The following is a 72,089-nucleotide window of genomic DNA, read 5'->3' as shown; positions in this document are numbered from 1 at the left end:
CATCTTTCATGATGATGGTGGTGGTGGTGGTGGTGGTGGTGATGGTGGTGATGTGTTTGTCTGTGTATCTCTCAGAGCACTGGGACACTATACCACTGTGAAGTCCATTTATTCTCAGCAAGTTGATGAAGTATGCATCTTTGCAATAACTACTGTTCACTGAAAAAAAAAAAAAAGGTTGCCCTCCATGACAAAGGCTGAATATTATAGTAATCTGCAGGCACAATCATAAATGTTTAAAAGTTGATTTCAAAGGTACACTGTATCCATTTAACAAAGTATCAGTGGCTTCCTTACTGAACTGTGCCTTCCCCAGCCATAAGGTTTTGCTTAGCTTAAAGTACCCAATGGCTATCTCCTGTAGATCTACCTTAAATCCAATTAGAGTGTTAGTTGTACCCATAACAGCCATGCCATTATTGTCCTGTGGGAACATCTTGTCTGGCATATTGATTCCATAATCAACCTGGACTGTTGGTGATTCTCATCCCCTAGCTGTTTGTATCAATGCCTTTTAGCACTGTTTAAGGTAATCTTCAGGAAAGAAACCTCCAGTTTAGTTTTAGCTTAATTTTTCCCTGTCCTGTGACCACAGAATGTGTGGTCTTCAGCAACAGGCACTTACTGTCTCTAGTTCTAATGTACAACCAACAGTAGTAACACTAGCCTATATTGGGGCTGATGAGGGTATTAGATAATTCAGTAGCCTATAACTTACAGAGCAGTAACTCATCCATAGCACTGTGGTTTTCACCTATCTTTGGGAGTGTCTTTCCCCAGTTTCACTGGGAGTTTGAATTTAATCACAGAGAGGGCCTGGAATCTTTACATTCCCAAGGGCATAGTTGTTTGCCAACCTGAATTTTAGTTTTATTTTGAGAGAAATCAGAGTATACCCCTCATCTGGTTCTGTCTCCAGTTTCTAAACCCATGTAAAGTATTTTAGATTTTCCTTCTTGTGTATATTTTAAATAAACATGGACAGAAAATGTTGCATGAATTCTATTTGGTCTTTAATTAAAAACCCAAAGCCAGATATTGGGGTAAATACTGAAAGATCAGAGAGACAAAGGATCAAGCCACAGCTACTTCTTACCTCGCCAACTCCACGAATCCTCTGACTGAATACCCCTGAGTCCTCAGCAGAAAGGGACCTTGAGTTCCTGTCTCCTCATGCCTTATATGCCTTTCTCTGCTCAGCCACTTCACTTCCTATCTCAACCTTCCTAGTGCTGGGATTAATGGCGTGTGTGCTTCCCAAATACTGGTAACAAAGGCATGAGATCTCAAGTGCTGGGATTAAAGGCATGTGACTCCCAAGTACTGGGGTGCTGCAAGCTGGAGGAAAATGTAATGGAATCCATCTACTATCACAAAAGCTACTACTTGGAAAGGTCAAGGACTTTTCCAAAGGCCAAGCCACAGCTTAAGAAGTCTTGGTAATATTTTAGCTTTTTTAAAATATATATATATATTAGCTGGCTCCTACAATGATTTTCCTGTATGTTATGTATGCTTCCAAGAACTCCTAACAGTGTATTTATCTAAAATACCTATCAAGCATTCAAGGCCAAATGATCTTCTGAATTAAGGTAACACACTTGTGGAAACAGCGCCTGTCACCTAGGTCAGGCAGATAGCTTTATTTCTTGTGCAATTTTAGCTGAGACCCTCCTTTATTTTTTTTTTTTAAATTTTATTTATTTTATTTTACAATACCATTTAGTTCTACATATCGGCCATGGGTTCCCCTATTCTCCCCCTCCCACCCCCTCCCTTACCCCCAGCACCCCCCCTCCTTTCTTATACAGCCTTACTAACATTATAGACTCCTAACATTTTTACCCAACCACTTCTAGGAATGGAGTTTGAGCACATAAATTCCCTTTTTCTGACATACTAACCAATCATTAGCTCTCAGTTGACCTCCTCCTTTAACCACTCTGTTTTTGGGTTGTAAAAGAAAGCCTGACAGTCACTGCCTGAGGAAAATTCTTACCCGCCTTTATGACCCTGTAGGAATTCAAGCCTGGTAACCTGGCTGGAGGGGAAGGATTACTATTGCTTGGGTTTATAACTGGATTCCTGAGAGACTTGGAGAGAACTGAGAGGTATAAGGAGACTTAGAGGAGGATTATGAGAGAACTTGAGGACAAGATGGAAGATGATGAAGAGCAAGATGGGGAAGTACTAGATGGGTAAGAACGAGATAAGAAGAACCTAGATGAGGCAGAATTAAGATGAGAGAATTAAGACAGAACTTAGAGGGGACAGCAGATAAAGGCAGAGAGAAGTCAGGCAAGAAAGGAGCTAGGCATGAGAACAGAACTGAAGCTGGGTAAATAGGATTTTATCCCAGAGGATAAAGTAGATGGACAAAGAGCTTGGTGTACTTAGATTCATTTCCTGAAAATAATTCTTACTGTTTATAAAAGCTTCTCTTCTAGGCCCCTGGGAAGAATATTATTAAGGATGGTCCTTAATAATATTTGAGACTCAGGTTAAAGGTGTGTGCCACCACTGTCTAGCTGTTTCTCTTTTAAACTGGACTAATTTCATGTAGTCCAGGGTGGCTTTGAACTCACAGAGATCCAGATGGATCTCTGCCTCCCAAGTGCTAGGATGAAAGGTATATGACACCATTGCCTGGCCTCTATGTTTAATCTAGTGGCTGGCTCTGTCCTTTGATCCTCAGGTGAGCTTTATTTGATACACAATATATCGCCACAGGAAAACATGGACTCTTCTTGTTTCGTATTCAAAGGATTGTATGCAGCAGCAGCATCTCACTTAGTGTGAAACAACTGAATGACCTGGAGGAATGGTGGATAAGGCTGTTGACTCTGAGATGATGCAGTGTCCCCTTAAAGGCTCATCTGTTGATTATGTGGTCCCCAGATAGTGGATCCAAACATTGAGAGGTTATTTGATCAGGAAGACTCAATGAGTTAATACATTAATGGGTTAATAATTTGATGATTGGGAGGTGGTAAAAATTTCAAGAGGTAGAATCTATCTGGAGGAAGTAGGTTGCCAGAGGCATTTTCTAGTGAGTATATCTTGTCCCAGGCCTCTTTGTCTGGCTATGATGGATTTATTTATTTATTTATTCATCTATCTATCTATCTATCTATCTATCTATCTATCTATCTATCATTTATCTATCTATCTATCTATCTATCTATCTATCTATCTATCTATCTATTTCATTTGGTTTTTCAAGGCAGGGTTTCTCTGTGTAACAGCTTTACCTGTCCTGGAACTCACTTGGTTCATCAGTTTGGCCTGAAACTCGGAGATCTGCCTGCCTCTACCTCCTGAGTGCTGGGATTAGGGGTATGTGACATTGCTGCCTGACTATTATCTTTAATTATCTACATGGTACAATGTAGAATTACCTAGGAAGAATGTCTCAATGAAGAATCTTTCTAGATCAGGTTGACCCATCTGTGAGGTCGGCCCATGCATATCTGTGAAGAATTGTCTTGATTACATTAATGAATGTCGGGAAAGCCAATCTAAATATGGGCTGCATCATTCCCTGGCTGTGGGTCCTGGTGGTATTAAAACGGGGGAAAGTGAGCTGATTACAAGCAGATATGCATTCATCCTCTCTGTGTTCTTGCCTGTGTATGTGACCAGCTCCTTCAAATCCCTTGACTTTCCAGCAGTGATGGACAAACCCTTGAACTGGAAGCTTTATACAATCTTTCTCCCTTGAAGTTATTTTTGTCAGAGTGTTTGATCACAACAATAGGAAACAAAGCTAGGATTGCTCCACTATGCCCTTCTAATGCAATCCTGTCTCAGCACAGGCCTAGAGAAGGTACAGCCAGCCAACCTTTAACTGATACAATAAAATAACACAAATAGTTTCACCTTTAAGATGTTTTGCTCCGGCATTTTGTCACAATGACTCAAAGACTGACTAGTACAGGAAGACAAAAAAATTCTCCAAACTTCCTAGGCAGCTTGCCCTCTTGCGTATGAGATTCACCTTCTGTCATCCTTATTTCTTGTTAGCTTGATATAAACTTACATATGCCTGGGAAGATGGAATCTCAACTGAAGAATTGTTACCATGAGATGGTCCTGTAGGATATCTGTGAGAGAATTTTCTTTCTTTAATTAAAAAACTGTTTTCTTTTGAGACAAGGTTTCTCTGTGGAGCCCTGGCTATCCTGAAACTCATTCTGTAGACCAGGCTGGTCTCAAACTCACAGAGATCCACTTTCTCTGCCTCCCAAGTACTGGGATTAAAAGCATTCATCACCACTGCCCAGATTAATTAAAATTCTTTTATACAATATATTTTGGCCATGTTTTCCCTTCCCCCAACTCCTCCCAGATCCCCTGAATCTCCTTACTGATCCAATTTCATGTTCTTTCTATCTCTCTAAAAAATAAATAAATAAAAATAAACAAACAGTGAAAAAGATATGCAAGAACAAAACAAAAATCTACATGGCATATGGATCTACAATATTCCTGGGCATGGCATTTGCTATGGAGTGTGATTAATGTACCCAGTTACACTCCATTGGATAAAACTGATTTTCCCTTTGTTAGCAGGAATCAATTGCCAACAGCTTCTTAGTTGGGAGTGGAATCCTGTGTCAACTTTCCCTCTTGGTGCTGGAACCCCATCTGGACTGAACCTTTGCAGTTACTGTGTGTGAGGCCATGGTTTCTGAGTTCCTATGTGCATCCGTCTTGTTGTATCTGTAAGAAACTTTTCCCTTGCAACTATCCATCACCTTTGACTCTTATTATCTTTCTGTCTCCTCTTCCACAAAGATTCTGGAGCCTTGAGGAGAGAGGTGTGATGAAGATATCCCATTCAGAACTGAGTGCTCTTAAGTCTCCCACTCTCTGCTCATCGTCCAATTGTAGGTCTATGAATTAATTCCCAACTACTACAAGCAGAAACTTCTCTGATGATGTTTGATAACAGAAATGCTGCTCAACTTCCTGTTAGTCACAGTGTGGTCACCACCCAAAAGCATGAAAATCCTTGGTTGATACAAATTTTACTTCAAAACTTTCAGAGAAAAGATGAGTTATCAGAAGATACCAACAAGGCAGTTATATCCTTGTTAAAATATTTTGTATGGAAAAATAGCCTGGCAGTCATACAATACCACAAGATCCGAGGTTATTTCCAGTGGCTAATAGGAGACGAAATGAAGTGTGGCATTTTCACTCCTGTTTACATACCTAAAAGCACTTAAATGAATTCAAACAAGTCTTTGGGACTCAGCAGGAAAGGGAACATGTTTCCAAGCCTGATGACCTCACTTTGATTTCTGGGACGTACACAGTGGAAGGAGAGAACTGGCTCCCACAGGTTGCCCTTGATTTTGATGAATATGCTGTGGTGTGTGCGCTACTTACAAGTCAAAAGGTAGAAATAACTTAACAGAAAGTGCTAGGTCGACATGGCAGGTATATTCAGCTGCAGAAAGGAGTGAACTACTAATACATGGTACACTGTGAAAGAACTTTGAAAGTACTGTACTGAGTGGAAAAAAAAGCCACAACTCTTACATTTCCATTTGTGTGAAATGTCCCAACAAAGCAATTTCACAGGTAGAGACAAACCTGGAGATTTCCAGTGGCTAAGGGAATAGACTGAACAGTGGCTGCTTGTGGAAATGAAGTTTGCTTTTGGAATTCTAAAAAAAAATTGTATTCTTTTTATTTCTATTTATGTGTATATATCCAAGTGCATTGTGTGTGTGTGTGTGTGTGTGTGTGTGTGTGTGTGCATGCGCGTGCACACGCGCACGCGCGTTCATCAGGGCTAGAAAGAGGGCATCTGATATCCTGAGATGGAGTTACAGGCCATTGTAAGCTACCTGACATAGGTTCTGGGAACTGAATGCAGGTCCTCTGAAAAAGCAATGAGCACTCTTAACCACAGAGTAGTCTCTTCAGACCTAATGAAAATCATTTAATTTAGGTAGAAATGTTAGTTGAACATTAGAAACATGTCAACTCCCATTGATTTATATACTGAGGTCTATCATACAAAGCATATAGCATCTCAAAAGTGAAATTATGATTTATAGAGAAATCCCATTTCAAAGGTTTGCATTGGTACACATGTCATATACATGTAAAGCTCTGAATGTGGCCATCAAAGTGACCTCCACGCACACTGAATAAATAAGTAAATACCTAAAATAATGTTTAAAAAGAGATTTTAAAGGATTACCACACAATTATTTCATGGCTGGCTTTTACATGGCCCTCAACCTTATTTGTGACCTTTTAATTGATCAAGAAAAAGAAACAAGTGTGTGTGTGTGTTCTTTGAATTACAATGAAACTTTAAAAATACCTCTTGCCTGAACAGGAGATGAGGAAGGAGGAAAGTGGAGGAAGTATATTGGTAGCCTCTTAGGCCTGTGGGCAGCTGGTCTCTTGTTAACTCCAGTAGTTAGGTACTCCACATCTGCAGATTGTCAAGAATTAAGTCTCCTTTCAAGTCACAGAGAAGCTCAGGTAATTGACTCACCCCTGGAAAGCAGGCAGGGGGCAAAGCCAGGACACAGATTCCCTGAGGTTGCCTCATCCCTGGCAGTGCCCTAGGGGCCTCGGGCTCCCTGTAGCAGAAGCAGCGGCAGCAGGACCACAGCCAACCAGAACAGGCAATGGGCAGGTAGCACAGGAGGGATAAATAATAGTGACCAGGCTCCTTCAAGCCCTCTGCCAAGCTGGTCCTAGTCATACCAGTCCAATCTCCACATGCAGACATTTTCAATCAGGAATTTCAATTAGAGGGAGCAGGTGCAGAGCCTGGACTCTCAGATGAGAGGCCATTCCCTCCCATCCACCTCACCAGGAGAGACCTGGGAAACCAGCATCGGGCAGTGACACAGAGAAGCTATTTGCTTATGCAACTCTTCAAGAAATTCAAATATATGAGGCAGGGGTCATCAAGACCGTGGGACGATTGCATAAAAGATTGTATTTTTTCGTGATCTCCTGCTTCATGAGGTAGGTTGTTTGGACAGGTGAAGAAACTGACTTGCAGAAAGTAAGAGAAGACTCTCTTACCCAGGCTGTCTTTGTGTTTTAACATGCATTGGCCTGTGCAATCAGAGTCCAGTAGTAAACTGGGGATGGCATAGAGAAGACAGAATACACTGAGAACTGAGAAGCCAATTCCATGGGGTGTAAAGAATAAGGACTTCATGGGGAAAGGTGAAGTGATAGATAAAAATCAGGGTGAGGTAGCTGAGATGCAAGAAAAAGGAAAGCAGTTTCACAAAGAGGTGTCTGTGATGGGGATACAGGAGGGGTGAGATGGGATCTTAGAGAGAAGGCAGATCCAGCTGTTGGTTCTCAAAGAGGGACCATTCCTCGGGGAATATTTGACAATATGTGAAAATCTATGTGTCAGAATTCGTGGCACAGGTCTCACTACAAAAAACATGGTCTAGACATATCATCTCATTCTTCTTTTGAGTTCCACTTTGTTATAGGCCACATCACTGGAGTCATGCAGAATTTGCCTGTTTGTGCCTTGTGTGAGTGGTTGCAGAAGCTTGTTTTTTTTTTTTTTTTTTTTTTTTTTTTTTTTTTTTTTTTAAAGAGGGTGAATGCAGAATTGCTGATCAAAGGCAACAAATTAGTTGGGAGAGGTAACTCTAGTCAGTACAAATCTATCACATGTGTCAAGGAGCAAATTGCATCTGCCTCAACACAAAAACTGATAAGCAACTGAGGTAATTTATATGGTCAAGAGTTTGACATAAACATGACACATTGTATTAATATATAGGTATTCACAAAAAATATTTATTGTTTTGCATAAATGTACATAATCACGATTAGTCAATCAAATATAATATCAATTTAAAAATAAATGATACTTTCCTAAATGTCCCTAATGCTGAATTTGAGAAACACTAAGGACATTTATGGGTAAGATTTATCCATGCCAGGCTTAATCTGCAAGTATATGGATATCAAAGTGGCACCATCCATGGGTACCTGTGAGACTCAGTGTGTCCTGTCCCACTCCAAGGCCTGCCTTTTGGCTTCTCTCGGTCTCTCTTTCTCTGCTTTCCTGTTTGTGTGTGTGTGTGTGTGTGTGTGTGCCTCTTCCTGAACTACATGTTTATATTAGGTGTCATTCTTGATGTTGTACATTCCCAGGTTTGGACAATGGTGTAATGCTATATTGTTAATATATATATATATATATTCTTCATGACAATCTTCAGCATACTCTCACCACCTTTAAAAATCCTCTGCACTTTGTCTCTTCCTCCTTCCTTTGTCCTCACAATTCCCTGGAAGCCACAGATCTTTTATTCTTTCCCCAATTTTGCATTTTTTGTAATGACTAGACACCCCAGTTCCTATCATGCCTGGGTGTGATCAGCTCTCATTGCAGAGTTCTCCATTTCCGTGGAATGCTTGGATCATTGGCAATATAAGGAGTAAAAATGGGCATGGTCAGTCACAGAGGAAAGACATCTCTTTGGTTTGAGAGCAGCCTCTGATTTTCTTTGTCATTAATAAGTGATGAATAGTACAACAGGAGGTCAAGTAATGACAAGCTCTGTGAGCAGTAGGACCTAAGTTCAAATCCTGACTCCTCTGCTCTACAGTTGTTTTTCCCTTCGAAAGTAATGAGTTCTCTGTGGGAATCTCCCTTCTCATTTACATAACTAGGAACACACGGCAGGTACTTCCCAATGCCTGGAAAAGATTCAGGAACCACTGAGTGGTGCTGAGCCTAGTGATAGGTGCACAAGGGTGTACAGGACAAATCCAGAAAAGAGCAGATATTCTTATGGGAGTCGGTTTTGCTTAGTACACAGTACTGGCATTATAGTTACAACAGTCACTGCTTCAAGAACTCATGATCCAGTTTCTGGAACATATATGACATATAATGACTCCAGCATGATTGATCCATGACCAAGTCATAAGCTTGGAGTATTATAGTCACTTAGGAAAGAATGACTTAATCGGTTTTGGGAAGAAAATGTCCGCAAAAACTCTACAAAGGACGTGATGTTGAAGCTGTGTCTTAAACAGAAACATGTATATGCTGCATGGAGAAGGGGAACTCATGCAGAGTGCAGAGGAAGGGTACCCATGAGGCAACTGTATTCTTTATAGGTTAGCCATTTTAACCAGGAGAAATGTTTCTCTCTATGGAGATGTCTTTCTTGTCACAGTTGGTCAGCAGCTCTTGGTGTCTACATAGTAGAGACCAGGGATGTTGTTAACCACCACACAAGGCACAGAAGGGACCATCACAGAATGAATTTAGTTCCAAATTCAAAAGCCTTGTGTTAAGAAACCCTCTTCTATGCACAGAGGAACTGTATGAGTACAGAGTACATGTGTCCTGATGGCATCCATTCAGTTTTTTCTTAGAGGATGTTATTTTAAAAAACCATTCACCTCCATGATCTCAGACTTGTAGGATTGTCTGGGGCTGTTGGAATTATCATCTTTGAAGTGGCTGCAAAGTGCTAACCCTGAAATGGGGTAATGGTCAAATAATGCCTAGAATCGAAGCCAACAGCCTGAAAAGTGGTGGCATTTGGGGAGCACAGCCACCACTCACTAAAGTAGGTGGCTCTTCCTTGATTTTGGATGATAAACCTGTAAACACTCAATTAAAGGCCTTGGCTGATCAAAGAGGCCATCACCAGGGCCTGGAGAGATGGCTCAGTGGTTAACAGTGTTTGCTGCTCCTCCAGTGGATCCTAGTTTGGTTTCCAAACCCCATGTAGCCTGGCTCACAAGCTCTAGGGGATCTAACCCACACTTCTGGCCTTCTCAGGCACCTGAATACATGTTACACACACACACACACACACACACACACACACACACACACACATCCACACAGAGTAAATAGCATTAATGATAATAATAACAATAACAATAATAAAAGAAAAAGATATTCACTTGTGCTATAGTTTGGATGTTTTTCAAAACCTTATTTATTTAAAGATATGGTTACCAGTTCATGGCACTACTAGGAGGTGGTCTTTAGGATTTGGGGCCTAGCAGAAAGGTTTTAGGATATTGGGGGAAGGTATCCATTTGCAGACAATTGTGGGACATTTGTCACTTCTTGTCACTCTCTTTCACATACATGCAGGCAGTCTCTGGGCTTCCTTCCTCCCCAGTATGCTTCTGCCATGATGTGCTGTCAGAGGCCCAAAGCCATGGGACAACTGGGCTGAAACCTACAAAATTGTGAGCAAAGCAAACCCTCCTTCTTTTTAAGGTGATTTCATAAACATATTTTTTTAAAGATTTATTTTTATTTTATGTGTATGAGTATTTTGCGTGTGTGTGTGTGTGTGTGTGTGTGTGTGTGTGTGTGTGTGTGTGTCACATGGTGCCTGCAGATGTCATCTTATCTCCTGTAACTGGTGTTACAGACAGTTGTGAGCTGCCATATGGGTGTTGGGAACCAAACTTGCCTCTGCAAGAGCAACAAGAGCTCTTAACTGCTGAACTATTGCTCCAGACCCAACAATTTTCTTTTTACCGTATGTTTGTGTGTGTCTTTTTGGATATGTACATATGTATGCTGGCACCCTTGAAAGCCATAGACATGGGAAAATTCTAGACCCAGAGTTACAGGTGGTTGTGTGATGTAAATGCTGGGAATTGAGCAACCATTAAACCATTGAACCATCATTCCAGCCCCAAACTTGTTTTTCTAATATATATATTTTCCAGAACTAGGGGCTGAATTTGGGATCTTGTTCTTGTCCATCATTAAGCTAAATCTCTAATCCTAAGACTGATTTCTTATTGTGGTAAACTAAACATAACAAAATTTTGCCATTTAGGTGAGGAAGTCATGAGGGAATAGAGATTTGTTGGTAAATGGGTAAAAAGTTTCAGATAGAGTTCAAAGAATTGGTATTTCTTAATATGTAATATACCTATTGCAGAACAGAGTGACTATTAAAAGATAATCTATTATATTGTTCAAAGTCACTAAAAGGCAAATTTTATATCTCCCCACAAAATAAAGAATACTTAGGGTGTTGCCTAGAAATAGTGCTTACTCAGTATGAGGTTCTGAGTTTTATCTCTGGCACTGCAAAAAAATTAAAACAAATTAAAGAATTGAGCAGTTGGCTGAGAGGGTAGAATTACTTCTGAACCTCAATTTGAATCCTTAGCACCCATCTAAAAGGCCAGGTGTGCCTGGATACAGTTATGACTCACTGCTGGGATGGGTAGAGACAGGAAGATAACTTGGTTTGCTGGTTAGACAGCCTACTAGAAAAATGGTCAGCTCCAGGTTCAGTGAAAGACATTATCTCAAGGGAATTGAGTAGTTAGTAATAGAGGAAGACAGCTAATATATTTCTCTGGCCTCCACACATGTGCATGGAACACATACACTGCCACACACATACTCACACATGCACACACCATACCACACAAACACACATGCACACAAATAATAAATTATAGAAGTAATGGTATGGCTGTTGACTAATTTAATCATATTGCACTTCTCTCTCTCTCTCTCTCACACACACACACACACACACACACACACACACACACACACGCAGGCATGCATACATGTACATGTACATACACACATCATGTGCCCCATAGAGTATTCAGTTTTGATTACTCAACCCTCAACCACAAATAATGTTAATAATTCTGCTTATTGCTACTGTATTAACAATAGCAAGGAAATTGAATCAGCTTAGGTGCCCATCAACAGACCAATAAATAGATAATACGAGTAAAGTACATATAGACAATGGAATTTCATTCAGTTATAAAGAAAATAAGGTTATGAAAGCCTCAGGAAAATGAATGGAACTGTGTCTCTTTATATGGGTGTAAGTGTTGGTGGATGCCAGGAAACTAGAAAGGAGCTCATGAAGAAGGGGAAGAGAGGTTGTAAGGGAGAGGGGCAAGGGGGGTAAGAGAACACATGTGGTATCAAAGTGAAAGTGGGAATACTAGACGTCGAAGTGCTTAGTGGTGCTGTGGAGCAGGGAAATGAGCGAGGGCCACCCAAAGCCAAATGTGTATGAAAGTGTCATAAGGAAGCTTGCTACTTTGTGTAGAAAATTTTTAAAGTAGAAAAATAACATTAAGTATTTATTTTAAAACAACCCATCAGAAATATAAGCACTATGTAAAACTCAATGAGAGTAAGCCTAATTATGTCATAGAACTCAATGCTTGTGTTTAGTGACAGACATTTTTATTACCCCAGAAATAAATTCTATACACAGTATCAGTCATGTTCTATTGTCTTTTTGCCTCAGACTCTGGCAACTTTTCATCTGCTTTAGATTCCTATGAGTATGTACACTGATACACTATTCACAGAGGCAAAGTGGACAAAATAATTCAAATGCCCACCAACTGGGTAAGTGTATCCACAGTGAAAATATTGGTTAGCTATGAAAAATGAAGTTATGTGGCTAGAGAGATAGCTCAGTAGTTAAGAGCACTTACTGTGTAAGCACAAGAACCACTGTTTGGATGCTAGCCCTCACATAACAAGTCAGGCATCCTGTGCACCCCTGTAGCTTGTAGCACAGAGAGGAGCAGAAACAGGAGAATCTCATAGCTTGCTGGTTCCCAGGCTAGCCAATAAAGCTTGAACTCCAGGTTCAGGGAGAGATCTTGCCTCAAAGGACTAAGTAGAGTGATAGTCGAGGATACTCTGTTCCCTCTTCTGGCTACCCTGCATGAGCAACCGGCATCACAGCCTACCCCCACAGTTGCAGATACACCACACACATTCACACACTTACATATACAACCACACACTGTTACCATGTAGTTGAACCTTGCAACACAATGCTTAGCAAAAGCTGTCAAACACAGAAGGCCACATATCTCAGAATTCCATTTACATGAACTATGTACAACAGGCAAAACCATGGGACCAGAAAACAGAGGAATGATCTGCTCTTTCAAACTTCACATTGTCTAATCATTACCAAAGATATTGAAATATACTTAAGTGATTCATGTAGAAACATGGAGACCTCATTAAATTCAGATAATTTACTGGGCAAAACCAGCATTTCCTCCACTTATGTAGACTTAAATATGTTTCACCTTCTTGGTTGGCAGCTTTTAAGAAAAATTTAAGAAAAACTTACTATTTCTTTTTTTGATTTTTTTTTCAAGACAGGGTTTGTTTGTGTAGCTTTAGAGCCTGTCCTATATAACTCTCTCTGTAGACCAGGCTGGCCTCAAACTCAGAGATCCATTTGCCTTTGCCTCTGGAGTGTTGGGATTAAAGGTGTGCACTACCACTGCATAGTCTAAAACTCACTACTTCTTACAACAACTTTTGATATGGAGAGAGACACGGAGGAAAAAAGGGTGAAGAAATTTACTGACATGTACAATAGGTAAAGTAGGGATTGAAACTGGTTCTACTGCCTTCTATTTTTCGTCTTTGGGCTGATTGCCTCAGAGCATGCAACCCAAGAGGAATCATTAAATTGATGTACATTAAGTTGGAGATGAACCTTACCAAAGGCCTTATAGCCATGAGTTGGCATAGAGTGGGACACCTGAAACTGGGGAAGAAACCAGGATTTCTCATGAGGAAGTCTAAGGGCAGGAAAGCAATGGTTGGAAGCTCCAATAAAGGAATAGTTACACTGGGGATGAAAGGCAAGGGAACACTTTGGGGCGTATAGTCTAAGAAGTTACTTCAACTGTGGGTTTGAATTAATGGATCTGCCATTTCAACAGCTTCACATTGACATTTGGTCAGCATTTCTACATTCCAATATTCTCAGCAAGAATGCCAAAGACTCTCAAAGTGGGGGTGCAAACAATATCATCTCTATAAATAGGATGGCAGAATTAAGTTATAGGCTATATAGCAGGAGGAACAAGATTAATGTCATCTGTAATCTTCTCAGGCTCAACCCATTGGGTGTGTCCAGGTAGGATAGAAACTGATAACCTTTCTCCATCTAGTAGATGACCTCTCGCTACCTCACCTCAGGCATGGCCTCCATGCAGGGAGCCAATCGCTCAGGAGTGACTGAGTTCATCCTCATTGGCTTCTCTACCTTCCCTCACCTTCAGCTGATGTTCTTCCTGCTGTTCCTGCTCATGTACCTCTTCACACTGCTGGGTAACCTGCTCATCATGGCCACTATCTGGAGTGAACACAGTCTCCACACACCCATGTACCTCTTCTTGTGTGCCCTCTCCATCTCTGAGATTTTCTACACCTTTGCTATCATCCCACGCATGTTGGCTGACCTGCTCTCCACACTTCACTCCATCACCCTTCTGGCCTGTGCCAGCCAGATGTTCTTCTCCTTCACATTTGGCTTCACTCACTCTTTCCTACTCACTGTCATGGGCTATGACCGCTATGTGGCAATCTGTCACCCACTGCGCTACAATGTGCTCATGAGCCCCCGGGGCTGTGCCTGCTTGGTTGCCTGGTCCTGGGTTGGTGGTTCATTCATGGGGACAGTGGTGACAACAGCCATTTTCAACCTCACTTTCTGTGGACCCAATGAGATTCATCATTTTGCTTGCCATGTTCCACCTTTGTTGAAGTTGGCATGTGGAGAGAATGTACTTGTGGTAGCCAGAGGTGTGGGAATGGTGTGCATCACAGCCCTCCTGGAATGCTTTCTCCTCATCCTCCTCTCATATGCCTTCATTGTGGCAGCCATCTTGAAGATACCATCAGCAGAGGGTCGGCACAAGGCTTTCTCCACTTGTGCGTCCCACCTCACAGTGGTGATTGTACACTATGGCTTTGCCTCTGTCATCTACCTCAAGCCCAAGGGTCCCAAGTCTCTAGAAGGAGACACTCTGATGGGTATCACCTACACAGTCCTCACCCCCTTCCTCAGCCCCATCATCTTTAGTCTCAGGAACAAGGAGCTGAAGAATGCCATGAAGAAAGCCTTCCTAAGCAAACTCTATCCAGAGAAAATTTAATGACTTATAAGAAAATTCTTGGGGATAACTAAATTGGTTTATCGAATTTTACTGTTTGAGACAATACTCCATCATTATGTATTTACTTATGATACTTTCATGTTGGTGAAACCTTTATAGTCATATGTAAGTGTACATAAAGAGATAACATCTGGTATTTATTTGAGGATGGAAATAAGTATGAGACAATGGGGGGAAAATTGTATTTGACCATTCTGACCTGCTACAGGACACATTATTAGTACTCAACTTGTCTTACATATTTCTCAGGAGGAATAATACAAGCCTCATGATACTGAACAAACCAGAATGTTGGCTTATGCATTTATTATGAGAACACTTACTGCCCTCTGTCTCCCAAAATCCAGTTATCTACTATCCCCAACAACATATATCCAGAATGCAACAAGAAATGGAAGACTTCATAACATACTTTTGTCTGGTTGTACTAGGTACACATAATCTTTAAATTTACTAAAGACAAACTGGGAGTGGTAGTACATGCCTTTAATCCAAGCACTCTAGAGGCAGAGGTAGGTAATTTTCTGAATTCAAGGCTAGCCTGGCCTACAAAGCAAGTTCCAGGATAGCCAGGACTACATAGAAAAACCCTGTCTCAGAAAAGAAAATAAAAGTTTACTAAAGATTGCCCTTGGTTTATAGCAGAGTAAAAGAAAACACCCTTAATTTCAGAATTGCCAAGAAGTCACAAAGGACAATAAGCAAGGATTGGGGAAATGACTGTTTCCAGTGTGGCTTTGAACTCACAGAGAACCAAACGGATCTCTGCCTCCAGAATGCTAGGATTAAAGGTGTGTGCTACCACTGCCTAAACCTATGTTTAATATAGTGGCTGTTCTATTCTCTGACCCCCAGATAAGTTTATTGTGGCATACAATATATCAACTGCATTTCCCCTTTTTTGTCTAAAATAAAAAAAATTATAGCTAATATAAGAAAAAGTGTATACATTAAATATATACAGTCAAGAATTACATTAACAATGTCTAGTCCATTAACATTTGACAGATTCAGACAAAAACTCCATTATATACATTAACAATGCCCAGTCCATTAACATTTGAAAAATTCAGGCAGAAAAATTTCATTTCTTATCCTATTTAAAACAAGTAGTTCCTTTTTATTTTTTTATTTATTTATTTATTTTTTGGTTTTTCGAGACAGGGTTTCTCTGTGTAGCTTTGCGCCTTTCCTGGAACTCACTTGGTAGCCCAGGCTGGCCTCGAACTCACAGAGATCCGCCTGCCTCTGCCTCCCAAGTGCTGGGATTAAAGGCGTGCGCCACCACCGCCCGGCTAAGTAGTTCCTTTTTAAAAGTAGACTTTTATCTTATCATATCCATATTCTCTATTTTTTCTTTTCTGAGTAGATTCAAAAGTCTACCTTTTATCTTATCATTTCTGTATCTTCCCTTTTTTAAAAATCTACCTTGTATTTTATTATTTCTATATCTTTCCTTTTTTTCTTTTCAGAGTATATTCAATAATCTACCTCTTATCTATATCCTCTTCTTGTCTTTTTCTTTCTTTCTTTTTTTAAATAAGAACCATGACTCTAATCTCCTTTGTTTAGCTTTTCTTTTCCCTGACCATTAACAGTTAATAACTTGTAACCAACCATCGTAAACAATGACAATATCCATAACTCATTAAATGACCAAAAACTATCCACCTTTTGGGAATGTGGGCATCGTGTTCTTAAAATTACTTCCTGCTGTCTGAGGTTAAAAGCATCTTTAGGGAATTCTGAAAAGAAAATTTGGGGTTACATGTCAAGTCCTGGGAGAGTTAGCTGCATCATTTGTCCAGTCTCTGCATGATGGACAAGTGCAGGGTTTGTCTCAAGTCCTTGCTCAAGTAGTCTTTGAATCTGGATCATCTTGGCTAGCCATCTCAAAATTGTCCTGAGCAGTTTGTAGTCCAAAGCAGATCTTTCAGTGGTGTTAATCAGCTTAATGGCTTTATCATAGTCCAGGTGGAATCATCATGGTGAGATCCCGTCATCCTCTTGTAAATTTCAAAGTTACTGTTAGGATTGGTCATGGTTGCCTGCAGAAAATTTTGTTTCTCTTTTTCTTTTTCTTCTTTCTTTCTTTCTTTCTTTCTTTCTTTCTTTCTTTCTTTCTTTCTTTCTTTCTTTCTTTCTTTCTTTTTTTTTGTGCCACCTCTGTGGTTTGGAGCAATCACAGTCTGATAAATGTCTGCCTCTCAGAACCATGAATGTTCTTCCCTAGAAGAGAATATCTTCACAGTAATTTCTTCCCACGATTTGCCTTGCCAAACTTTTCCAAACTGACCTTTGCCGATGCTTTCTTGTAATATGATTGTCCTGGTAAATGTTCTCAGAACAAGCAGCAGTAAACCTTTCATCCCCAGTAACAGCGTCGCTACCGCCATCAACAGGATGAGAAGCAACCAGCAACTTGGAGCAGTAGTTGCCACCTCCATGGTCTCGAAGCCACCGTTTGTGGCCCACTCCTTCTCAGCCGCAGCTTTTCCTCAGCAAGCCTCCCAGGCTAGTCTCAAACTCAGGGTCCTCCTGCCTCTGGTTCCTTCAGCAAATCTTATTGGCATGCACCACCACAAGTAGTGATTGGTGGAGGCATCCAACATTGACTTTTGCCCTCTACATTCTTAAGTGGACCTGCACACACACACACACACACACACACACGCACGCACGCACGCACGCACGCACGCACGCACGCGCTTATAAAAACACACACACACACACACACAAGTGCACGTGTGCACTTACAAACACACACACAGATAAAGAGTAATAATGGGGCTGGCTCAGTTGGTAAGTGCTTTCGGCACAAGCATGAAGACCAACTCAAACTTGATCACTGGCACACAAAAGCTGAACATAGCAGTGTGTATTTGTAATCTTATTACTGGGAGGAAAAGACAGGAGGGTGGATTACTAGAGCTTCCTGACTGGCTAGTTTAGGTAAAGGAGGGAGCTGCTGGTCCAGGAAGAGACTCTGGAGAGAAAAATACAGATGGGGCAGGGGTGTGTGTGTGTGTGGGGGGGGAAGCAGAGGGAAGGAGGGAGGGAGGGGGCCAGGTAAGCAGAGGTAGAGACAGAGACAGAAAAAGAGCAATAAGTGGATTCTCAAAATAAACTAAAGAAACCTTGCATGAATCTCAAATACTTATAGACAGATATTGATGTCTTCATTGTTGATTCAAGTAAAAGCTCCCATTGTGAAATACTGTCTGTTAAGAGTACAGAAACCAGCAGGTAGCTCTATTGAACAAAGACTGATTGTGGGGTCCAGGGTAGAAGTTTATGTCATAGTTCCAAAGGTTAAATGCTTACCAGTTTCTCTACAAAGAGGGACTTCAGATGGTATTTTAATGTGTTAAAATAGCCATTGTCATATAGAGATCGAATAAAAAAGAAACAACACATCACTACTTGTGAAGTATGAATTCAGTCTTTATCATTTGAGCAATGAAATTATTTGGCAATGATATGAAGCTGGAGGCAAGTGGAACAGTTTCACCTAAAACCTGGAATCCCAGAGAAGTATCTTTGCAGAAAATATGCTGCACTTCCTATTTCTGATTGTTCATTCTTTCTACTAATTAGGCCCCTCATCCATACAGACTCTCAAGGTAGGAACAGGACAAATAGAATCTGACTTCCCCATGTGATGAGGTGAAACTGTTGCTTCAGAGATGCAGGATTTTTCAAAGATCACAAAACATCAAAGTTCCCAGTTTCCAGCATGGGTCTTTTCTGAATACACATGCAATCTTCTTACAGGCCTTATGAGGACAAATTCCAGAGAAACTGGGTGTTCTCTGTATTCAAGAGTCTAATATCTCAGAGTATTTTATAGCACAGGTGGGCACATGAAGCCCACCATGCACTGGCACATGCATCCTTCAAACACTAATACAAGATTTCAAGTCTGAGTGCTTCATAATTTTAGATAAGGTTTTATCTTTTAGAAATTGGTTAGTAATTCCCATGCATTGAGCTGAGATATCCACTTCTCCAGGAACAAAGCCAATATGGGCAAGAATGTAAGTTAGATTCTTCATTTTCTTCTCCTCTCCTTTTAAATTTTGAATCTATTATTTGACTGTTTTATATATATATATATATATATATATATATATATATATATATATATATTGCAGTTTGATATTATTTACCCCCAACTTTCCCCTCTCATTCTTTGTGACTCAGCCCAATGTGTCCCCTCTCCCTCCTTCTCTTCCTCCTCCTGCACCTCTTCCTCCTCCTGCACCTCTTCCTCTTTCCTGTAAGTCATTAAGTCATTACTGCTTGTTGAAATGTTGACTGATCTTGTTGGCTTGATCTTGTGCAGGTAACTGCTGTGGATATCGCTATATGTAAATAAACACTGATTGGCCAATAGTCAGATAGGAAGTATAGGCAGGACTAACAGAGAGGAGAATTGAGGAAGGAGGAAGGAAAAAAGGAGACTGCTTGGAGCCGCTGCCAGGACAAGGAAGATGTAAAGTACCGGTAAGCCACGAGCCACGTGGCAAAGTAAAGATTATTAGAAATGGGCTAAATATAAGAGTAAGAGCTAGACAATGACTAGCCTGAGCTAATGGCCAAGCAGTTTAAATAACGTAAGCGTCTGTGTGTTTATTTTATAAGTGGGTTCCGGGACTGGCGGGACTTGGCAGTGGGAGCTGGAGAGAAATTCTCCAGCTACAGGTAACTTTAGTTTCAGTGAGTTCATGTGTATAACAACCATATCATATTCAGAAGACAGATTTCATAGAACTCTTCTACTTCTTCCAACTCTTCTATTTCTTCTACCCCATGAGGCTTTAAGGGGAATAGAGGTCCCATGTAGGACTGAGCATTCATCAGCCACTGATTCTCAGGGCTTTGACTAGTTATGAGTTGCTACAAAACTGCTGCCTACTGTAGAAAGTTAGTTCTCTAGCCAATATTGAGAGAAGCACGAATCTATGTGTATAACATAAATAGAAGGCAGTTTGGCAATGTATCCATTCAGCAGAACAACAGTGAAAGGTTCCTTCCCACTACAATGAATGATCTCCAGAGTCTGTTTTCTTAGAGATCCACTTGGTTCTTAACTGTACTGTTATCTGTATGAATAGACTACCTGGATAATGGATAACTGTCTACAATGAGATTTAGCAATGTCTCAGGCTAACTTGTGATGACTTGGGCTACAAGTTTTGTAATATCAGCAGCATATTGGCTTCAAACAGCACCAACATGATACTTGTATATCATCAATTGTCCCATGATAATGAACAATCCAGATTATTGGCTTGGGTATTTACTATGAATGACCTCACTGTCCTTCAAAATCATGGCAAATCCATGTTTGACCCAGGCTAGTCTAGATTCAAATATTGCCTATGGATGAGATTCCGCATACAAAAAGAACAGTACCTTACCTATACATCCCACACTGCACTGGCATTTATTATCTGAAAATGATGGATAACTTCACTATAATAAAGGACTGTTATACAAATATTGGTACAGTTTATACAGTGGAACACAGGCAGCCATGGAAATAGTTCCATCTTGTACTTCATTGGAATCTCTCCCTCCCTGGTTGTCCCATTAGATATAGCTTTATACATTATCTACAGAGGGGTAATCCCAGAATCCTTACCCTTCTCAACTTATTTTTCAACATCTTTTCATGGATGTGGAGTAGGCATCTTGAACCTAATGATTAACTCTCAGATAATCTGGTTTTTATTTTTAAGTTTTTCATGTGTGAGGCATGCTTGCATAACTGCATTTTTTGCATTTATGTACTCATGTGTGTGAGTGCATTTATAGGTCTAAAGTGAATGTTGGGAGCCATCCTCAATCACTTTTCCAACTTATTTGTTGGGGAAGGAAAACCCATTCAAACCTAGAACTCCCTGATAGGGCTAGTCTCACTGGTTATCTTGCTATGGGGATCCCTTGTCTCAGTCTTCTAGTACTAGGGTTAATTTAGGCTACCACTCTCACCAAAATTTTATGTGGGTTTTGGGAGGTCTAAACTGCAGTCCTTGTGCTTTTATGGCTAATTTTTTAAGCTGCTGAACTGCCTCCTTAGACTCAAATATTCCTATTATTGTCCCTACTACCCCTTCACATCTGAGAAAACATAAATCCAACTCCATTGATTTTGGGAACATCCTGACTCCTTTCTTTTACCTTACATCTCACCCACCTGCAAATCAAGATTAGACCCCTCTTCCAAGTGTGTCCACCTGTCTCTGTGTTCACTACTTTAGATTTTTTGATGGAGTGTGAGAGCCCTTCCCTAGTCACACCAACTCTGCAGCAGTCCCTGTCATGTACTCTTTCTCTTGGAATTTACTCTCCTCTCTGTTCATATTGTCTCGCGGCTTTTCTGTGTTTGCTAGATATTGTCTATTTCTAACCAATGGATTACTAAGCAAATGTTTATTTGTTCCATTGCTATATGGTAGCATATGATAGGTTTCCAAATATTTGTTAAATAAATTGATTTAGAATGCTGGGAAGTAAATCTAACCAGGTGGAACAAATTTTGTCTATTCAATTGTTGTAACTGTATAGTAAATGTGTAGAAATGAGCTTTCTCCTCCTGTGTATAAGACTGCCTTGTAAGAAGTACCTGGCTTCTAAGACAGTTACATGATCAAAGTAAGGCAATGTCTGTGAATGTCATTGCATGGTGCTTAGCACACGGACTCAAAAAAACAGCACTCATGATTCAGTCATAATGGAAGTTTTACTTGAATTTTTCATCAGACAGATGTGAAACAAAGAACTGTCCCCTTGAAGACCAGCAACTTTACTGCATATTCTTGGCACTTAGTGTGGGATATTCTAGAGGACACTGGACAAAGGCCTGTGGTCTATGAAGAAGAGAAATAGGGAGAAGGATTAATACTACTTCAATTGAGAGTAACAATCTCTTCCCCCGGAATCCTTTTCTGGTTTTTGTTTGTTTGTTTGTTTTTTGGTTTTGGTTTTTTTTTTTTTTTTTGGAGGGGGGTGGACCAGAAACTTCCTACTCTCTGTACCTTGCCTCTAAGACTGGTCCCCATAACTCATCATATGACAACATTTCATAGAAAGTGATAAATGTGGAAACTTGCTTTCAAACAGAACTGATGACCTGGAGGAATGGCTGTGCACTGGTTAAATGATAAAAATAAAATTTCCTTGAGTAAATTGTTCTTTATTAGGCATGGTTTCCTCGCACTAAAATGGGTGTAATTATAATGATTATGAATTTTAGGATGGCTCCTAGAATTAAGTAGCATATTGCATGTAAGACAGTTGATAGTTTCTGGCACAAAGACAACACACGTGAAGCAGCCAGTGGCTCAGTAGGTAATGGCACTTGCCACCAAACCCAATGACTTGTGTTTGATCCCTGGAATTCACATTGTAGAAGTACAGAACCAATGTCCACAAGTTGTCATGACTTCCAGATATGCTCCATGAACATGTGCAGTTGCATACATATGTAAAAACATACAATAAATAAATAGAATTCTATTTTTAAATAAAATAGTTAAGAAGTACCAGCTTTAATAATCACTTGTGGCTGGGCAGTGGTGGCACATGCCTTTAATCCCAGCACTCAGGAGGCAGAGGCAGAGGCAGATGGATCTCTGTGAGTTTGAGGTCAGCCTGGTCTACAGAGCAAGTTCCCAGGACATGCTTCAAAGTTACACAGAGAAACTCTGTATTGAAAAACCAAAAAACCAAAAACAAAAAACCAACCAGCCAAACAACCAACCAAACAAAACCAAAAACTCAAAACCAATCATTTGTGAACTGTGTGTTGCAATATCCACGTTCAGTTAAGGGGTACAGAGAGGGACCATTGTATTTTAGATATTTACCTGAGGCTCAATAGTCACACATAGAAGTATTAAGGCTCCAACCAAGATAAGAACTAGGAAACAAGAAGATCTAACCAGGTGATAGGTAGGTGGTTCATAGATGCATAGGTCAACAGATATTATTACTTGGTATTGTATTGGTTCATGCAAACATGGAAGCTATGAAATACCATAAAATGTCATATGCAAAGTGAATCCCAAGAAGTCATTACTGTAATTCAAATGTTCAAGGACCAGTGGCCTAATGGTACAGACGCCAAATTGGGTCTGTTAGTGCTAAGTGCAGAAGAACAATGTTCCACCTCATGCAGGTGGGCAGAGGGAGAATGGATGTCATGACTATTTTAAATTTTAGTCAGCCTCTCAGCAAATTAGACTGTACCTACCCACAACACACCAGGGAGGGTCATCTGTTTCACAATTTGTTTTAGCTACAACTTGTGTTAGTTACTTTTCTCATTGCTGTAACAAAATAATTGATCAAAAAACAATTTAAAGAAGGTTTATTCTGGTTTACATTTCAAAAGAATACATTCCATCCTGGTGAGGGAGCTATGTTGGGGAAGGCAAGGCTGCAGAATTCTGGCCACTCACATTGTATCTGAAATCAGGAAGCAGAGTGAACAGGAAGTGGAGCTACACTATAAACCTCATGGCCCACCCCCAAATGACCCATTTCCTCCAACTAGATTCCACATACTAAAAATCCTACAACTTTCCAAAATAGCACCATTAGATGCTGACCATGTTTTAAATACATGTGCCTATGAGAGAACATTTTACATTCAAGCCACAATGCAATTAAATGCTAATGTGTTCAGGAAACACCATCCTAATATACCTGGAAATACTGCCTAATCAGTTATATGAACAATTCATGACCTAGACAGACTGGCAGTTAAATTAACAAAGTTCTATGGTTACAAATAAACGCAAGAATGCTATGGTTTGAGGTTCACTCATTCTGTATCCCAGTTTCTCATACCACTGTGGTTCTTCCTCCCTTAGGGGGCATTTGGAAGTTTCAGTAGTTATTTTGATTGTTATGATGCAAGGCAAGGGGTTTGTAAAATAGCCACTGATAGAACAAGAACATTCAGGAATGTTTCTTGGTGATCTTACAATACACGGAACAGCCCCCTCTCTATATTGGCTCTGTACAAAAACATGGAAAAAGATGCAAGCCCTGCTATATTTATTCAACAAAATATATTGAGCTCCTGCTGTGTGTTAGACAATTTCCCATTGCTAATATTTAAATATTGACTCAGAGGTGGAGAGAGAAGTTAGTGGTTAAGAGCAAATGCTGTTTTTGCAGAGGATCCAAGTTCAGTTTCCAGCATCTACATCAGGTAGCTCACAGCTACCTATAACTCCAGCTCTCACAGCCCAACATCCTCTTCTGGCCTCTGTAGGCACTAATGTACATGCACAAACCTGTACCCCCCACACAGACACACACACTAAAAATGAACATAAATTCTTAAAGACAAACAAAATTGTGACCCAATTAGACAGGAATAATAATCTCAGTGGCTACATTTGATAGGGAACATATATGCAAATGATGTACACATATGTGACTATACATATACATATATAGGTTATATTTGTGTTATACATATCAAATGTTAATATGAAATATTAACATATAGCACATGTATATGTTTATATATACATCAGACAGCTGTGTAGTCAGAGCTCCACTTACATGGGCTCCACATCCTTAGATTTAACCAAATAGAGGTTGAGCATATTAAACAACATTTCATTTATTTATGTGTGTGTCTGTGTTATGCATATGTGCTGCATAGCTCTGAACATATAGAGGGCCAACTTGCAGGAATCAGTTCTCTCCTTCAATCTCCTTGGACCCAGGGATTAAATTCAGACCATCAGGTTTAGCAGCAGGCACTTTTACCTACTGAACCATCTCACTGGCCTTGAACATATTTAAAAGTGGCATCTAGACTGCTTACTTGTTATTACCTAAACAATATAGGATAATAACTATTTATACAGTGTTTATATTGTATTACACTTTCCAAATATTATACAGGTGATATAAAGTACATGGATAGTTTTTTGGTTTCCATTGCATATGACACTACTTTATATAAGGAATTTGAATATCTTCAGAATTTAGTATCTGGCAGGGGTATCCGAGAGTCAGTCCTCATGGATAGCCATGGGTGGTTGTATATATATATATATATATATATATATATATATATATATATACATATGAAATAGATTTTGACAAGATATAAATGAACTACAATGATTGGTTTTAAGAGAGGAGGTGAGTCATTGGGAGGATGTCAGTGAAGACATTCCTAAGGAGGTGACTTTCAGGTCAGACCTTAATGCATATAGAAATAAAAGAAATGGAATCCCAGATAGATGCTAGAGCAAATACAAGGATCCGGAGGTATGAGTTGGCTTGCTTTTCCACAGGAGGATGCTGTGGCTGGGGAGCTGAGAAGAGCCAGGGATTGAATGTGGATGCAAAGTGGCGATTGATCATGTGGTTTTCACCATATACCTAGAATTAGAGGGTTTAACAGAGCAGCATTTTCAGAGTTTCCCTTTAGGAAGTCCCTCCTGGCTGCTGGGTAGAGATATCCTGAGGAGTTTGTGGTAAGATGAGAGAAAAAATATTCTTGTGTAGGAGCCTAGAAGTCCATCCACAAGCAAGGCCATTTGGTCAATGTGAAAGGAAAGCAGAATAGTGGATTGACGGTAGCATGTCTCCTCTCCCAAGCTGGCCTTGTTCTCTAGCAATTAGTTTCAGAACACTTAGCTCCAATTAGTTCAGGAAGGGGTTTCTGAAAGTCTGGGGACCTCCATGTCAACAGGCCTGTCTCTGCACACCTGCCCTTTAATTACTTTTCTGTGCTCTGCCCTGGGGAGACCAAAGAATGCACAGAGGGAACCATTAAGAAGGAAGGAAGAGCAAACAGTGAAGAATGCAGGGAGTGTGGGACTTCAAAAATTAGAAGCTGATTAACAACAGAGAGATAAGGACAGGGCTTTTGGATCCTGATGGGAATTACCAATGTTGGCGGTCAGAGTTGGAGGCTCTCTCCTCTCCTACAGTATGTGGGTAGTCATTATACTAAGACTGCTGTGTTAGCAGGCTTTTAAAAATTTTTGCATTTAGTTGAACGGTGGTGGCATGCCTTTAATCCTAGCACTTGAGAAGCAGAGCCAGGTGAATCTCTATGAGTTCGAGGCCAGCCTGGTCTACAGAGCAAGATCCAGGACAGGCACCAAAACTACACAGAGAAACCCTGTCTCAAAAAATAAATTAATTAATTAAATAAAATTTTGCATTTACTCATTCTGTCCCTAGAAAATTAATTATGGCTTCTATTTGTAGTCTGTGGAAAAAAAAGAAATGTAAGCATTTATGATCTTTGAGGGGGAGGTTAGCAGAAAAGACAGTCATCATGAGCACTCAACTTAGAGACACCAAAAATTTCAGTAACTAATATAAATCATGTTTAGTATAATACCTTTCACTCCATATTTTCTTCAATCTTAAATTATACATATATATGTAACATACAGCTTGATAATCTGATGCATGTAAAATCAAAATTAATATTTTGATAACATTGTCTCATATATCCTAGGCTATCCTCAGACTTGCTATGTAGTTGAGGATGTCCTTGAACTCATGATCTTACTGCCTCCACTTCAGAAATGCTGAGATTCAAGCATACGTCACTATATTCATTTCAAAAGTAATTAAAACAAATCACATAAACAAGTATGTCAACATTTTAAAGTATTTAAACATTTAAAGAGGGAATAGCATCCTTCACTTTCTAGTTTCCCTTACCCTGACCTCTGTCTAGAAAGATAACATTCATCCAGTAAACCTTTTTGGCTGCTTTAAATTTATATGACAACTAATGCTAAGGAAAGCACATAATGTCGTTTGTTTTAATTTAAAAATTTAAATTTCCTGTATGTGTGCATGCACACGTGCATAGGTGCATGTGTATAGGTCAGAAGACAACTTGCAGAGGGTAGTTTCCTCCTTCCACCTTCTTGGTTCCATGGCTAGAAGTCAGGCCCTCAGGCCTGGCACCAGTGCCTTTACTAGCTGGGCCATCTTGCTGGCCCCAGGTTTGTTTTATCTTCATATTAGTGCACACTTCACCAGTTCAACAACAGCCGCCTTTTCCCCTAATGACCACGGGGAATGGTGGTGAAGTTTCTAGAGTACCAGACACACGCAGTGGCACAAGTCTTTAATCCTAGCACTCAGGAGGCAGAGGCAGGAGAATCTCGAGTTCAAAGTCTGTCTGGTCTATAGAGTGAGTTCTAGGACAGCCAGCACTACACAGAGAAACCTTGTCTCAAAAACAAACAACCAAACAACAACAAATGTTCCTAGGGTATAGCTAATAAGCCCTCTTGGCTATTAACGCTTTCACCAGAGAAACATTAACTGTACTTCAGGACTTGTGCTGGCCACTTCGCATTCCTCATCTGTGACAATTCCAGGCATTGATGAGTGGGCTAGCTCAGCATCTGAAAACCTTTATGTTTTATAGGAAAAGCATGCCCTTCTCCCAAGTATCATGACTCACCCCTACAATTTCTAAAATAACCAAAGAACTTGCCTTTAATTTTTAAAAACATTTATTTGCTGTTTTGAGGAACTGTGGGTGGAGGAGAGATGCATATGTGCACACATTCCATGGCATATATATGGAGGTCAGAAAACAATTTGTGGGAGTAGGTTCTCTTCTTCTACCATGTGAGTCCCGTGGATCAAACTCAGGCTATGCGGCCAAATACTTCTACCTCTAAGTCGTCTCACTGGCCCAAAACTCTGCCTTTAGAAGAGGGCATGACTATCTTAAGATAAAAAAATTTGGTACAACTTAAGCATTCCTAATATGAAAATCAAAATCTAAAATATCCCATGATTCCACAGGTAGAATTTTTCACATTTGACTGAGTGATGGGTCACACAGCTCAGATGCAGTTACACTGAAACTATTGCATGAAGATGCATTAAATTTGTGCATAGGATGCTTATAAAACACAAATGTATTTTATATTTACATTTCAGTCCTATCCCCAAGATATTTTACCATATATATCTGGACATAGTATAAGATCTCAAAAAATGTCTGAAACATTGCCAGTTCTAGACCTTTTAAGGTAATAGAAATTTTCCTATATTTACTCATGACTTTTTTATATCACTGTGTCTACAATTTCTGCCTTAAAATATGAGAGCCAGCTTGTCTAAATTTACAATGTACCCCCTCAAGTCTTGCACACTGAACATTTCTTTCCAAGTCATGATAAGACTATGTCGCTGCATTTTTGACTCATTTGCTTGATACATTCCAGATTTTATCTCTTGTTCCCATGATCCTTCCTTTCCCAGTCTATAAAAGACTGACTTCCCAGATTCACAACCCATGAGAAATATGCCTCTAGTACTCAGCTCCAACTACAAGAATAAGTTCCATTCTAGCTTTGTAGTTTACTGGGTAAGACTTTAGTTAACTGACTTAGTCTCTTTATAGCTCAGTTTGCTCATCTTTAAAATGGGGCTAATAACCCTTTCTCCTATGTAAAGTAAAACAACTCATATGTTTTTACTTGTTTTACTTAAGATCTCTAATTACTATTTGGGGAAATAGAAATCAATAAGACTGGGGTTATGGCTCACTGAGCTATAATTTACTATACTTCTGTAGTCTAGGTATAATTCTACTAGTAAGTAGAACACACTGCCTCCTTGGTTTGGGTACCAGCACTGCAAATTTTAATTAAAATAAAGGCAATAGCACAATGGCTTCAATGGGTAAATGTGCTAGCAAGGAGAGTCATGAGTTTAAACCTAGAAAGATGGAGGGAAAGAACTGATTCTACAAAGTTGCCCTCTGACCTCCAGTTCATGGTACACACATCCTCACACACATACACATAATAAATAACACAATATTAAAATTTTTAAATAAGATGAAATCCATTAAAATACCAAAGTGACTACAATCAGAAAATCAGGAAATAATGAAAAGTTGTCAAGGATGTAGAGAAATCAGAACCCTCACACTCAGCTGGTGGGAATATAAAATGAGGTAGTTACTTTGGAAGACACTATTGCAGTTCTTCAAATAACTAAACATAAGTATACTTTATCACCCATAAATTCCATTCATATATATATATATGTATATGAATATATATAAAGTTATGGAGACATGCACACAAAAACTTCTATATAAACATTTACAGCAGCATAATTTGTAATAGCCCCAAAGGTGAAGACAATTATTGGATGAATGTAGACTATGCAGTCATGGAAAAGCATGAACCCATGTAAAGGAATAAAGCACAAGCCCACACTACAATGTAGATGAATCTTGAAGATATGATGCTGTGTAGAAAGATTCATCATAAAAGAATATATTTTGTATGATTCTATCTGTTTAAAAAAAAACCTGAAGAAATCAATCCACAGATACAGTATATTAGTGATTATGAGAGACTGACAGAAAGAGATGGTTGAAGGTTAAGAGTTTCTTCTAGGTTGGAGAGGTGGTTCAGTTAGAAAACCAATTGCTTCACAAGTTTTAAGACCTGAGTTTGATTCCCAGTATTCACCATGATGGGTGGCATGCACTTGTAATTCCAACCCTGGTGAGGCAGTGACAGGAAGATCCCTGGGGCTTGAAGGCCAGCCAGCCTACCCTACTTGGTGAGTCCCAGAATCACTGAGAGACCCTGTCTCAAAAATAAAAGGTAGACAATTACAATGGGCAGTGGTGGCACATGCATTTAATTCCAGCACTTTGGAAGTAAGGGCAAGCAGATCTCTGAGTTGGAGGCTAGCCTGGTCTCCAGAGCAAGTTCCAGGACAACCAGGGCTACAGAGAGAAACCTTGTTTCAAAATACATCCCCTTCAATAAAAAAGGTAGACAGTACTCCTGATAAATACATGCACACCAGCGCATACACAAAATCACAAAAGATCTCTCTTCCCCTCCTCCTTCTTTGAGAAAGAACTCCGATATGTGGTCCAGTTATGCCTTTACCTCACATGTAATCCAGGCTTGTCATGTTCTTGTTATCCTCTTTAGCAACCCAAGTACTGAGATTATATTTATACAACACTGAACTCAGCTAGGATTCAGAGAAGGGGGATTAGAGATAAAAAAAAAAAGGTTCTAAAGTGGCAGCTAGTGATCCTGTAAACCTTAAAATGGTAAATTAAATGGTATGTTAAGTTTGGGATGGAGGTGCATATAAATAACTATTATGAAGTAAGAAGGGGCAAGGAAAAGGGGGAGTGGAAGAGAGGAGAAGAATGGGGAGGGAGGGGAGGAGAGAAGAGAAATTAGGAGAAGAGAAAAGAAGAGGAAGAAAAAGAGAAATAGAGAATGGAAAGACAGAGAGAGGACAACAGAATCTCTCCCTACCACATTCCTTCCAGAAAGCCAGTCTCTTCAGGAGTTTTGCAGAAATAATTTGTTTAGGAAAGCTTTCTTCATGGTTACCTTCAGCTCCTTGTTCCTGAGACTAAAGATGATGGGGCTGAGGAAGGGGGTGAGGACTGTGTAGGTGATACCCATCAGAGTGTCTCCTTCTAGAGACTTGGGACCCTTGGGTTTGAGGTAGATGACAGAGGCAAAGCCATAGTGTACAATCACCACTGTGAGGTGGGACGCACAAGTGGAGAAAGCCTTGTGCCGACCCTCTGCTGATGGTATCTTCAAGATGGCTGCCACAATGAAGGCATATGAGAGGAGGATGAGGAGAAAGCATCCCAGGAGGGCTGTGATGCACACCATCCCTACACCCTTTGCCACCTCCAGTACATTCTCTCCACATGCCAGCTTCAACAGAGGTGGAACATGGCAGAAGAAATGGTGAATCTCATTGGGTCCACAGAAAATGAGGTTGAAAATGGCTGTTGTCACCACTGTCCCCATGAATGAACCACCAACCCAGGACCAGGCAACCAAGCAGGCACAGCCCCGGGGGCTCATGAGCACATTGTAGCGCAGTGGGTGACAGATTGCCACATAGCGGTCATAGCCCATGACAGTGAGTAGGAAAGAGTGAGTGAAGCCAAATGTGAAGGAGAAGAACATCTGGCTGGCACAGGCCAGAAGGGTGATGGAGTGAAGTGTGGAGAGCAGGTCAGCCAACATGCGTGGGATGATAGCAAAGGTGTAGAAAATCTCGGAGATGGAGAGGGCACACAAGAAGAGGTACATGGGTGTGTGGAGACTGCGCTCAGTCCAGATAGTGGCCATGATAAACAGGTTGCCCAACAGTGTGAAAAGGTACATGAGCAGGAACAGCAGGAAGAACATCAGCTGAAGGTGAGGGAAGGTAGTGAAGCCAATGAGGATGAACTCTGATACAAAGGAGTAATTGAGCCCCAACATGGCAGCCACACCTGAAAGGGGTGAAGGAACATAACTTACTCATTAGGATCACAGAGTTTGCCATTTGCTTTGTGTGTGTGTGCTCTTCTTAAGAAGATACCTGAGAAGCTTCTGTACCTATCTACAACATGATTAGTCTACCTGAAAAAAAGTATTTTTACAGTCATCCCTTGATAGTCACAGGGAATTTTTTCCAAGACTTCCCACCATACACTAAATCTTTTGCTACTCAAGTGCATTATGTAAAATATGGTGGTATTTTCATAGTCTCTGTAGATCCTCTCCAGACTTTAAATCATGTCCAGAGAGCTTAGACTATCTAATATTATATACACATCACATAAATAGTTGTTATACTGAATTATTGATGGATAATGACAAGGGACTAGGGATATAACTCCGTTGTTAAATTGTTTGTCATGCAAGCATATGGATATGAGTTCATTTCCATAAGCCACATTTTAAAAGCTGGGTGTGATAGATTACACTTGTAATCTCAGTACTGGGAAGGTGGAGAAAGGAAAATTCCTGTGTAATACTAGTCATCTAGCATAGCTTTGTCCATAAGCCTCAGGAATGAGCAAGAGACCTTGTCTCAGAAAACAAAGTGGATGGTATCTGAGGAATGATATCCAAGGTTGGCCTTTGGCTACATGCTAGCACAGAAACACAAATACATAACACACACACACACACACACACACACACACACACACACACACACAGGAAGAGTGACTATGAGGGGGGATATTGAAAAGACCCCTCCTGGGAGAGCTGGCTCCCACTCTTGATGGCTCTGGGAGAACTGCCCTCCCCCTTACCAGTGGCCTCAATAGGAGAGCTCGCCCTGGACACTTGCCCCACCCCTCACTATGGCATGGGTGCAGGAGAGTTGTCCCTTACCCTCATCTGTGGCAGAAGATCTCGGTGGAGGCCCAGACTGACCAACTGACCTATCACTCAGGCCCAATACAGACCTTTGAGTTGGTCCACTCCAGCATCTGCCCTATCTATGACTTACTAGAGTTCGTGAAGGGGCCAGTCCTGTGGAACCATAGCCCTAGGATCTCCATGACTAGAGGCAACAGCAGGATATCTGAGAGATGTTTTGGTGAGTGTCCAGTATTGATGGTGTACCCGAAGCCAAAGGCTCTGAACCAGACCAACAACTCATTGCAATGAACATTTGCAAGTACATCTGTTTGGGCAAAAGGGTCTACTGCATGACACACCACAGCTCCCAATGTCACCAAAATGAATAAGGAGGCAATGGAGAGGCAGCAAAGATGGAGGACCAAAGTAGTTTTGTTTGCTTGTTTTAAATTTAAATTATTTTTGTTATTTTTTATTTTTTTTTTTCAGGGAAGAGGCTACATGGGTGGAAGGTGGACATGGAAGGACTGGGAAATGAATGGGATTGTGGCACATCATGTAAAATTCCCAAAGATTCAATAAAGCTCATGTTAATAAAAAAAAGAATATTGAAAAGAAAAATACAGACACATAAAACCTAGGCATAACCACATTTGGGACACAAGTTAAACTCATATATGCAGAAGACAGACTGCAATAATTTGCTCAGGGTCAAACAAAATCATGTATGTTAAATGCATAATCAGAACTCACTAAATGGTAATATTTATTTTTTAAAAATTAATATTAGTACTACTTTTTAAAAAAGGTTTATTTGAGGCCTGGAGAAATGGCTCATCCATAAAAAGCAATTGCTACTGTTGAACAGGAATTGGGTTTTGTTCCTAGCATCCATGTTGGGTGGTCCACAATTGACTATGACTCCAGTGCTATGGGATCTGAAGTGTGTGTGTGTGTGTGTGTGTGTGTGTGTGTGTGTGTGTGTGTACCAAGCAGAACTTTCAATCACAACAGATGGAGAAAATAAAACATTCCATGATAAAACAAAATTTAAGCAACATTTCTCTGCAAATCTGGTTCTACAGAAAGTTCTAGAAAGAAAGCGGCAACATAAGGAGGATGACCACACCCAACAAAACATGGGTGGTGAATGATCTAAGGCCAGCAAGCAAATAAGAGGACACACACACACACACACACACACACACACACACACACACTTTACACTCATATTTTAAAAAGATTATTTGGTCATTTTATTTTGTGCTTGGGTATGTGTATGTGTACTATACACATTCAGGTACCCATGGAGGCCAGAAGAGGGTGTCAGATCACCTGGAACTGGTATCATGGGCTGTTATGGGCTACCCAACATGGATGCTAGGAACAAAACCTGATTCAGTGAGAGACTTTGTCTGAAAGCAAAGATGGAGAATGATAGAGGATGCCTGATGTCCTCCTCTGGCCTCACAGACTTGTACAACTGCACACATGTACACATACAATTACATCACACTCACAAACACATGCACACACACACTCACAAATACACACACACACATGCATGCATGCAAATAAGAGAAGAGATGGGGAGAAGGGAGGAAAATCCTAAGAATTAAATCAAAATGAAAAATTACAATAACTGAATGAAATCAAGAAAGGAACGTTAAAAGGATGTTAACAGAAAAAGTAACAGATTTTAAGTAAGATCTACAGTTGTTTAAAAGTGATTTTATAGATGTTAATGATCATGTAGTTGTATTAAGATTATGTGCTGTGCTGTCAAGAGAAGGTAGGTGAGATTCAGAGGACCCAAGTTTAAATCCTAGTACCCACATTGGGCTGCTCACAACCACCTGTAACCCAGCTCCAGGAGATCTGATCCCTCTGGCTTCTGCAGGCACCAGCTGTCCTGTGCACATACCTACCCATACACACAATTAAAACTAAAACAAATCTTTAAAAATATAATGAAAAGAACTTCTCTATTCTGCTTGTGATTTTTTTGGGGGGATGTGTAAGATCAAAGTTAGCTAAAAGTAAAACCATAAAAACAAAGTTTCCATTCAAAGTAGCAGCAAAATTGACAAAGTATATAGAAAGTAGTTTAATCTGAATCATAGAAGTCCTCCATGGAGATCAGTTACACCATTCAGGTAACACCACCAGAAAACATGACAGTTACTTTAAATAACTTGACGAAATTGAAGGACTATAGTAGTAAGATATTAATTTTTCCTGAGGTGTGCTAAAAATGTGCTCTCAAAACTGCAGTTGGATTTTTTTGACAAACTGAAAAATTAAAAAAAATACTTTCATACCAGAACAAAGATCCATGAATAATTAAGTGAACCTTGAAAACTGTGAGGAGAAGAAGCAGGCAGCAAAGTATCTTCCAGGACACTGAGTCAGATGAGTAAATCTTCTGAATAGAGCACTAGGGATTGGAGCAAGACCAAACAGACCAGCCCTTCAGAACGGAGGCATAAGCTACTGAGAAGTATGAAGATGGCTTTCTTACAGCAAGAATTCATAGCCAAAGAAGGAATTGTTTAGGGGATGCTGTGGGGGAAAGTATCTTTTCATAGAGAGGAAAGCAAAGCTGGCCTCCCTGTGAGATCACAATCAAAGAGAGAATGGAAGACATTGAAAGAGCTGTCAAAATGGTTTGGCCAGTAAAGGCGTTTGCTGCCAAGCCTGAAGATCTGCGTTCCATCTTCAGGACCCACTTGGTAGAAGAAGGGAACCAAGACAACTCCCAAAAGTTGTCTTCTGATCTCCACATGCATGCTCTGGTACATTTGAAGAAAACACACACACACACACACACACACACACACACACACACACACACACACACAACCTCGAATATAAATAAATAAAAGTAATAAAATTTTAAATATTAATATTAAAGATAAAATAATAGTTACTCAAAGAAATGTTGGGTGATCTTTATAATTGGGAAAATAATTCTTTAAACATTGGAAAACAAAAGCCCGATCTGGGCATGGTGCCACTAAGTCTTACAATCTGCATTTCATCTCCGTGAAAGGAAAGAACTGATTGATGCCTGCAAGTTGTTCTCTGACCTCCACATAGTATACAGGGACCCTGATAGCTGAGCTCATGCTCAGCACTGCCTCTCTATCCTTCCCACCCACTAGTCACTATTTCTGGACCTCACTCCCTGCGTGTCCATTAAATGCACCCAGCCTCAGCACTTGCCTTTTGTCCCATCTCTTGGACCACTGTACCTTCATATTTTCCCTCCTTTTCTTCCCAGGCTTCTCTCGAGGTAGAGATAATTCTCTGAATCAGTTACAGGTTGTGGAATCATGCAGACCTGTGGTTCCAGTCACAGATTTTTAACTGCGTATTTTGATAACCAAGTGCCTGACCTCAGATCCCAGAGATGACGCCATGGCAAGTGCTCAGCATAAAGCGTACCAGCTGGCATTGTTAGAATCACCACCATCTGTTCCCATTGCCGATGGACGTCTCTAAGATGACTGTCACTCACTTGTCAGGTTATCCATAAGGGTACCATGACATTCCAGGATCTCACCCTGACTCCAGGCTAATTTTTCCTCTGTTCCTGCATGCCTCCCAAACTTCAACATTCATAGGCTCCAGGAGACCTGCTCCTAAATGTGCAAATGTTACTAAAATTACAGAAATGTTTCCTGCTCCCTTTCTGTCTGGTATATACTCCATTCTACAGTTTCTCAGGACAACTCCTTTGAAAGACTCCAACAGGCCTTTTCCAATCACCTACAGGAAACTGGATCTAGAGAAAAAAGAAAGGCCAACGTTTTCACCAAAGACACAAAAACCCAGACAGAGCCCCTTGGAGATGTCTTCCCAGTCTGACCCCAGTGCCCACACTTTTCAAGGGGAGCATTACAAGACCTCTATATCTCTGTCTGCTCTATAGATCTGTGTCATAAACCTAAAACTGTTAACACAAGTACAAAAGCAGAAAAAGTCAAGCGGGGGGTGGGGGGTGTGGGGGGGCCGCACCCAGCTTCTGAAGTACACACTGTTGGTTATACTCAATAAACAGACAGAAATGGAGACAATTACTCATTCTACACACACATACTGAAAGAACTTAGCAGGTACATGGTACTTATCTGAGAATTCAATAAAACTAAGAACAAATAGTAGCAGCACATCCAAGGGTTTTGTTTTAGTTGAACAACATTCAGAGGTGCATGTCTGTTTACCTGTAACCTCACAATGTGACTTTATTTGGAAATAAGGTCTTTGCAGATTTTAACTAAGGTAGAGATCTTGAGATAAGCTCATCCTAAATTGTAATGTGATATATATACAGAGACTGGCATCCTTCTAAGAAAAGTGGGGCTAATAAGATGATTCAGTAGGTAAAGGTGCTGTCTGCCAAACCTGAGTTTGATCCCTAGGACCCACACAGAAGGTAAAATGAGATAACTCATTTTCACAAGCTATCCCCTGGCTTCTCCCTGTGCACTGTGGAACATGCATGCCTCTACTGATACACATCATGCATGTATACTCACAATAAATTGTTGATTTTTAAAAACTAAAAAAGTAGTAGAAGTCACATAGTCATAAAGGGGCCATAAAGCTAAAGACAGAGATTGGAATGATGTTGCTGCTAGAAGTTAGCAGACACAAGGAAAGATTCTCCCTTAGTGTCTTCAGAGGGTATGTAGCCCTGTTGATAAATTGGTATAGGACTGCTAGTCTTCAGAGCTATGAGAGTTAATTTCTCTTGTTTTAAGCCACCATTTAATTGTTTAAATTATTATAAGATCTTTATAATAATTTGCTATGGCAGTGAAGAGAATTTAGTAGAGGTGTATCACACACACACACACACACACACACACACACACACACACACTGTGTACAAATCCACACAGTACAGGTGACAGAAACACACAGGACAGACACTTGATCTTGCCGTATCTCAGAAATGTTCTCCTTTCCATACAGCATGAAAACTCATCACCCCAGAATGAAGCCTGGAAGCAATGACTAGCATGGAAAGGGGAAGTGATGGGGAGTAAATAGATTCAGTGCACCACTGGGACCCAGTACTGGCCTTCACAGCTAGGAACCAGGTCCGTCTATCAGTAGACAACCCACTATACATTCTTTCACCTTTCTTTCCTGACCCAGAATTCAAAGCTGCTCTGTGCTCTATTTTGTTTGTCTTCTACTGTCCATTCCCTATAGCACTTGACCTGTTTATCTGGAAAGAAAGAGCTTTGCTTACCTTAGTGGGGAAACTTGGTGATGGTCTATATTGCAGCCTGCAGAGTGCAGCCTGCAGAGCCCCGTGTATAGACCACTAGAACTATGATGGGAGGGACGGGAGTTTTATCTCCGCAGGTGTCTTCCCCAGTGGCAGGTTCCCAGATGCCTTTCCAATGAACTTGACTGGGGACGAGGGATTCATGGTCCTGTAAGTCCAGGGAGGGTGGCTAGGGACCCTGAAATGTACCTCCCTCCTTCCTTTCAATGGATCTTCTACCTGTCTGTCTGTCTTTCTATCTATCTACTAATATCTATCATTTGTTAATATCTATTATTGTCCTTGGTTTGCTCTTGCTGTATACCTCCCTCTTTCTCTCTTTTTTTCCTTCCTTTGTCCACCTTTTCCTTCTCTCCTCTCCCCCCCACACCCCCTTTCTTTTTTTTTTTTACCTGGGACACCTCTTCCTCCAATGCTACCTTTAGTCTTTCTCTGTCTGTTTTTCTTTTAGATCTCAACTTAGATTTTCATCCCCCTAGAAAATTCAGCAGGGACCCAGGGATATGACTTAGTGGATAAGAGTGCTGCTGTGTAACTATGGGAACCTTAGTTCAAATCCCCAGTACCCACATTAAAAATATGGGCATAGTTGTGCATGAATATAGCCCCAGAACTGTAGGAGCCGGAGCCATAAGTATTGAGAGGGCATACAGGCCACAAGCATAACATCATGTTCAGTTAAACAATTCTTTTGAGCCAGGGTATTTAACTAAACCTCATTTATTCAATAAAGGATTAGATAAGATACTCAATGTCCTCCTATAGCGAATCCACACAAACACATCTACATCATGTGTGCATGCACACATTCACACATTCAGGCATGAATCATGCACTTATGCATACATGAGAAAAAAATAAAAAAAACTCCTACTCGTATTTCTTTACCCCACCCCATCAATACTGGGTGTCCAGGCTGGGCTAGGCTTCTCACTATCTATCATTTTGAGAAAATTGAATCAGGTGTCTAGATAATGTTTTCCAAGATGGTTTTTATGGTCAATTAGATATCAACAAATGAGGCTGGAAAAGTATAGAAAGCGTTAGAACAAGCCCCCTTTTGTTTTATTGGCCAGGCTCATTCAAGAGTCTTCTAAAACATAAGCTATTGCTGGTTCCCTTGGTTGTATCACAGAGGCAGAGGACATGACTTATGTGTCTTCACATAACACTGAAGACACCATGTACTTTGGACACAAGATCTGGAGGATCCAAGCTGGTTGTGACCTGAAAGCACCCTCCCTGAAGTCTAAAACAACCAGCATTTCATGATATCCCTAAGAGTGAAATAATGGCACACATACTTTGCCAGTAACCATCACCTCTCTAATTGGACTTAAGGCCCACTCAGCAAGAGGGAAATCATACCTGACATAAAAACCATAGGAAAACCTACTAGTGTAGATAGAAGTTTCTATATATATTCTAGTGATGACATCATTCCAATCTCTGCCTTTATGGAATTCTTTTATTTTAAGATTTATTTTAATTTCTTATTTGTGTGTGTGTGTATGTGTGTGTGTGTTTTCTAGTGAGTCTGTGTGAGGGTATGCCACATGTGTGAGGGTGCCTGAGGAAATCATCAGAGGACATCAGATACTCTGGAGCTGGAGTTACAAGTGGTTGTGAGACTAATCTAAGTGCCAGAATCTGACTCGGGTTCTCTGCCACAGCAAGCAGCACATGCTCTTAACCACTGAGCCATCTCTCCAACCTCTTAACAAGTTCTTGATAATGACAGAAGTTTCATAGGTAGTTTGGGAAGAAGCTGTCCAATGGATGTTTTGTGGTATCTTTTTTATAATTTTTTTTTCATAAAAATTGCTATTTTGTAATTGTCCATTCTATAGAGTATAGTGTGATATTTTTTAATTTCTGTGATCTTTTCTTACATTTGTGTGTGTATTCATGTTTGTTTGCATATGTGTGAGCACATGCGCCACACAATCCACAGGAATCGGGGAATAACTCTTTTCACCATGTGTTACCAGGGATGAAAACCAGGTTTTGATATATGTAGCCTTTGGGCAGTGTTGAAATCAACATATTTCTTTTTTTCTTTCTTTCTTAATTTTTTTGAGACAGGGTTCCTCTGTGTAGCTTTGGAGCCTGTCCTGGATCTCATTCTGTAGACCAGACTGGCCTCGAACTCACAGAGGTCCACCTGACTCTGTCTCCCAAGTGCTGGAATTAAAGGCGTGTGTCACCACTACATGGCTTCTCTCTCTCTCTCTCAAGAAAATGTCTCATTTTGTAATCCAGATGATGAGTTCAAATGCCTCACCCTCTTGAATGTGGACATGACTGATACATCTGAAAAAAATTTACAATATTTTGACCTTGTGAAACATATATCCTCTCTAAGCCTCATATTTTGTTATCTGCAGAATATCACCAATGGGTGCCACAGCCACTGCAGCAACACAGGGCCCACCCAGGGTTGGCATGGTGGACAGTCCACTATGAACTGGCAAGGAGCTCCTGGGACCCTATTCCTTCCTGGTGAACTATTGGCTACTGAACGGTTCTAGGAGAGGAGGAACCCACCTTTTTTTTCAGTTGTGTACCCCCTAGTAACCTCACCAATCTCTCGTGCATATTTCCAAACCTGTCGTCACAGAGATGGCCTCAGTTAAACTCAAGGGGGTCACAAAACAAAGACACAAATGTGGGAAAGGATGTGTAGAGAGTAGGTGAAATTTCCAGAGGTTGGAGTATGAGTCATTAAAACACATTTTATCCATATATGAAAAGGAAATGTTAAAGAACAAATTTGACTAATAAAATCAATTAATCACTAATGAATTAAGGGAGGTGGTCTGACGAGGTGACTTAGCAGGTAAAGGTGCTTGCTGCATAAGCCTGATGATGTTAATCTGTTGCTGGGATCCCATACCAAGATGGAAGGAAAAACTGACTCTATACAGTTATTATCTGACCTCTACAGGGTGCTGTGGCATATGCACGCCACACACACACACACACACACACACACACACACACACACACACACAAATGAATTTTAACAAATAAAAGAAATGAAAGTCAGACTATTTACCCATTTTTTTAAGTGAGGACACAACTAGAAGGCACTGGGTATAAACCAAAGAGGTAGCCTTCACTGCACATTTAATCTGCTGTTTACATAGCCTTGCATTTACTAACTTTTGGAACTATAAGAAGCAAATGGTGTTTGTAAGCCAACTACTTAAATATATTCCTATTATGAGAGCTGGAAAGAACTAATACAGTAGTTTTGAACACCTTTTTTTGGCTATTGCTATGTCAGTAGTGAGGTAGACATTGGTTATATTTACATTTGCTCATTTAATCTGAATCATGTACATGACCAAGTGTGTGGCTGTCATACTTCCTTGTCCCCATGAATGTATCAGGCTTAAGTATCAGATATAAATTCCCATACAGGAATTGCTTTTCATCAGTCACTGTCAATTTGTTTATCTGGAGGATAAAATAAAATGTTGTAATGGAAAAGGTAAGAACTTGGGCTTACAAAGAGGGACAACAGACAGAGAGGGGTAGATATATTGCACTTTGTGAATATTGACTAAAAATTATAGAACTAGATAGAAGTGCACAATATATCAAAAAATGAAAATGTTAAATCTTCATAAAATATAGAAAACATCATGCATACATGACACTATCATAGATGAAGACAGAGGAAGGGAAATGGTCACAGCAGATCACAAGAGACGACAGCTCTTGAGGCAAAGGAAAAAGTGTGGAAAACAAATCACTAGTGAATCAAACACAGGTATATATGGGTGAATCATTTCAAGAGTACTAGGGAAACCTGCACCCTTTTAATTTTACAACAGAGTTGACCCTTAGGAACTTTGTTGACAGAAATTCCTGTGGAAGCTTTTATTAATAGCATTCTTCAGCTCCTTATTCCTGAAGCTGAAAATAATTGGACTAAGGAAGGGGGTGAAGACTGTATAGGTGGTAGACATGAGGGTGTCAGTGTAAAGTGAATGGGGTCCTCTGGACTTGAGGTAGATGATGGAGGCAAAGCCATAGTGCACAATCACCACAGTTAGATGGGATGCACATGTAGAGAATGTCTTGTGCCGGCCCTCAGTAGAGGGGATTCTCAAGATGGCAGCCACAATGAAGATATAGGAAAGGACAATAAGGACCAGGCATCCTATGAGGGGTGTGACACACACCAGGATCACAACAATGGTGGCAAAGGCTGTCCTTTCTCCACAGGCCAACTTTAAGAGAGAAAACACATGACAGAGAAAGTGATGGATCACGTTAGATTCACAGAAGGTGAGGTGGAAAATTATTAATGTCACTGTCACCCCAATGAGTGAACCACCAGCCCAAGACCAGGCCACAAGACGAGCACAGCCTTGGAGGCTCATGAGCACATGGTAATGCAGCGGGCGGCAGATGGCCACATAGCGGTCATAGCCCATGGCCATGAGCAAGAAGGAATGAGTGTAGCCAAATGTGAAGGAAAAAAATAATTGGTTAGCACAAGCTATAAATGTGATGGATCGATGAGTGGACAGCAGGTCAGCCAGCATTCGGGGGGTAATGACAACAGTGAAGAGAATCTCAGAGATGGAGAGGGCACACAGGAAGAGGTACATGGGTGTGTGGAGTTTGCGTTCTGTCCAGACAGCAGCCATGATGAGCAGGTTCCCCAGGAGTGTGAAGAGATACATCAGCAGGTACAGCAGGAAGAGGGCAGGCAACATCTGCTGCGGGAAGGCTGAGAAGCCAAAGAGGATAAATTCTGACATGGTGCTGTAGTTCTGGCCAGGCATGGCTTCCAAGGCTGATGAGATCAGAAATACATTGATGAAAAACACTGTTCTGGCACAGAACAACAGCAATTTAAAAGCTCCGTGTTTGAAAAACTTACTGAACCTTTCTGGGTCTCATTTTCCCTAAAATTGTAACCCCAGTGAGCTTACAAATGAGTCCTACTAATATTTGAAAAATCAATCACTTATTATTATTCAAAACATTGAAAAGATGTTTTGAATCAAAACTTCTTAGATCACTTCAGCATGTCAATTTAACTTTATCTAAATCCATGTAAGAATGCTCATGGGCTGGTGCATGCCTTTAAGTCCAGGACTCTGGAGACAGGGGCAGAAGGAGCTCTGAATTTAAGGCCAGCCTGGTCTGCAGAGTGAGTTCCAGGACAGCCAAGGACTACACAGATGAACCCTGTCTCAAAAAACCAAAGCAAACCAACAACAAACAGAAAAGAATGTCCATGGACTGTAGACTGCTTTTGCACAGAACCAGAGTTCAGTTCTTAACACCTACCTTGAGCAGCTCACAACTGCATGCAACTTCAGGGGGTCCGACACCCTTCCTGGCCACTGTGGGTACCTGCATTCATGCACATATTCACACAAATAGAGACACACACATAATTAAAATAATGAAATAACTCTAAATAAAGAATGATTGTGGAAAAGAAAAGTATATGCTCACTTCCCCAGACATACCAGTTTTAAAATTCACAGTAAAACATTACTTAGTTAATGAAAAGGGCACACTTAAGGTTTTGTGGTCAAGTGGTTTTGCTTTGTCTCTTGAAAAACAAGGATGATTCAATGTCACAAATCATGTCTTGACACTCACCACACTGACCAATTAAACAGAAACATCATGTGATTATTTCAATCCTGATACAAATGCACTTTCTAAAATTTATTAGGATATTCTCCCCTTGAAGTCCCTCCTACTCTCAGGAATTCTTTCTCACTCTTCACACTCAATAAAAACTGAAGCCCTTAAGAGCCGTCCAAGTTGTTTTAGCAACGGCTTTTTTTTTTATCATATTAGAAGTTAAAAAGGAGTATGTTTTAAATTATTTAATATTTTTACAAATATATAATATAATTGGGTTACATGTGACATCAATATGCTGTCTGTGGAAATACATTGATTAATTAGAAAAATTAATCATTAATCATTAAAAAGAGCTCATTAATCATTAGAAAGAGCTCATGTAGACACAACGTTTTCAAACATACCCAGTAGACATCCCATGCTATTTTAAAACATCTTCTATATAATATACATGGGTTTACAAAAAAAAATGTAGTATTTACCAAAAGGAAAATTTTCAATGTTAATAAAACTGTAAAAAGTTTACAGTTATAAGTCTATGATCTTATATGACATAATGTCTGCAAAATCACTTCTGCAGTGAATTTTTATTTTAAATCTCAGTGATTCAGCTGTAAATAAATATGGTTTTAAAAAAATCTCACCCAATTCCTTGAGGAAAAGAAAAGTGTAATACTAAACTAATCTTCTAAAAAAGGAAGAACAGAACTGTCCTCTCCCAGTTTCAGAAACAATTAAACAGTCAGTATTTTTTCCTCTTATTGACAAACGAGTTTTTTTCTCATGTAATATGTCCTTATCAGATGGTAATTTCTAAAATATAATATTTTTTATCAATTTTTCGAGAATTTCATATATACATACATAATGTATTTTCTATCATCTTTTCTCCTAACTCCTCCTAGATCCATCCACCTTCCTTCCTCCCAACTCCATGTCTTCATTTTCTTTTAATAACCAACCGATTCTATTATTATTGCTTCTCACATACTCATTGGTTAAGGGCCATCCCCTGAATGTGGTTGCTCAACCAGGGGCCTCATCCTTTAAAAAAATTGAATTTCCCTCTCTAGCAACCATCAACTCTCAATAACCATCAAATCTCAATAAGGGATCCTGAGCCCTTCTCTCACAATGCCATAGTCATTTCTTAAGTGCAATATTGAAACAACTTTGAGACATATTAAACTTATTAGAAGATTTAAAAGTACTGAATTATTCAAAATCAAACATAAGATTAAAAACAACAACAACATAATCCCCCACTAAATCCTGGCAATCCACATCAAGAGAAGGAGGTAGACTGTTTACTCATTTGTGGTAAGACAATGCCTTCAATGAAATTACAAAAATCTTATTTGCATCTAATTCCACGTTAACTTGGAATCCAGATTGGAGGTATGAAAAATGAATATCAAGCTATAAAGAAAAAGTGTAGGAGAATAAGTTCACTGTCTTAGACTATGATAGAGTAAATATGTAAAATCCCAATATCAGGCAACCATCAAATTATTGGCCTCTCTGGTCACAAGATAGCTCAGATAATGTTAGCAAGCAGATGGAAAATTGGTAGAAGATAATTACATTGTCTAAAACTGATAAGAGAAATATATGTAGAAAAAAAGAGAATCATGTTAAACCAGTGAGTATTAATTTTGATGCAAAAAATGGGAAATGATATAAACAGAAAGGGGTTACTAAGACACTAGAGGAATAATCAGAAGAAAGGGAATATAGGAAGGGAAGGAAATGAAGCTAGCCATTGAATTTACTGTTTGAAGTAAAATTCCCTAAAGCAGAAAGTGTCCTGTATTTGCTGGGCTGGGAGGTATAAGAAATCCTCAAAAATGCTGCTAGGAGTATAGAAGTGAAAATTAAGGATTTATAGGCTCAGCCCCATAAGATGGTTCAGGGGTAAAGTTGTATTTGGGAATACTGGAATCATTTGTATGGTCCAGTGTCGATGAAGCAGGGCACAACTGCAGAAGCCAGATAACAGTAGTGGGATCCTCAACCTCAGCATTGGTGTATAAGTAAAGACTGATATTTTCTTATAGTTGATGATGTCTTGTGCACTGGATGTGGCATAACAGCATCTTGGCTTTTACCCACAATATGCCAGTAAATCAGTATCTCAATCTGTCTCTATCTCTGTCTTTCCCTCCCTTTCTCTGTTTCTGTCTTTCTCTGTCTCTGTCTCTCTCTTTCTCTTTCCAGACACATCCACATTTTCTTTGTGGATCAGTATGAACACTTATTGAAGGCCTTTAACATAGTACTTAAAGTGGGCATCTGGGAGGCTGAATGACAAGGCACTCTGGGCAAACAACCTAGGCAGTCTACAAATGTTGCTGCTGCTGTGCCTTTTTAATCCTCTGCCTCCTGGCTCCTTGTTACCTGGGCTGGTGCTTCTGTGAGGTACCCAGAGTGTGACAGTAGAGGTGCTTCTGCTGACTGGAACTTCAACGTGAACCCCACAAGAGGTTTTGGGGCAAGCACACAGGGTGTTTTCAAGTGATTCTCTGTCCCTTATCTATGCCATGCCCTCCTACAAGCCATTCCCGTGGGCCTCTTCAGAAACCCAGCCCAGAAAAGTTTCACTTGGCATCTGGGAATATAAAAGGACTTCAGTGGGCCTTCAGAGACCAGAAGTCTTGACTCCTTCCAACACATAACAAACACTCCCTGCCACCTCTCCCTCCCCAGAGAATCTTCAGTCTCTGCAAAGGATGAAGCACTTCCAATCTACAGAGAAACAACTGGAGAGAGCTGTCCTCTGAGTCCTCTCAGGTCAAGATAGTGTCACAGGGAAGACAGGAGCTGGGGGAGACCAGCCAGAGTGGAAGGCCAGGACTTCATTCTGTGGTCAAGGCAATTTGAAGGCTTGCAAATATCAAGGCAGTTAGGAGCATTGTGTGGAAGCATGCCTTTTCTTGGACCTTGTATGCATTCACCATCTTTTGGTCATGCTGGACAGCCTGACCTCTCTCATTGGTCAATTTCACTCCATTTTCCTGGTGATGAAAGCCAGTCTAACAGAAGTGATGTGCCTCTATGATATAATTTTAAAAATTGAAAAGAAGTGGAGTAGTACCCGCATTGGTTGAAGAGAATATCTTCTAAGATCCAGATCAAGTGTTTGAAACACCATGTGTACTATGTTCTGACAAATTTTAATTTATAAATTTAGTGCAATAAGATTAACAATACTTAATTTTTTTAAAACCAGGACAATTTACCAATATACTATAATAACAGCCTTCTGAACATGCTCTCAATCTCAATATATCATATTATTCATCTTTATTCTCATTTTAATGATTTTAATTAATTTTTTGCATTTTAAAAATTAAAATATAATTACATCCTCCACCCCCATTCCTCCATTCAAATACTCCCACATCCTCCTCTTGCTCTCTCTCAGACTTATGACCTCTAATTATTGTTGCATATATAATGCATAAATATATAAATAGAACTCACTGAGTCCATTTAGTGGTGCTTGTATATATGTGATTTCAGGACTGACCACTTGGTATTGGATAACCAATTATGGCACTCATTCCTGGGGAAGACTAATTCTCCTTCTCTCAAGAGTCATTAGTTGCCTATAGTTCTTTGTCTGTGGTGGAATCCCTTGAAATATTCCCTTCCCATGTTAGCCTGTCTGTTGGTGTTGCCATTTTTCAGGTCTTATTTAGGTAGCTGTATTATTGAGGCATACAAGTCTAGCTTCTCTGTCATTTCTAGTAGAGACACTCCCACAGCCAACTTCCTGATCTTCTGTTATATTATTTCCATTCTTCTTCTGAGGTGCTCCTTGAGCCTTAGATGTATAGAAAATGTTGTGGATGGGTTAATAGGGGCAGAACACCCTGTGATCACTTAATATCTTCATTTTGACCAGCTGTGGCTTTCTGCAGTTGTCTCCATCTGCTACAGAGAGAAGCTTCCTTGATGAGAGTGAGAGCTGTGCTTATCTGTGGGTATAAGGCTAAGTATTTAGAATACAATTATAAATTATGCTTATTTATAAAGTACTCCTCTAGGATCCATGACCTCAATGACTCTGGATAGTTGGCTAGCTTTCCCTTACCAGGCATGTTTTTTTCCCATTGAGCAGACAAGCCCAAGTAGGGAGTTGTTGGTTACTGCCAAGATATTAGCACTACTATTGCATCTTTAGAAGTATCTTGCCATGCTAGTCATTGTTGTGATTCATAGGCATCACATCTTGGTAGGACTATTGATTGTTTCGCTTTTGGGCAGCTTGCATAGTACCTTCCAATACTATGAAAGCCAGTTCTCAAGGAGGCTTTCAAATGAGATCAAGCTTGAATCCCCCAAATCCTATGTCTGAAGTGTATGGTGTCCCCAGCAACAGGGAATTACCTTCTACTTCTAGGAGACATCCAGGTGTAATAGCGTAGCCTATTTTGTTTGGGGAGCCTCCCTGGAAAACAACTAGAGAGGGAGGTATGGTGATATATTGTTTGTAATTTAGGAAATAAAGCTTGCCTAAAGATCAGAGGGCAGAGTTAGCCACAGAGTTAGCCATAGAGGTCAGGCAGTGGTGGCACACACCTTTAATTCCAGCACTTGGGATCACACACCTTTAATCTCAGCACTAGGAAGGTGGAGACAGGAAGTGATATGGCTGGACAGAGAAAGGAATATAAGGTGGGAGGAGACAGGAACTTGGTACTTTCAGGCTGAGGAGTTGGTGAGGTAAGAGGTGGTGACTGTGGCTTGCTCTGCTTCTCTGATCTTTCAGCTTTCAGCCTGATGCCTGACTCTGGGTTTTACTATAAGACCATTTCAGATTTGTGCAACAGCGATTCTATGCCTGGCACTGGAGTTTCTTCCGGATAGTCTACAGCTCTTATAGGGAGTATTGCTTTCCCACTTGTCATTGTCGGTCTTAATTCCTGGTGAAATGGAATCTTATTTAGAAAATACTTCCCCCAAACTACATTCAGTAGAGTACTGCCTACATTTTCTTCTAGCACTTTTAACATTTCGGGTTTCATATTGGGGTTTCATTGATCCATTTGGAGATAATTTTTTTGCATGGTGATAAACATAGGTCTAATTTCATTCTTCTGCATGTAACACCCAGTTTTTCCAGTCCCATTTGTTGAACAAGGTATCTTTTCTCCAGTATCTTTTTGTTTGTTTCTTTGTCAAATATCAGATGGCTATAGTTATGTGTGGGTCTTCTATTTTGTTCCATTGGTCTACATGTCTCTTTTTGTGCCAACCATTAACACACTGTTTTTATTACTATAGGTCTATAATTTAATCCTAAAATCTGGAATGTTAATCCTCACAGGTTTATTTTTTCCCCTCAGAATAGCTTTGTCTATCTGGGATCTTTTATGGTCCCATATAAGTTTTAGGATTTTTTCTATTTCTGTGAAAAATGTTGTGGGCATTTTAATTGGGATTGCATTGAATCTGTAAATAGCATTTGATAGAATGGTCATTTTCACAATATTCATTGTAACAGTCTATTAGAATGGGAGAGTTTTTCAATTTCTAGTGTCTTTTTCAGTCTGTTTATTGAGATACTAGAAGTGTTATTGTAGAGGTCTTTTACCTCCTTCACTGAGTTTATTACTAGGTATTTTGAGGCCATTATGAATTAGAGTGTATCTGTGATTTTTTTCTCAGCGTGTCTGTTGTTGATATATAGAAAGGCTTTTCGTAAGTTCATTTAATTTCCTACCACATAGTATTTCTTTTTTTGTATTTATTTATTTTTAAAAAAGTTTTTTATTTTACATGCCAAACCTACTTCTCCTTTCCTCCCCTGCTCCTGCCCTCCCCCCAACTCTCCCCATCCCACCCCCCATCCACTCCTTTGAGAGGGTAAGGCCTCCCTTGGGGAGTCAAAAAAGTCTGGCATACTAAATTGAGGAAGGACCAACTCTCCCTCCCCTCTGTTTGAAGGCTGAACAAGGTATCCTACCCTAGGGGATGTGTTCCAAAAAGCCATTTCATGCACCTGGGATAAGTCCTGGTCCCACTGCCAGGGGCTGCCTTAAACAGATCTAGCCACATAACTGTCATCCACATTCAAAGGGCTTAGTTTGGTCCCATGCATGTTTCCCAGCTGACAGGCCAGAGTCCATGAGATCCCACCAGCTTGGGTTAGATGTCACTGTGGTTTTCCCCATTATGATCTTGACTTCATTTGCTCCTGTGATCCCTTCTCCCTTTTTTAAACTGAAGTCTAGGAGCTCAGCCCAGTGCTTGGTTGTGGATCACTGCATCTACATCCATCAGTTACTGGATATAGTTTCTATGGTGACAATTAGGGTAGTCACTAATCTGATTATAAGAGAAATTCAGGCACCCTCCCCATTATTGTTAGGAGTCTTAGCTGGTGTCATCCTTGTGGATTCCTGGGGATTTACCTAGCACCAGGTTTCTCCTTAACACCCTCATGGTTCCCTTTACAAAGATATTTCTTTCATTGCTTTCTCTCTGTCCCTCCCTCCACTCGTCCATCTCAGTCCCTCCTGTTCCTATCCCCATCCCTTCTCTTCTACACTCCCTCTCAATTTAGCCAGAAGATCTTAACTACTTTCCCTTCCTGGACCCCTCCATGTGTGTCCCTCTTAGGGTCCTCCTTTTTACCTAGCTTCTCTGGGGTTGTGGATTGTAGCCTGGTTATCTTTTGCTATGCATTTAATATCCATTTAAGAGTGAGTACATACCGTGTTTGTCTTTCTGGGTCTGGGTTACCTCACTCAGGATGATTCATTCCAGTTCCATCCATTTGCCTACAGATTTCATGATGTCATTTTTTTGTTGTTGTTGTTGTTGTTTTGTTTTTTAACCACCGAGTAATATTCCTTAGTGTAAATGTACCACATTTTCCTTATCCATTCTTTGGTTGAGGGACATCTAGGTTATTTCCATGTTCTGGCTATTACAAATAATTCTGCTATGAACATGGCTGAGCAAATGACCTTGTGGTATGATTGAGCATCTTTTGGATACATACCCAATAGTGGTATTGCTGGGTCTTGAGGGAGGTTGATTCCCAATTTTATGATAAACTGTCATACTGATTTCCAGAGTGGCTGTACAAGTTTGCATTCCCACCAGCAGTGAGTAGTACTTTCCTTACTCCACATCCTCTCCAACATAAGCTGTCATCCGTGGTGTTTATCTTAGCCATTCTGGCAGGTGTAAGATGGTATCCCAGTGTAATTTTGATTTGCATTTCTCTGATGGCTAAGAATGTTGAGTAATTTCTTAAATGTCTTTTGGCCATTTGAGATTCTTCTGTTGAGAATTCTATGTACCCCCCCCTTTTAATTGGACTATTTGGTATTTTGATGTCTGGTTTTTTGAGTTCTTTATATATATTGGAGATCAGCCCTCTGTCAGATGTGGGGTTGGTAAAGATCTTTTCCCATTCTGTAGGCTGCCATTTTGTCTGATTGACCACATCTTTTGCCTTACAGAAGCTTCTCAGTTTCAGGAGCTCCCATACATTAATTGTTTTTCTCAGTGTCTGTGCTACTGGTGTTATATTTAGGGAGTGCTCTCCTGTGCCAATGCATTTGAGGCTACTTCCCACTTTCTCTTCTATCAGGTTCAGTGTAGCTGGATTTATGTTGAGGTCTTTGATCCACTTGGACTTGAGTGTTGTGCATGACAATAGATATGGATCTATTTGCATTTTCTATATGTCGACATCTAATTATGCCAGCACCATTTATTGAAGATGCTTTCTTTTTTCATTGAATAATTGTAACTTCTTTGTCAAAATTCAGGTGTTCATAGATGTTTGGATTAATGTCAGGAACTTTGATTCCATTTCATTGATCCACGTGTCCGTTTTTATGCCAATACCAAGCTGTTTTTATTATTATAGCTCTGTAGGAGAGCTTGAGGTCAGGGATGGTGATGCCTCCGGAAGTTCCTTTATTGTACAGAATTGTTTTGGCTATCCTGGGTTTTTTGTTATTCCATATGAAGTTGAGTCTTGTTCTTTTGAGGTCTAGAATTGTGTTGGGATTTTGATGGAGATTACAATGAATCTGTAGAATCTTACTTTTGTTAAGATTGCCATTTTACTATGTTTATGCTATGTATCTAAGAGAATGGGAGTTCTTCCAATGTTCTGACATCCTCAATTACTTTCTTTAATGACTTAAATTTTTTGTCATACAGGTCTTTCACTTGTTTGGTTAGAGTTACTCCAAGATATTTTATGTTATTTGTGACTATTGTAAAGGATGATGTTTCTCTGATTTCTTTCTTATCTCATTTATCATTTGTATATAGGAGGGTTACTGATTTTTTTAAAGTTAATCTTGTATCCTGCCACGTTACTGAAGCTGTTTATCAGTTGTAGGAGTTCCCTGGTAGAATTTTTGTGGTCCCTTATGTATACTATCATATCATCTGCAAATAATGAAAGTTTGACTTCCTCCTTTCCAATTTGTATTCCCTTCAGCTCCTTTTGTTGTCTTATTGCTCTAACTAGAACTTTGGGTACTATACTAAATAGATATCAAGAGAGTGGAGAGCTTTGTCTTGTTTCTGATTTTAGTGGAATCACTTTAAGTATCTCTATTTAGTTTGATGTTGATGGTTAGCTTGCTGTGTGTTGCCTTTATTATGTTTAGGTATGTTCCTCATACCCCTGATCTTTCCAAGACCTTTATCATGAAAAGATGTTGGATTCTGTTGAAGACTTTTTCAGCATCTAGTGAGATGATCATGTGATTTTTCTTTCAGTTTGTTTATATGGTGGATTACATTTACAGATTTTTGTATGTTGAACCATCCCTGTATCTCTGGGATGAAGCCTACTTGATCATGGTAGATAATTTTTCTGATGTGTTCTTGGATTTGGTTTGTCAATATTTTATTGAATATTTTTGCTTCAATGTTCATGAGGGAGATTGGTCTGTAATTATCTTTCTTTGTTGCATCTTTGTGTGGTTTGGATATCATAGTAACTGCAGCCTCATAAAAGGAGTTTGGCAATGTTCCTTCTGTTTCTATTGTGTGGAACAGTTTGAGGAGTATTGGTATTAGCTCTTCTTTGAAATTCTAGCAGAACTGTGAACTAAAACCATTTGGCCCTGGGATTTTCTTTCTTTCTTTTTTTTTTTTTTTCTTGTTGGGAGACTTTTGATAACTGCTTCTATTTCCTTAGAGGTTATAGGTCTATTTAAGTTGTTTATCTGGTCTTGATTTAATTTTGGTATGTGGTACCTGTCCAGAAAATTGTCCATTTCTTTTACATTTTCTGATTTTATGGAGTATAAGTTTTTGAAGTATGACCTGATGATTCTCTGGATTTCCTCGTTGTCTCTTTTTATGTCACTCTTTTTGTTTCTGATTTTGTCAGTTTGGATAGCCTCTCTCTGCCCTTTCGTTAGTTTAGATAAGGGTTTGTCTATCTTGATGATTTTCTCAAAGAACTAACTCTTTGTTTAATTGATTCTTTGTATTTTTCTCTTTTGTTTCTATTTTGTTGATTTCAGCCCTCAGTTTGATTATTTTCTGTCACCTACTCCTGGGTGAGTTTGCTTCTTTTTGGTCTAGAGCTTTCAGATGTGCTTTTAAGTTGCTAGTGTGAGATTTCTTCAAGTTCTTTATGTAGGCACTTAGTGCTATGAACTTTCCTCTTAGCACTGCTTTCATAGTGTCCTATATGTTTGGATATGTTGTGCATTCATATTCAGTGAATTCTAGGAAGCCTTTAATTTCTTTCATTGTTTTTTCCTTGAGCCAGTGGTGATTCAGTTGAGTGTTGTTCAGTTTCCATGAGTTTGTAGGCTTTCTGCCATTAGTGTTGCTTTTGAATTCTAACTTTAAGCCATGGTGATCTGATAAGACACAGAAGGTTATTCCAATCTGTTGAGATTTGCTTTGTTGTCAAGTGTGTGGTCAGTTTTAGAGAAGGTTCCATGAGGTGCTAAGAAGAAGGTATATTCTTTTGTATTTGTGTGGAATGTTCTATAGATGTCTGTGAAGTCCATTTGAGTCATATTATGTGCTAGTTCCCTTATTTCTCTGTTAAGTTTCTGTCTGGCACACCTATCCAGTGGTGAGAGTGAAGTGTTGAAGTCTCCCAGTATTAGTGTGTGGGGTTTGATGTGTGACTTAAGCTTAAGTAAATTTAGCTTACAAACTTACTTAAATTTTGTATTTGGGGCCTAGATGTTCAGTATTGAGACTTCATCTTGTATTTTTCCTGTGATGAATATGGAATATCATTTTCCATCTCTTTTATTGACTTTTGTTTGAAGTCTATTTTGTTAAATATGAGGGTAACTACACCAGCTTATTTCTTATGACAATTTGATTGGAAAATCTTTTCCCAATCCTTTACTCTGAGGTGATGTCTGTCTTTGACATTGAGGTGTGTTTCTTGTATGCAGCAGAAGGATTTGGTTTTTTTCTACCCATTCTGTTAGCCTGTATCTTTTTATAGGTGAAATGAGTCCACTGATATTAAGAAATATGAATGACCAGTGATTGTTAATTCCTGTTATTTTTGTTTTTGTTGCTGGTGGTGATAGTGTTTGTGTGTTTCCCTTCTTTGGGGTTTGTTGGTGTGAGATTATCTATTACCTGCGCTTTCTTGGGTACAGACAACTTCTCTGGGTTGGTGTTTTCCTTCTAATACTTTCTGTAGGGCTGGATTTATGGTTAGGAATTGTTTAAATTTGGTTTTGTCATGAAATATCTTGTTTTCTCCATTTGTGATGATTAAAAGCTTTGCTGGGTATAGTAGTCTGGGCTGGTACCAGTGGTCTCTTAGTGTTGGCAGAACATCTTTACAGAACCTTCTGGTTTTCAGAGTCTCCATTTAGAAGTTGGGTGTAATTCTAATAGGTTTGCCTTTATATGATACTTGGCTGTTTTCTTTTTTAGCTCTTAATATTCTTTCTTTATTCTGTATAATGTTTTGATTATTATGTAGTGATGGGACTTTTTTTTTTCCCGGTCTAGTCTATTTGGTGTTGTGTATGCTTCTTGTATCTTCAGAGGCATGTTTTTCTTTAGGTTGGAAAAGTTTTCTTCTGTGATTTTGTTGAATATGTTTTCTGTGCCTTTGAGCTGGAATTCTTCTCCGTCTATTCTTGTTATTCTTAGATTTGGTGTTTTCATGGTGTCCCAGATTTCCTGGATATTTTGTGTTAAGAATTTGTTGGATTTGCATGGCCAGGCCCTGGGTGGAGCTCCGGGAGTCCAATTGGCGAGAAAGAGGAGGGTTTATATGAGCAAGAATTCTTGAGACCAAGGTTGGATAAAGCACAGGGACAAATAGCCAAACGAATGGAAACACATGAACTATGAACCAATGGCTGAGGGGCCCCCAACTGGATCAGGCCCTCTCAATAGGTGAGACAGTTGATTGGCTTGATCTGTTTGGGAGGCATCCAGGCAGTGGGACCGGGTCCTGTGCTCAGTGCATGAGTTGACTGTTTGAAACCTGGGGCTTATGCAGGGACACTTGGCTCAGCCTGGGAGGAGGGGACTGGACCTGCCTGGACTGAATCTACCAGGTTGATCTCAATCCTGGGGGAGTCTTTGCCCTGGAGGAGATGGGAATGGGGGGTGGGCTGGGAGGAAAGGGGCAGGGAGCGGGGAGAACAAGGGATTCCGTGGCTGATATGTAAAATTAAATTATATTGTAAAAGAAAAGAAAAGAATTTGTTGGATTTGACATTTTCTTTGACTGATGAAACTATTTCCTCCATCCTATCTTCAATACCTGAGATTCTCTTTTATGTCTTGTATTCTGTTGGTTATGCTTGCATCTGTAGTTCCTGTTCATTTATCCACATTTTCCAATTCCAGAATTCTCTCATTTTAAGTTTTCTTTATTGCTTCTATTTCAATTATCAAGTCTTGGACTATTTCCTTCACCTGTTTGATTGTTTTATTTCCTAGCTTTCTTGAAGGAATTTATTGATTTCTTTCAAATTTTTTAAAATCTTTTCCTCAATTTCATTATGGGAATTTTTCATTTCCTCTTTAAGGGCTTCTATCATCATCATAAAGTTATTTTCAAAGTTGTTTTCTCCTGCTTCCTCTGCATTGGGATGTTCCAGTCTTGTTGTTGTAGAACCACTAGATTCTGGTGGTGTCATGTTGCTCTTTATGTTGTTGATTGTATTCTTACACTGCTGTTTACCCATCTGGGTTTGGGATGGTTATAGATATAGGTGTTACTTCTTGTGATGTCTTTGTTGGATGGGTCTTTTATTCCTTTGTTGTCTGTCTCCTTTATTCCTTTTGGCCTGAATGGCTAAGGGTTCTGGTGATTGGCAGATTGTCAGGTTCAGTAGCATTGTTTCAGCTGAGGTTTGTTGGGATTTAGATGCCTAGATCCAGTTTATTGTCCAGTTCTTCTGGCTGGTACAGGCTTTACTTATGCCTGTGGGTTCTGTTCTTCCTACTGGTATAGGTTTTGCCTGTGCCTGTTCTCCCAATTGGTGTGAGTGATGCTTGTGCCTCTATGGTGTGCCAACGTTGGGGGGGGGGATGTTTGGCCATGGGGAAGATGATGGGTTCCATGGGTTTGGGTGGTGGAGTGGGTGTTGTAGGTTAAAGAATTCAGTGGATGGCAGTGGTGGTGGAGCAGCCTGCCCTCAGGACTCTTGCCTGCTGCCTGGCTGATAGATCTGAGATGGAGGGGCATAAGACGTGCTCTGGGGCTTAGGGCCTAGAGATTGGGGCAGTTTAACTGTGAAAACAGTCACTTACCTCTTCTTCTAATTGGTGCACGTGGTGCTTGTACCTCTAGGGGTTGCTGATGTTGTGGGGGATGTTTGGCCAGGGGGATGATGACAAGTTTGGTGGGTTTGTGTGGCAGCATGGATCTTGTAGGTTACAGAGTCCAATGGGTGGTGGTTGTGGTGGAGCAGCCTGCCTGCAAGACTCTTACCTGCTGGCTGGCTGCTAGGACTGAAATTCTAAGTATATTTTCATTGAAAAATAAAAAGAAACAAACAGGGAATAAAAAAAACCACTGTAATGAGAAATAATGCAAACACCACAACTTACAATCTTTTGTAGACATGTATGATGGTGGTTATACTTATGCACCCAGAATCAGCATGTGAGGAAAATCAATTAAAGAGAAACAACTAACCCTCTTAAAGTATTTATATACTTGCTTTAATCTATGGAAAGGATTTAATCAAAGGCATGGTTGAAATTTTGCAATCTTGAGGTATATGTGCCTTCATTTGTTGCATTCTGTATAAATCATGTATTTGGAAAATGTGTTGTATAAAAGAAATATCTTAATCTTTCATAGTAAGGACAAACTTTTCTACCTTGTAAATTTGTTTATTTTCTTTTTTTGTTTTTTCGAGACAGGGTTTCTTTGTGTAATTTTGGTGGCTGTCCTGGATCTTGCTCTGTAGACCTGGCTGACTTTGAACTCACTGAGATCCACCTGGCTCTGTTTCTGAGTGCTGGGATTAAGGGCGTTTGCTGTGGGATGTTCTGTATGTCCTGTGGGAGCCTGTTCTTGGGTTCCTCATGGCTTTACCCAGTAGGTCCACATAGAGGATGATTAGGACCACGGGCCTGAGTGCAGGTGTCTGAGATGGTCTGCACTTGGCTGTGCTGGGGGATGGTCTGTATGTCAAATTGCTCTGATTGGTCAATAAATAAAACACTGACTGGCCAGTGGCTAGGCAGGAAGTATAGGCGGGACTAACAGAGAGGAGAAATAAAAGAACAGGAAGGTAGAAGGGGTCACTGTCAGCAGCCACCCTGACAAGCAACATGAAAAGATGCCGGTAAGCCACGAGCCACGTGGCAAGGTATAGATTTATAGAAATGGATTAATTTAAGCGATAAGAACAGTTAGCAAGAAGCCTGCCACGGCCATACAGTTTGTAAGCAATATAAGTCTCTGTGTTTATTTGTTTGGGTCTGCGCGACGTGGGACTGGCGGGTGACAAAGATTTGTCCTGACTGTGGGCAAGGCAGGAAAACTCAGCTACAGGTGTGTGCCACCACTGCCCAGCTTATTTACTTTCTTTTATGATTTTTTAACATGTTAAATCATTCTGACAAGCCACTATCCTCTTATATGTAGCAGAGAAGCCAGAGGGTAAAAGATGATGTAACTGTAAATATGTTTTCACACACACACACACACACACACACTAGTGCCTGAGCTGCTATGACTAGAAAGCAGAGGAAGAAGAATTTGTTGTGAAATAAAGAAGTTATGAAGTGAAGGAGTCTTCCTCCAGCACCCAGGTTTCTTGAGTCTGTTAGGTCATATGAAACAGCTGTGACACTTACTTGGAGTGACAGACGATCTCTATCTTAGTCACTGTTCTATTGCTGTGAAGAGACACCATGACCATGGCAACTCTTATATTTTTGGTTGTGAGCCTAGCCTTTAACGGCTGAGCCATCTCTCCAGCCCGACCATGGCAACTCTTATAAAAGACAGCATATAATTGGGACTTGCTTATAGTTTCAGAAGTTTAGTACATTATTCTTCAAGTTTCCTCTGAGTTCTGCATCCAGAACAGCTTCAAGGATGCTGGCTGAGATGATCCAGTCTCACAGACTACGCTAGTCTTACAGACTATGCTAGTCTTACAGACTACTCTAGCCAGGTTTTGAGACAAGCCCTGCACTTTCCCATTACACAGAGACTGAACAACAAATAGTACCGCTACCTCTCTTAGGACTTGAGAATTAACCCCAATTTTTCTTTTCAGGATCCCCTAAAAGATGCTGTCACCCCCTGACAGCAGAAATTTTAAGACATGATGCCCACACTCCCAAGAGTTGGGGTGTGTGGTTTTTGGCCTTTCAATGCATTCTGGATATTTGTCATTGCTTAGGATGGTTGGTTACAAGATGATATTGGTAATGGTCAGGAAAAAGGTAAACAAAGGAGATTAGATTCGGGGTTCTTGTTTTGAAAAGAAAAAAGGGGAATGCAGTATGATAGGATAAAAGGGTAGATTATTGAATCTACTCTAAAAAGAAAAAAAGGGGATATAGAAATGATAAGATAATACAATAGATTATGGAATCTACTTTTAAAAAGCAACTACTTGTTTTAAATATTTTACACTGATATGGATCTTTGTATAGTGATACAAAGTTGAGTTTTTTTTAGAACATATTGTACTTACATTTCTAATCTTGTTCAAGGTATTGTACTTATACATCTCATTTAAAAATATAATGCAAATTTCTAGTCTCCGAAAGTTATTATTACCATCTAATTAGGATAATAATGAAATCTAGGTTAGTAGTTACTCACCTATTACAATTAAACGTATAGTCATGTTATATATGTTTTCAAGGTCAAACAGATATATTTTAGGTAGACAGGTAGTCTTCAAATACTTCAGAGATCTACATACTATGGCATTTAAGATATTTTAATAACATAGATTCTTTTTTATGATAATCAGATATGTCTGAGACTTCAGAGAACATGATGGTCATTGACAAAACTCCATATGGAGTTTACTTTCTTTGTGGCAAAATCAACCACTGGGCAAGAAATGCCCTTGCTTGACTGCTGACAGTATGCTGTCCAAATGGGGCAAGCAGGACACAAAGGAAAGGACTGCCAAATTTTGCCAGTCCTTTTTTTAACATAGGACAGCTCTTCAGAAAATCCTGCTTCACAGATAAGTCTGCCAGATATTCTAGGTCTGTAGGCCAACATGAATGCCTCAATGTTGCAGAGGAACCTCGGGTGACTGTCCAGGCAGCCAGCTGTTTCTGTCATTTCTCATATTTTTTGGAAGTCACTTGCTTGCACTTCCTGTTTACTTAGACAATATTATCCTTCTTGGGTCTCTGAGGGAGTTGAAGACTAGATAGTTATAGTATTACTTGTTACAGATTCAGAAAAGGAACTCACTACGAGGTGTAAAGAGTATAGGGTTGAGAGACATTAGACGATAATTATGATAATGTAATTTAGGATAGAAGGTGAATTAGGTACAACACTTTGGACTCACCAAACTAGGGTAAATAATAGAGTATTTTCTCTGAATTTGTCAAATGTTAATGGACTGGACATTGTTAATGTAATTCTTGACTATATATTGTATATAGTTATTATACTTAATGTATATAATTTTTCTTATATTAGTTATAACCTTTTTTATTTTAGACAAAAAAAGGAGAAATATGGTGATATTTTGTTTGTACTCCAACAAATAAAGCTTGCTTGAAGATCATAGGGCAGAGGTAAACAGTAGAGGCCAGGCAGTGGTAGCACTCAACTTTAATCCCAGAACCAGGGAGGTGGAGACAGAAAGTGATATGGTTGGGTAAAGAGAGGAAGTGATAATGTGGGGTGGAGACAGGAACTCGGCCCATTCAGTCTGAGGATTCATATAGATAGGATCTCATCGCCTCCTCCTTGGCCTCAGGATTTTGGTAAAGGTGAGAAATGCTCTGCTTCTCTGATCTTTCAGTTTTCACCTTGATATCTGCCTACAGGTTTTTATTATTAAGACCAATTAAAATTCATGCTACATCTGATGCCCAATGTGTGGCATGAATTCATGAAAAAGCTGCTTTCCTCTGGCTTTGCACAGGCTGGCGCTGTACATTGCTGGAGTTACTACTATATGCCGGGTGTTTGGGAACAGGTAGGTGAGAGAGAAATGTTCCATGCTGGAGTCCAGCTCCAGATGAGAGCAGGGTCTGAGGATAGGTGGATGCAGGAGTGGTGATGGAGGAATCAGACACAAGACACTTCCTAGTTTACAATGGAGGAATCAAACACGGGATACTTCTAGTTTCATTTTAGGAGAGATGGACAGAGAGGAAGCATATGGGAGTCATCTCCAGTGGGACAGGTCCCAGCAGAGGATATAAGGAGTCAGAGGGGAAGGAAGTGAGCCAGGCCATGGTGGTTGGGAGAATCTTGCAGCCTGACTGAGTAGCAGCCAGAGTATTTCTTTATTTATACATAATTTAGTAAACATGGATATATCCATGATGTTTCAAAACATAGCTCATATCATTTTTGGTTTTGGACATGTGTTTCACTTCCTTTTGCTCATTTTTTAGTCGTTATTAGTAAATTATGACAGAACAGAGTTATCATTTCCAATCATTTTCCCTCAAGTTTTGACATGATTAATAAACAGAGTTATCATTCTTACTCATTAACCCCATAACCCAATTTTTAAGAATCTAGAGGCATATGACAGCCTGTTCTCAGGCTGGTTGTTTTGGTTGCTTCAAGCACACTAGACCAAAACAAAATCTTCAAGCCACCCTGAGCATTTTGCCATGTCTCAAGCAGTGTATTATTAACTCTTAGTACTCAGAGTGCCCAGGAAAAACTTCAGGCCAAAGCTGCTGCAGTTATTATTCAAATTCTGGCATAATACAATGTTCACATTTATATCTTTATAGAATTTGTCTATATGGCTAATACTGGCATCATGTTGTTCCTTCATCATACGTCTCTGCATAAGCTAACATTTCTATACTTTTATCATCTTTCCACTCCATACTTTGCTCATCAATATGTCTCCATGTAGGACAGAGTTGTATGTCATATAATTGTCTGAGTGTACAGTGGGAAGAGGCTTGTAATCTGAACTGTGGACAACTTCTTTCGCCCACCAAATCTTGTTGACCTTTTGAGTTTACTTTGGTTTGAATATCTCGTTTCTGTGTAAGTACAGGGACAGATGTTTTAAGAATGTCTCATAGCCTCATGAAGAGACCTCTGGCTTCTTTATGTGTCACAACCTCCAAGGCATAAGGAAGGCCTTCAAGTAGATAAGGATATCTCCCCATAATATATATATATATATATATATATATATATATATATATATATATATATATATTACTCAATCCATCACAACCTCCAAGGCAAATAGAATTCCACATGAAAAATTTTATCTAATGGTCAACTTTCTCTGGCCAAGTTTTCTATGCCTTTTTCAAAAATCTGTCAAGGTGTCCTTAGTTCATGGCCTTTCACATCTGAGTACTTTGCCCTCCACACGCCTTACCCTGTTAATTCAGTACCATACAAAAGTATTAGCAAAAGCAGTAATGTCGCATTCAATGAATCCACCTCATTTCTGTGTTTTGTTCAGCATTTTTTCTTCCATTGATTCCAAGCCTAGGTCTTGCTTATGTATTTCCATTTCGCCTTGTTGTGTTCAGAATTGAGTACAAGTTGTATTCCATTACATAACCTTATTACATGGATTCTCTATAATTATGGGAATGTCTGTAAAGAATAAAACACACTCTTTTATAAAGAAATAAACATGATTATTTTCCTTTACCTTGATCAAGGAAATTGAAGCAGATTATATGATACTGTCTCTTAATCTTGCAGATGTAAAGTGGCCAATTAACAGCTCTCACCAAGCACCATTGCAGCCAATATATGTGTGAATGCCATAATAATTCATGAGGAAACATGTTAGAAACATGGATCAAACCACTGAAAATGGTAAAATTGTCTGAGAATCAAAACATGAAGCAAATACATATTTGTATGCAATTATCTGAGAAAAGTGAAGGCTTTACAATAACAGAGAAGACATCTAAATTCTAATTCTGACATTCTTGCTCCAAACTAAGTGGCAGATGACAAAGACAATACTTGTCACTTTAGAATCTGATGAGGGATTCTGAAGTCACTGCATTCAATGGTGTGATCTCTTGTCACAGAAGTACAACCCAACATCAAGAATTCCCTGAAGTGCTTTGCCAATCTTGTACTTAAAAAAAAAACCTTTCTACTATAGAGCTAACATGGAATATATTCAAAGGTTGAAGAATAACAGACATGGCAGAGAAAGCTGAATAAAATTCAAACATCAAATATGGAGACTAAAAAGAAAATTCTCTCTTTTCATTTGAGAGAAGAAAAGGAATCAGCCAGAAGATAAAATTAAAAAAGAAATCTGGCAAGAGAAGAAAAGGAATTCCTAATAGAAAACAAAAGGGCCAAATATAGATGAATCCATTCTTACCCTAGGCCATGTGGATCCTGAATACTGAAAAAGAATATATGTGAAAAGTTATTTACTTGAGCTGAAGTTTGATATTAGAAGGTGGCATTTTACTCACTGGGGAGAAATCTAGTAATCATTACATTCCCATCACAGTGTAATGGTACTCTTCCAATTAAGCAGAAAGACCTGTCAAAGGTGCAGATAAGAGTTGGAGTCTGTAGAAAATTGGAGATAAAAATTCAAGAAAAAGCACAGAAAATATATTCAACAAAATCATAGAAGAAAACTTTCCTAACCTAAAGAAAGAAATACCTATGAAGATACAAGAAGCTTACAAAACACCAAATAGGCTGGATCCAAAAAAAAAAAAAGTCCCCTCCCCACATAAGAATCAAAACACTAATCACACAGAACAAAGGAAAAATATTAACAGCAGCAAAGGAAAAAGACCAAGTAACATATAAAGGCAAACCCATCAGAATAACAGCAGACTTCTCAATAGAGACTATGAAAGCTAGAAGGTCGTGGACAAATCTTATGCAGACACTAAGAGACCACGGATGCCAACCCAGACTATTATACCCAGCAAATTCTCAATCACCATAGGCGGAGTAAACAAAATATTCCAGGATAAAACCAGATTTAATCAATACCTGTCCACAAACCCAGCCCTACAGAAAGCACTAGAAGGGAAAATCCAACCCAAAGAAGCTAAACACAGCCATGAAAAATCAAGCAATAGATAATCCCACACCAACATACACCAAAGAAGGACAACACAACACAACCACAAAAAATAACAGGAATTAACAATCACTGGTCATTAATATCCATCAATATCAATGGTCTCAACTCACCTATAAAAAGACACAGGCTAACAGAATGGATAAGAAAACAGGACCCATCCATCTGCTGCATACAAGAAACACACCTTAACTTCAAAGACAGACACTACCTCCAAGTAAAGGGTTGGGAAAAGGCTTTCCAAGCAAATGGACCTAAGAAACAAGCTGGTGTAGCTATCCTAATATCTAATAAAATAGACTTCAAACTAAAATCAATCAAAAGAGATCGGGATGGACATTACATATTTATCACAGGAAAAATTCACCAAGATGAAGTCTCGATTCTAAATTTATGCTCCAAATACAAAAGCACCCACATTCATAAAAGAAACACTACTAAAGTTTAAAATGCACATCAAACCCCACACATTAGTAGTGGGAAATTTTAACACACCACTCTCACCAAAAGACAGAGCTACCAGACTGAAACTTAACAAAGAAATAAAGGACCTAACAGATTTTATGACTCAAATGGACTTAATAGATATCTATAGAACATTCCATGCTAACACAAAAGAATATACCTTCTTCTCAGCACCCCATGGAACCTTCTCAAAAATTGACCACATGCTTGGCCACAAAACAAATCTCAACAGATAAAAAAAAAAATTGGAATAACCTCCTGTATCTTATCAGACCACCATGCCTTAAAGTTAGACCTCAACAACAACAAAAATTATAGAAAACCCACAAACTCATGAAAACTGAATAATGCCCACCTGAAACATCAATGGGTCAAGGAAGAAATAAAGAAAGAAATTAAAGAGTTCCTAGAATTCAATGAAAATGAAAGTACAACATACCCAAACTTATGGGACACTATGAAAGCAGTGCTAAGAGGAAAATTCATAGCTCTAAATGCACACATAAAGAAGATGGAGCAATCCCATACCAATGAATTAACATCACAACTGAAAGCTCTAGAACAAAAAGAAACAAACTCACCCAGGAGAAATAGATGCCAGGAAATAATCAAATTGAGGGCTGAAATCAACGAAATAGAAAGCGAGAGAAAAATACAAAAAATCAACGAAACAAAGAGTTGGTTCTTTGAAAAATTAACAAGATAGACAAACCCCTAGCCAAATTAACCAAAAGGCAAAGAGAGAGCACCCAAATTCACAAAATCAGAAATGAAAAGGGAGACATAACAACAGACAACGAGGAAATCCAGAGAATCATCAGATCATACTTCAAAAACCTGTACTCCACAAAAATGGAAAAACAGGATGAAATGGACAATTTTCTGGATAAATACCAAATACCAAAATTAAATCAAGACCAGATAAACCATTTAAATAGACCGATAACCCCTAAAGAAATAGAAAGAGTCATCAAAAGTCTCCCAACCAAAAAAAGTCCAGGACCAGATGGTTTCAGTGCAGAATTCTACCAGACTTTCAAAGTAGAACTAATACCAATCCTCTTCAAAGTGTTCCACACAATAGAAACAGAAGGAACACTACCAAACTCCTTTTATGAGGCTACAATTACCCTGATACCCAAACCACACAAAGATGCAACAAGGAAAGAGAACTACAGACCAATCTCCCTCATGAACATTGATGCAAAAATACTCAACAAAATATTGGCAAACCGAATCCAAGAATACATCAAAACAATCATCCATCACGACCAAGTAGGATTCATCCCAGGGATGCAAGGATGGTTCAACATACGAAAATCTGGCAATGTAATACACCATATAAACAAACTGAAAGAAAAAAACCACATGATCATCTCCCTAGATGCTGAAAAAGCCTTTGACAAAATCCAACACCCCTTCATGATAAAGGTCTTAGAAAGATCAGGAATACAAGGAACATTTCTAAACATAATAAAGGCAATTTATAGCAAGCCAACAGCAAACATCAAATTAAATGAAGAGAAACTTAAAGCAATACCACTAAATTCAGGAACAAGACAAGGCTGTCCACTCTCCCCATATTTATTCAATATAGTACTAGAAGTTCTAGCTAGAGCAATAAGACAACAAAAGGAGATCAAAGGGATACAAATTGGTAAGGAAGAAGTCAAACTTTCACTATTTGCTGATGATATGATAGTATACATAAGTGACCCCAAAAACTATATCAGGGAACTCCTACAGCTGATAAACTCCTTCAGTAAAGTGGCAGGATACAAGATCAACTCAAAAAAATCAGTAGCCCTCCTATACACAAATGATAAAAGGGCTGAGAAAGAAGTCCGAGAAACATCACCCTTTACAATAGCCCCAAATAATATAAAATACCTTGGGATAACACTAACTAAACAAGTGAAGGACCTTTTTGATAAGAACCTTAAATCTCTAAAGAAAGAAATTGAAGAAGATATCAGAAAATGGAAGGATCTACCATGCTCATGGATAGGTAGGATTAACATAGTAAAAATGGCAATCTTACCAAAAGCAATCTACAGATTCAATGCAATCCCCATCAAAATCCCAACACAATTCTTCACAGACTTGGAAAGAAAAATACTCAACTTCATATGGAAAAACAAAAGACCCAGGATAGCTAAAAGATTCCTATATGATAAAGCAACCTTTGGAGGCATCACCATCCCTGACCTCAAACTCTACTATAGAGCTATAGTAATAAAAATAGCTTGGTACTGGTACAAAAACCGACATACGGACCAATGGAATTGAATTGAAGACCCTGACATTAATCCATGCACATATGAACACCTGGTTTTTGACAAAGGAGCCAAAACTATACAATGGAAAAAAGAAAGTATCTTCAACAAATGGTGCTGGCATAACTGGATGTCAATATGTAAAAGATTACAAATAGATCCATATCTGTCACCATGCACAAAACTCAAGTCCAAGTGGATCAAAGACCTGAACATAAATCCAGTTACACTAAACTTAATAGAAAAGAAAGTAGGAAGCACTCTTGAATGCATTGGCACCGGAGACCATTTCCTAAATAAAACACCAACAGCACAGACCCTAAGCACAACACTTAAATAAACGGGACCTCTCGAAATTGAGAAGCTTTTGCAGGGCAAAAGACACAGTCAATAAGACAAAAAGACAGCCAACAGAATGGGAAAAGATCTTCACCAACCCCACATCTGACAGGGGATTGATCTCCACAGTATATAAAGAACTCAAGAAACTAGACATCAAAGTACTGAACAGTCCAATTAAAAAATGGGCTAAAGAGCTAAACAGAGAATTCACAAAACAAGAATCACAAATGGCTGAAAGACATTTAAAGACATGCTCAACATCCTTAATCATCAGAGAAATGCAAATCAAACGACTCTGAGATACCACCTTACACCTGTCAGAATGGCTAAGATCAAAAACACCAATGACAGTCAATGTTGGAGAGGATGTGGAGCAAAGGGAACACTCCTCCACTGTTGGTGGGAATGTAAGCTTTTACAACCACTGTGGAAATCAGTATGGTGGTTTCTCAGAAAATTAGGAATCGAACTACCTCAAGACCCAGCCTTACCACTCTTGGGCATATACCCAAGGAATGCTGATTCATACCATAAAGATACATGCTCAACTATGTTCATAGCAGCACTATTTGTAATAACCAGAACCTTGAAACAACCTAGATGCCCATCAACGGAAGAATGGATGAAAAAAATGTGGTACATATACACAATGGAGTACTACTCAGCAGAGAAAAACTGAAAGCATGAAAGTTTCAGGAAAATGGATGGAACTAGAAAAAATCACCCTGAGTGAGGTAACCCAAACCCAGAAAGACAGTCATGGTATGTACTCACTCATAAGTGGATTCTAGATATAAAATAAAGAACAATCAGACTACAACCCATAGAACCGTGGAGGCTAAGTATATAGCATGGAGGTCCCTAGGGCGACTGTGGCTTATAATAAATTTCAGTTTTACTCAATTACTGAGCAAGCCTCAATGAAACAGCTCACTATTAAGATAAGAATACATACTCTATCAAGATGATAATAGAAAAATAAATTAATTAATTAATTTTTTTTTTTTTTTTTGGTTTTTCAAGACAGGGTTTCTCTGTGTAGCTTTGCGCCTGTCCTGGAACTCACTTGGTAGCCCAGGCTGGCCTTGAACTCAAAGAGATACGCCTGCCTCTGCCTCCCAAGTGCTGGGATTAAAGGCGTGCGCCACCACCGCCCGGCTAATTAATTAATTTTAAACAATAAAAAATACATAAAAATAGAGAAATTTGAAATATTAAACAAATAAACAAACAAACATTTTACTAAAGTTAAAAAAAGGGAGAACTAGGGACTCATCATTCCTCTCCCCATTCTATTCTTTCCCTTGTTTTATATATATTAAATTTTTTTATCGGTGGATTCTGCTGGAGTTTATCGGTGGATTCTACTGGAGGATCCAATGCAGATAAGCACTGTTGCAAATCACCCTCTGGAGCAATGGAAGGATCTCTCTACTAGCACGTGGAAGAGACCCGATCTAGTGTTGGTGTGGCCCCGGAGTTTGGTTTATGTCTTTCCTCAGGACAATGAGGTTCCTCTTTGGATTCCTGAGCACTGAACACACCCTGTGGCTGCTGCTGAAGCCCAGCATAACAGAGACCTAATGGGTCATCATGAAAAAATCTACCCTTCTGATGCCAATGGAGATTGAGAGCCCAATATGGCCACCTTTGGCAAGCATTCATGTAAGCCTAGGAACTGTAGCCATGAGATTGGATTCTCCAGAAGAGCTGCCAGCCAAAGTCATGCTCGGATCAAGAAAAACGGGCCTTGGCGGTTTGTGTTCCTGGTCCATGCCAGTGGGTATCCACACAATCCAGAAGAGAATTTGACATTTCTGCTGCCCCTGTTGCTGTTATAACAATGGCCCACACCACTGCTGTTTCTGGGATTACCATTTCATAATTTCTTACTACTGCTAGCACAGTGAAGACCCTGGCAACAAAAGTAGCTACTACAGTTAGTTAATCTTTCATTCTATTGGGCATGATAAATTTAATTCAGTAGTTATATACATCTCGATTGGCTTTGAAAATTATAAATTTATAAACTCAAGTTTCAGTTGCTTTTGGGATACTATCTTACAAGGACTCCAATGTACAGTATGGCTCAATAAGGAAGGGAATGGCTCAGTTGCCTTTAGCCTACTGGCTATGGGTGAGATAGGACCTCTGTTGGTCTTTTCTGTATCGAACACAGATTGCAAGCCCAGTGCCACTTTGAGATCTTTGGCAGCAATTAACCATGCAGCTCACACACGATTGAGCCGGTATGATAATGAGTATTCAGAGACGGGTAATGCCTGGGGGGCACTCACCAACCTAAGCCAGAGCACCTGTGTGGCCCGGGAAGGCGTCTCCATGACGGGTAAGGTGACCTGCTGACATCCCACACAACTCAAGTCAGAAGCTCATTTTTTAATAAAAGGGAGACCTGCAGGGCCCTGGCGCCCGTTTTGGGTAACTGTTGACTTGCTTGCGGCCCTTGACCTTGATATCCTCCCAATGTTAATTCTCTGCCAGGTTCCACCCTCCTGAATGCCTAAGGGAAGTTCCCAGTCTGTGTGTCCTGAATAATGGGCATTAATAGCTTAGATACAAGATTGTAAAACATCAGTAGCGAACTTCTGCCCTCCGGGGTCCTCCCATTGTGCTGTAAGCCTGTAATTAAGACCTCCTACCCCCTTCAAGAAATGACATTCGACATTTAAAATGAAATATATATAATTATATTTAATTTTATATTAATATATATGTGTATATAAATAAATATACACATATATAATTGAATGAATACTGGGAATGTAATCTATGAATACCACAAATGTGATTAATATCACGAGTGTAATTTGAAAAATAAATAAATAAAGAAAGAAAGAAACATAAAAAAAAATTCAAGAGAAATAGTATATTAACAAGTGTCTGCCATGCTGTATGTCTTAGGGAGATGGAACCCACAGAGTTACTTACCTGCCTGTATATAAACAACTTATATGTCTGAGTGCACATGTGTTTATCATGCTGTTAATGGTTGAAGTTGTCATTCTAATCACCTTGAGAACTTCCCTGGAGAATTCTGGATCTTTTTTCTTTTAGTTTATGTAGAGTGAAAGGTCTGAGCTCACTTCCTGGTTAGAAAAACCAAAAAAAAAAAAAAAAAAAAACCCACCAGTTGTGGAATATTTGTTTACACTGTATATATATGTCACAGTGATTGGTTTAATAAAGAAGCTGAATGTCGAATAACTGGACAGGTTGAGGTTAGCAGACAAAAAAAAGAACATGAAAAAGAAGGGAGGAGTGTCAGAGTCACAAGGAGATGAGGAAAGAAGCAAGATGAACTTGCCATGTTGAAAAAAGGTACCACCATGTGGCAGAACATAGATAAGAAATATGGGTTAATTTAAAAGGTAAGAGCTAGTTAGTAATAAGCCTGAGCTATTCACTGAGCATTTATAATTAATATAAGTCTCTGTGTGGTTATTTAGAAATTGGCTGGTGGGACAAGAAAGTCTGCCTGCAACCAATCCCTGAGTCCAAAATATGTACCAGTCTCTGAACTTGAAAACCCACCCATCCCTAAGCTCAAAATCCCACCAATCCCTAGGCTTGCCCCAAGCTCAAGACTTGAAATCACACCAATATCTACCCTGAAAGTTTCCACCCTGAAAAACTCCTCCCTCAAGAAACCCTATATAAGCCTATATCCTCTTCAGGTCCCTGCTGCTTCTTGCTGGAACAGAAGCAGCTACTCTCTTGTCCCTCTCCCAAAAAATCTCATGTGATGTTTGTTGTGAGGAGTTACTTTGGAGTACTCCTCGGCTCCCAAAGCCAGAATACCTTTCTCTTTAGAGCTACAACAATTCCATTGAGGAAATCTTTTCCCTCAGAGCTATAACACTTACAGGCTATACAACATAAATGCTACAGAATATATTTGTATATTTCTACTCCAGACAGTCACAGTGATTTCATCCAAGAAACTAAAATCCCAGGGTTAAACTTGGCCACCAGTGTTTACCAGTTCAGTTCATATCAAAGACATTGAGGATGAGGCAAACATGTTCTGTCAGAGGATGCATTACTAGGTAAGGTGAAAACGACAGAAAAACTCAGAATGAGTGAAAATTTTCCAACATTTCTTATGTTTAAATCCTTTTCCACATCTTCTGATACCCATTTGGTTTCCCTTCATGTTGACCACTGAAGTGCATATCTGAGTGAATGGGCAATGATGTCTCTTATATACAAACTGCTTTCATATACTGCTATTGCAGGAGATATGTCTTCATTAACAATGTGCTCTAGCATCTCTGGGCTTCTGCACACTGACTACCTTGTCCATATTCACAATCTCTTCCAATTATCAAATTCTGCAAAAAAAGAAAAAAAAAACTGAGAAGAACATTACTGCACTTTGATGATTAACCCAGAGAACTGTTGCAGGTCAGTGTAGTGACTCTTGAATGTTATAGTACTCCAGAGGTAGTGCCAGGAAACTATCGTGTTTGAGGCCGACTTGACTACATAGAAAAATATGGTTCCAAGGAAAAATATAGTGTTGACCTTTGCTCTTTAAGAATTTGAGAGCCGGGCGGTGGTGGTACACGCCTTTAATCCCAGCACTCGGGAGGCAGAGGCAGGCGGATCTCTGTGAGTTCGAGGCCAGCCTGGGCTACCAAGTGAGTTCCAGGAAAGGCGCAAAGCTACACAGAGAAACCCTGTCTTGAAAAACCAAAAAAAAAAAAAAAAGAATTTGTGAACAGAAAAGCAGTGACTATTCATCAGGAGGTCAAGGACAATATACAATCACATAAGATTTTGCAATGCTGTTGTTTTTAAGCTTTTGAAAAAATACTGTCTATGCCACAGTGAACAAAATTAAATATCAGACACTGTAGAATTTGAAATAGTTGAATATCCTTAATGTAATTTATTGAATATTGATTTCAACTTAAGTATAAAAGTAATATTTGCTTGGCACATATCTTATATTAAAAGCCAAAAGATGACTTGATAAAATGACCCAAATATATTGCATGAAAATATTTCTCAATAAAATGTTTTAAAATACTTTGTACACGAAGGAATGCTTTTTTGTAATGAATCACTATAAAAGGTCTGACATTGCTAAATATTTCACCATTTTAACAATATTACAGAGCTGAGATCCTCCAATTTGGGATGCCCAAGCTTCCCATCTTTCTTTCTCATTTTCCTGAATACTGTTATTATAGTCATGTAAATCATACATCGTACTAATTATTCATTCTGATAGGATGTGCCAGCCAATTCATATTATTAGTCTTAATAAATCTTTGAAATGTTAGTTGTCCTTTTCTTTATTATGTACAACCCCCCCCAGAGCAATGCATTTCTTTGAGAGGTTTCATTTATTATATCACAGACCTTGATACTAACATTTTTATTTCTTCTGTAAGTAGTATGTCAGCAATATTTAGGTGGCAAACACTTTTGAAAGTTTGTTCCCTTAATCATGCACAAGAAGTCTTAAACATTGTGATTATAATTTCTTCTTTTCCCTGATTTTCTGGAGTAATTCATGAAACCTGCTTTCAGGGTTGGATATTTTGTCATTTCCTTGGTGTTGTTTATGAGTAGCATATTTTAAGATTGCTGCTGCTGCTGCTGCTACTACTGCTGCTGCTGCTGCTGGTGGTGGTGGAGGTGGTGGTGGTGTGTGTGTATCACCTTGGTTGTGTGAGTTTTGGGACAATTTGCAGGACACAGTTCTCTCCTTTGTTTCTTATGAGCTATGTACTCCAGGCTAGGTATGGTGTCACATAACTATAATCCAATCCCTTAGAATTTGAAACAAGAAGTATCCCACAAATTTGAAGACAGTCTGGTCCACATACCAAGTTCCAGTCCAGGTATGGTGCACACACAATAGGACCTCGTCTCACAAATAAAAAAATTAAAAATCACTCAATATCTAAGAAGCCAAATTATCTGCCCATATTTTAAAACATATTAATGGCTTTCCTTGTGACATATGAATTGATCATATGTCACCTCTCAACCACTATTTTATTCTTCCCTCTTTCATGCCTAGCCTCCTACATCCTCATGTCTTTCTCTAACAGTCCCTTTATTACTCCTGTTTTGACTTTTTTGTTTCCACATTGTGCTTTACACCTTGATTGAAAGTATGTGGTAGCTTTTTGGAGTTTAA

The 72,089-nt window shown here is 39.5% G+C and overlaps 3 protein-coding genes and 1 long non-coding RNA gene across 4 annotated transcripts in view; 1 reads left to right on the top strand and 3 right to left on the bottom strand.

Moving 5' to 3' along the window:
• The first annotated feature begins 14,013 nt into the window (after positions 1-14,013).
• LOC114685134 (olfactory receptor 10H1) lies at positions 14,014-14,970 on the top strand. Its single transcript, XM_028859752.1, has one exon. It carries the CDS (start codon positions 14,014-14,016, stop codon positions 14,968-14,970), a length of 957 nt encoding a protein of 318 aa, XP_028715585.1.
• A 15,380-nt stretch (positions 14,971-30,350) lies between these two features.
• LOC114685136 (olfactory receptor 10H1-like) lies at positions 30,351-31,301 on the bottom strand. The gene has a single exon (XM_028859754.1). It carries the CDS (start codon positions 31,296-31,298, stop codon positions 30,351-30,353), a length of 948 nt encoding a protein of 315 aa, XP_028715587.1. The 5' UTR covers positions 31,299-31,301.
• Positions 31,302-41,324: 10,023 nt separating this feature from the next.
• LOC114685135 (olfactory receptor 63) lies at positions 41,325-42,275 on the bottom strand. The gene has a single exon (XM_028859753.1). The coding sequence runs from the start codon at positions 42,273-42,275 to the stop codon at positions 41,325-41,327; it is 951 nt and encodes a 316-aa protein (XP_028715586.1).
• A 27,531-nt stretch (positions 42,276-69,806) lies between these two features.
• LOC119086493 overlaps positions 69,807-72,089 on the bottom strand; it is a 2,602-nt gene continuing 319 nt past the window's right edge. The window contains exon 2 of the long non-coding RNA XR_005089792.1: positions 69,807-70,266. This is a non-coding gene — a long non-coding RNA (uncharacterized LOC119086493). The remainder of the gene's footprint in view (positions 70,267-72,089) is intronic.

Source organism: Peromyscus leucopus, chromosome 22, assembly GCF_004664715.2.
Source record: "Peromyscus leucopus breed LL Stock chromosome 22, UCI_PerLeu_2.1, whole genome shotgun sequence".
Taxonomy (NCBI): Eukaryota; Metazoa; Chordata; class Mammalia; order Rodentia; family Cricetidae; genus Peromyscus; species Peromyscus leucopus.
Note: the sequence above shows the minus strand (reverse complement) of the source record. Positions and strands in the feature narration are given on the sequence as shown.

Excerpts from the sequence above, each read along its gene's own strand:
- LOC114685134 (XM_028859752.1), top strand. The coding sequence starts at position 14,014 with ATGGCCTCCATGCAGGGAGCCAATCGCTCAGGAGTGACTGAGTTCATC.
- LOC114685135 (XM_028859753.1), bottom strand. The coding sequence starts at position 42,275 with ATGCCTGGCCAGAACTACAGCACCATGTCAGAATTTATCCTCTTTGGC.
- LOC114685136 (XM_028859754.1), bottom strand. The coding sequence starts at position 31,298 with ATGTTGGGGCTCAATTACTCCTTTGTATCAGAGTTCATCCTCATTGGC.